The sequence below is a fragment of the Homo sapiens genome, chromosome 1 (assembly GCF_000001405.40).
Source record: "Homo sapiens chromosome 1, GRCh38.p14 Primary Assembly".
NCBI classification, from domain to species: Eukaryota; Metazoa; Chordata; class Mammalia; order Primates; family Hominidae; genus Homo; species Homo sapiens.
This window is the reverse complement of record NC_000001.11, coordinates 228923646-228988791: the sequence shown is the minus strand read 5'-3', so window position 1 is coordinate 228988791 and position 65146 is coordinate 228923646. Positions and strand designations below refer to the sequence as shown.

Here is a 65146-nt window from a genome sequence, read left to right as displayed (position 1 = left end):
CCCTCCTCTCCTGCCAGCTGAGCCTCCCTGCATGTGGGTGGGACCATGAGGGATGTTTGCGAGTAGAGAAAAGGAAGAGGCAAGATGAAGACTAGCTCAGAAATGTGACTGTTTTCTTTTTGTTTACCTCTATTTTCTGATAATTATATAGTGATCATGTATGTCTTTCATAATTAAAAAATCATTGTAAAAAATTATTCTAGTAGATTAATAGTATCAGAAGAGACAGAGAGCTAGAAATAACAATTTACCTTTAAAATATCTTGAAAATGGACTGCAACCATGTGCAATGATCCAACCCTCTAGCTCAGGAGTCGGCCGCCCACAGCCCACCACCTGTTTTGTAAATAAAATTGTATTGGAACACAGCCATGCTCATCCTATAGATGCCTTCTAACTCTATCACGTTAGAGTTGACTTGTTGCGACAAAGACCCCGAGGCCTGCAACAGCCTGAAATGTAGACCACCTGGCTCTTTGCAGGAAAAGCTTGCTGGCTCCTGCCCTAGAGAGTACCCTGCTCTCCGCGTTTACCGGGGTGCGGGGGAGGTCCCTCCACAATGCCAGCACAGGCAGCCTGCAGCTCCTGCTGTGTCCTCTGCCCGTTTGGTGTATCTGTGTGTCTCTCTGCTGAAGGTCAGAAACTAGATTCATCTTTATATTTTTATAAGGCCTGGCACATTTTTTACCTTAAATGAGTCCATATTATGAAAATATTTCTGTTCTGCTTGAGTAAGGAAGTCTCAGCTGATGTCCCACCCTCCAACAGTCATGCGTGGCCACAGAGTTGGGGATCCTCCCGCTGAGTGCTGCACAGAGACCCCCATAGCTGCCTCTTTTGCAACTCCTCACTGTCTGGTGGCAGGGGCACCCTGTCTCTGAAAGCTCTTGGCCACACGGGACGGCTGGAGGTTGCCCCTCCACAGCACCCCTCCCTGACCCTGCTCAAGACTGCCCTGGAAAGGCCTCTTCAGAGCCAGGTAGCACCCCCCAGGAACAGGAGACAGTAAATACCCACCAGTCAGGATAAGCCAGGGTAGGGGTGGGCAGTCTGGATTAGGATTTGCATTTTTAAAGAAATTTCATTTTGTTCCTTTCACACAAAAGCACCTGGCCTTATGCTTATGAAACATTGCTGAGAAAGCACCATGCTGAGCATGAAATGAAAAGCATAAATTCATTTGTAATTTGCAGCCAGCATCAATGGCACAAAACAGGCAGCCTGGTCCAGTGTGTTTAATTGGCCCCCTGTCAGATGTGTATATCATGAAGTAGCTTTTAACACTCTCTTTGTATGTAACATAAGGGCAAATAACAGCAGAGCGTAGCTTCCTGATAAACCAAAGGATCACAATTCCAGGCTAGCAGAATTTAATTAGGGAGGATATGAATGCAGCAATAGACCCAATAATTCATCTACTATGAGAAGGTGATGTGTGTCAAAGCTGGCCTCCGGAAGATACGAGTGTGTGTGTGCGCACGCACACGAATGATATGTCTGTGTTCGTGTGTGTGTGTGTGTGCACATGTGCCTGCGCCTGTGTGTGTGTATGCGTGTGGGGGGGGGTGGGGGGGGAGTGAGAGAGTCCAGCATTTTTCGACAAGGGAAGGAACTAACTGAGGTTGCCTGTGAACATCTGTCATCTTTACTCTTCACACTAGAGAAATGGGCATTTGACTTAAGACTGGCTGTTCCTCTTGAGCTGGGTGTGAAAGGGACAGAGCCTTCCTTTTCTTAGCAAAAGGTAGTAGGTTCACATTAAAATCATTTCCCAGAGAGCTAATGGTCCTCTCAGGTTAACGACTCAAGGCAAATTAACTCGTCTGGTCACTACTCCGTAGGGGACACAGGGTAGGGGATGTCTCATCTCTAGAGCTTAATTAAAGAACTGCAGGTGTCCTGGTCAGCTGGTGGTCACGTAGGCTTGACTAATGGTAATATTTTGTTCATTAAACTTCTGGAAGGAGACATAAGCACGATCCCTCACAATCCCTCAATCCCAAAATAAGCAGACCAGCGTTTACCATGTTCTCCACAAGTCTGATTCTTGGGGAGCTGCCAACTCTGGGCAAAAGCTCAACTTTGCTGGCTGGAGGTGCACAGCATGGCTTAGTAACAGAGCAGACGTCTGCCTGTCTGCCCTGCAGGACTCTTGGGGGTCTCTGCCCACTGCGCTCTCAGTGTCACAGGAGCGGGCAGTGCAGTGAGATGGGCCTCCCCATTCCACTCTTTTGGGAAAAGGCTTACCCCAGGCCTTGGGTAAGAAGCACGAACAATAAGATCTGCATTCGCTCTGTTTCTGTTCCTCTTCCTCTTTCCACCCCTCAGATTTGCAGGTCTCCAGGATGATTCTCAGACTGAGCTCCTAGGAAGCAGTTTAGACACAGGTTCCATCCGGACTCAGGATGGCTGAGCTGGGCCTGCGATCTGCGCTTTCATAGGGCGATGCTCAAGCGGGTGATCCACAGATCACACTGTGATGGCACTGCCTGATGCACAGACAGTCCTAAGAGCCCTCTGGGGTCTCCCCACGCGCCCATGTGCCGCCTGTCCTAGGGCACAACGGCCACCTGGCTGCCGGGCCTGGTAAAGCCTCCTCCGAGCTCCCGCACCATGTTCATGCTTCTCCTCATCACATTTCCCATCCGATATGCCTACTGCCTGACAGATCCCGTGACATTGCTTTAGAAACATTTTCTTTTAATTTTCACAACATATCCCACAAGATAGTTTTATCCTGATTTTCCCAAAGGGGGAACTATGACTCCAAGGTAAAGCAGCATGCCCAAGTTCAAACAGCTGCCAAGTGCAAGAGCTGAGTCTCAAGCTGTGACCCCCAAGATCCCTGCCCTCCACAGGGCAAAGTGGGAGCCTTCTGCATGTCTCTCCAGGCTCTGGGTCTGGCGGGACTTGTGCCTCCAGACTCAGCTCCCGCTGGGTGCACCAGCCTCCTGCACTTCCCCACTCTTATGAGCCATATTATGTCCCCCAGTAATTTATAGGCTGGAGTCCTAACCCCACATACCTCATAATTGGACTGTACTTGGAGACAGAGTCTTTAAGGAAATTCAGTTAAAATGAGGTAATGAGGGTGGGCCCTAGACTAATATGACCAGTGTCCTTATAAGAAGAGGAGATGAGGACACGGACATGCACAGAGGGAAGACCATGTGAGGACTCAGCAAGATGGCAGAGTGCTGTCTCCCTACAAGCCAAGGAGAGAGGCCTCAGGAGGAACCAAGCCTGCCAACACCTTGATTTTGGACTTCCAACCTCTAGAACTGTAAGATGGTACATCTCTATGGTTTACCACCCCCCAGTCTGCAGTGCTTTGTTACACAGCCAGAGCAGACTGAGACACTCCTCCTCACATGTGCTGCACCTTTGCCCACACCTGCCATCCCCATGCCTCAGTGCTCTTTCCACTCTCTTTGCTTGGTTAGCCTCTGCCAGTCTTTTGAGATTCATGAGGCATCTATTCTCCTCCAATCCTCTGGTTTGGGATTCCTTCTCTGAACACCTGTATGTAGCCCCCTGTGCATGGCGGTATCTTAGCAGACAGCAAATCATGATTGGTTGTGTGTCTGTCTCCCCAACTGGACCCCATGCTCTAGGAGAGCAGGGACTCTGTCATATACCACTGTGTGCCCAGCAGCTGGTGCAGGCCCTGGCGCATGATGCCAGACTGACATCAGTGGCACTATATGCTGAGTGCTGGGTCCTCACCGGAGCATATGCTGGAACCCAAGTTTCTCTGGGCTCATGAAGAGAAGTCCATCACATCTCTTGGCAGGATCCATAGGTGGCCACATTTCCTCCTTTCTTCCTCTTCATTTGGCCTGAGTCAGCTTGTCCTCCTGCCCCTCCGTGGAGCATGAGGAGCCTGTAGCCACCAGGGGAGCCTGCCCCACCCTGACCCGTCACAATTGCCAAGCCTCTCTTTGCCTTGAGTCCCTTGATGCCTTTTTGCCCCCTGGCACCTCCTCAGTGCTCCTGGATCTTGGAGGCCGGTGGGACCTTACAGAGGCTGGGCTTACTTGTCCTAAGGAATCTGGAGTGGCAGGTGTACTAACGCAAGGAACCAGGCCTCCACCCCACCACTGCCTCCCACCAGTTCAACCCTGCTTCCCTGCTTCTGCAGCAGCCCAATTCTCTGCTTTATGAATGGAGCAGATCCCTCCAAGGTGAAACCATGGCTAAAACAGATCATTAAAACAGAAGATGTTTGGATTGAAAGTATATTACATTATATGCATTTTTTTTTGCAGCAGCAGCAGCAGCATTTTGCTGCTAATTTTTTGCATATGCTAATTTTACAATGAATTTCATTCATTCCCAGAGTCCACATCAGCTTGTGTGTGCTTGTGGGCATATGGGGGTCTGGTTCACCCTTGATTCAAGTGTGGACATCTACCAGCCTGTGAGGGTAGCTTCCCTGAGCTGGCACTCCCTCGCCTCTAAAATGGGGATAATGTCTACACTGCAGGGCTGTTTTGAGGAGTGGAGATTTTGTGATAGTTGTTCAAGTGATAGCTCTCACTGACAGCTGCTGATTATTAACAGCAGTACTCTTTCTTTTCAACTTAATTTTCAAAGCTTGTGTCAAATATCTACTTCTTTAGTATTCTCTTTACTGTCTATCACATAATTAAGTTATTGTTTCTGTTTTCATTAACTAAATAAGAAAGGGAGAAAAGTGTCATGTTTGGGAATAAAACAAAAATAGCTTTGGGAAATCAGAAAGGAGGTAAATAAGTGGGAGAGAAAGCATACCACTGATGGCTATGTCTCTCTGTGCATCTGACAATGCAGGAGCACCTTTGTTATCCCATTATCCCTACTGGGTCCCAGCACTAGCTGCCTCCCCGCAGCACTGTACCTGTTAAAGGCAAGCTGGCACCATGCTCGGCCTTGTGCTTCCCTCTTGCCTGGAATACACGTGCCATTATTGTTTGTTGTTCTGCCTTGAACTCACTGCTGCAATCCACCCTGTGCACAGTTATGAATTTAACAATCAAAAGGAGAGCATGTGAGGAGCTGTCTTCTGCTGGGGGGACACATCTGAATAAAGAGACATATAAAAGTCATTGCCTTGCCCTAAAGGAGCTGACGGTCAGGTTGATAATTCAGGTCTTAGACTTTTTTTTTATTTTTTACTTTTGTAATTTAAGAATATTCAGTATGAGCAGTGCCAGCGGAATGGTTTGGAGACTTTCAGTGCTTCCTGAGTTCAGAGGAAGGAAACACAGCCTGGGGTTGGAGGTGGGCCCCAGAAGGCAGGAAATCCATCAGGAGACAGGCAGGATGATGTACACTCCAGGGGCAGATGGGTCATCCTGGGGGGTGTCACCTGGCTGCCTTCTCCAGGTGCTCGCCTGTTCCTCCCTGCCTAGCCCCCCCAGAGAAGAGCTGGTTTGCCCCCATCCAGGAGTGAGGACCTGGCCCCTACCATGGAGGCTGCTCTGTCTGTGCTCCCTCCCCCGGCAGAGCAAGCAAAGCCCCTTTCCCAGGGACGGAGCAGCTTCGGGGTGCACTCAGATCCCACCCGATCCTGACCCCATGGCAGATGGGACTTCACCATCCCAGGGCAGAGAGGGCCTCATCACTCACAGGACCTCACCCCAAAGCCCCGTCCACCAAGACGCAGATTTATTCAGATGGTTTAGGCAGGCAAGGTGGCTTGTGCGGGAGTTCTTCCTCAGGCCCTCTTTAATAACAACAGCAATAATAAAGTCAATCCTGCATGATTATTATGGAATGCTGGTGCAATTGAGCAGATAAAGTACTTCCAAATTAATGTGCTCCTCATATAACACACAGTATACAGTATGATGTACAATGCAATGTACAACATGTAATATGAACCACACCATACAATATAGCTCAGTACAGTCAGGCATGGCTTAACAATGAGGACATGCTCTGAGAAATGTGTCATTAGGCAATTTTGTGGTGGTGCAAACATCGCAGAGTATACTTACGCAAACCCAGATGGTGTAGCCTTCTGCACACCTAGGCTGCGTGGTATAGCCGATTGCTCCAAGGCCCCAAACCTGTGCAGCATGTTACTGACCTGAATACTGCAGGCGGTTGTAACACAAGGGTAAGTATTTGTGTTTCTAAACATATCTCAACACAGAAAAGGGACAGTAAAAATACAATACAAAAGATAAAAAATGGTCACCTGTAGAGAGCACTTACTGTGAATGGAGCTTGCAGGACTGGAAGTTGCTCTGGGTGAGTCAGTGAGTGAGCGGTGAGTGCATGTGAGGGCCTAGGACACTACTATACCCTACGGCAGACTTTAAAAACTCTAGACACTAGGGCTACTATAAATGTACTTTAAAATGTTTTTCTTTCTTGAATAATAAATTAATCTTAGCTTACTATAACTTACACACTTTATAAACTTTTTCTTTTTTAAGACAGAATCTCACTCTGTTGCCCAGGCTGGAGTGCAGTGGCCTGATCTCAGCTCACTACAACCTCCACCTCCCAGGTTCAAGCGATTCTCGTGCCTCAGCTTCCTGAGCAGCTGGGATTACAGGCGCCTGCCACCACGCCCGGCTAATTTTTGTATTTTTAGTAGAGACGGGGTTTCAGCATGTTGGTCAGGCTGGTCGGGAACTCCCAACCTCAGGTAATCTGCCCACCTCGGCCTTCCAAAGTGCTGGGATTACAGGCATGAGCCACCATGCTGAGCCTTTATAAAATTTTTAATTAAAATTTGTTTTTCTCTTTTTTAATAGCACTTAGCTTAAAACACTAACACATTGTACAGTGGTACAAAAATATCTTCTTTCTTTATATTCCTATTTGATAAACTTTTTTATTTACATTTTTTTAAAGAGATGGGGTCTGGTTCTGTCGCCCAGGCTGGAGTGCAGGGGCACGATGACAGCTCATTGCAGCCTCGAACTCCTGCGCTCAAGTGATCCTCCCACGTCAACCTCCCGAGTAGCTGGGACTACAGTTGCATGCCACCACACCTAGCTGTTTTTTTTTTTTGTAGAGATGAGGTCTTCCTATATTGCCCAGGCTAGTCTCAAACTCCTGGCCTCAAGCTATCCTCCTGCCTTGGCCTCCCAAAGTGCTGGGATTATGGGTGTGAGAACTGTGCCCAGTCAAAAATTTTAATTTTTTATTTTTCTTTCTTTTTAAACTTTTTTGTTAAAAACTAAAACATAAACACACACATTAGCCTAGGCCTACACAGGGTCAGAATCATCAATATCACTGTCTTTCATCACCACATCTCATGCCACTGGGAAGTCTTCAGGGTAATAACACGCATGGAACTGTCATATCACATGATGAAGATGCCTTCTTCTGGATGTCTCCTGAAGCACCTGCCAGAAGCTGTTTTATGCTTAATATTTTTTTGTAAGAAAAAGGAGTACACTTTAAAATAATCATAAAAAAATGAGATAGTGTCTTCATTAATTTGTGTTGCTATAAGGTAATACCTGAGGCTGGGTAATTTGCTTTTTTAAAGAGGTTTATTTGGCTGTCTGTTCTGCAGGCTGCATAAGAAGTGCAGTGCTGGCATCGGCTGAGCTTCTGGCTGTTTCCAATCATGGTGGAAGGTGAAGGGGCACCAGCACGGGCAGACTACCTGGTGAGAGAGGAAGCAAGAGAGAGACGGGGAAGGTACCAGACTCTTTCTAACAACCAGCCCTCAACAGAAGGAATAGAATGAGAAACACTCATTACTGCAAGGAGGGCACCAAGCCATTCGTGAGGGATCCTCCCCCATGACCCAGACACCTCCTATTGGGCCTCAACATTGGGGATCAAATTTCAACATGAGGTTTGGGGAGACAAACATCCAAATTATAGCATATAGTAAATACACAAGGGAGGAATGTCGCCATTTATTATCATTATCAAGTATTATGTACTGTACACACTTGCATGTGCTGTGCTTTTATGTAACTGGCAGCACAGTAGGTTTGTTTACACCAACATCGCCCAAACATGGGAGTCATGCATTGAACTACAATGTTATGACCACTGTGACGTCACTAGGCAAGAGGAATCTTTCAGCTTCATTATAATCTTATGAGACCACTGTCATACATGTGGCCTGTCATTGACAAAACATCTTTATGCAGTGCATGACTGTATAGCTCAATATCAGCTAGAGGGCTGATATGTGATGTCTATTATGCATAATTTAATGATACTTATGTGAACAGTTCATTCTATCTAAACACAGCCAAAATAACACACATTCCACAGGAGACTGGAATCCCGTGCTGAGGCCTTGGGGACCCGAGAAGCACTGGGCTTTCTAAGAATTAAGTAGTAAAGATCCGAAGGAACCTCTGGGCCAAGTCTTCCCTCCACGCATAACTGGGTGCCTTTCCCCAGACCTCCAGCTGGCTTGCGGCACCCAGCTCTACCTCCTCTGTCAGATGGCCTGGGTCGCCCTTCATCACTTGCTCCAGCTGAGCCAGGTGGCCCCTCCCAGCCTCCCTGCTCCAGTTCCCAGCTCAGGAGAAACCTCTACTGCAGAACCTAGAGCTGTAAATATCTGTGCACATGGTTCTCATCCTGATGAAACTGTTGGCTTGAGCAGCATTCTTCAGAATGCTGAAGGGCCCATAGTGTGTGGTGATCAGCATGAAAGAAGAGAACATATCAAGATGCGTCACGCATGGTATGGACCAGCTTGTTTTGTAGAACTTTTGTTTCTTCTGTCTGTGCAAATGTGTGTTTCTGTGTGTCTGTATATGTCTCTGTGTGAATGGGTGTGTGCAAATGTGTGTTTGTGTGTGGGTCTGTGTGAGTGTGTGTGTGAATGTGTGTGTCTGTGTATTATGTGTCTCTGTGAATGCGTGTGTGTCTGTGTGGATGTGTGTGTGTCTGCATGTGTCTCTGTGTGTGAATAGTTGTATGTGCGCTGGATCACCACGTAAAAGCTATGTCTTACGGTATATTGTGGATTATGATTTTAAAAGTTGAAAGCCCTGATCTAGAGGGCTGGCATTTTCCCTCAGTGCCTACAATGTGTCTGGCTTCAGCAGATGCTTGTTGGATAAGTATGTGAGTTAACGTATCAATGAAAGAGTTAAATTGATAGCTAGGGAGAGTAGTGCTGATTCCTCTCAACTTCTTCTGCTCCAACAACTTCCAGTCCCTTCCCCCACTGGGCTGCAACCCATCTTCCCATACACTAACTGTCCCTTCCTCCACTTCCCCTGCAGGAGGGGGCCCCAGCCCCGACTGGCCTCATCAGCGCACTGACCTGGTGCTGCACGAGGGAGGATGCAAAAGCAGAACCCTCCCATTTGGGTATCTACAAAGCTGAAGACCCAAACTCCACTGCGTGCTGCGGTGGGTGGTGTGGCACAGAGTGGTGCCTGGCACCTGGTCCCTCCACTAAGCATCGGCACCCCTCACTTCTGCCCCAGCCCTCTACCTACCCATCCCCGACTCAACTCCTGCACAAGGAGCAGAACAGCATCCTGGAATCCACGCTGTGCAGCCCCCTGGCAGACACACACCTGCGCCCTTTTTTCCTTCCTTTGCCAGGTGTCTGACCCCACTGGGCTCAGGAAAGGCGGAAGCTCTGCTAGGGGTGAGTCCAGAGGCTGACAAGCTGGTGCTTCATAGCAGTGAGTTTGGAAGGTGGCCACTACAGTCACCATCTGGAAATGCAAAGTGTCCCCGAGATGGTCACTTCTCAGCTAGCTCTGGGTGGAACCCAGAGGCTGTGTGGTGTTGTACCGCACCTGAAGGTCGCCACAAGCTTCCCTCCAGAGAAAATGCCTTGATGGGTCTCACTTGTTACTCTGCTTTCCCTCCAGGGAACCTTTGGGAACTGAGCCGGAGTCAAACATTTGGCTGAGATTAGGCATTGGGCCAGACTCACTCCTGACACGCTGCGTCAGCAAATCAGGGCAGAGCAAAAGCGGCCGAGGCACAAGTGAGGCCAAACAACCTGGAAGACACTGAGCAGAGAGAAGGCGGGCTGCTGGCTGGGACATGCTTTTCCAGGGTCCCTGGAAGAGCTTTCCTTACTCGGGGAAAGAGTGGAGGACATGGAGATTTGACAGCTAGCTGCTTAGCAAGGGATGGAAGCAAGCTTTGGGAACACAGATTGTCTGGGGACAGGAAGCAGAGAGCAGGGCTGGCCAGTGAGCTTCCCTGGGGCCATCCACATTCCTGTTAGTTCTGAGGGTAGCACAGCTACCTCCCATTTGTCTTGTTGCCTGCTGCACGTAGCATATAGGCTATGTGCAGACTAGGGCACACTTGGGCATTCAGTGGCTTGTAGTGCATGATTGTTGATTGAATGAAGGACCTTGTAAGTGTCTTTAGGAAGAACTTCTAAGCGCTCTCTTGATGCCAGAAAGCAGAATTCCAGAATTGTTTCCAAGTAAAGCAATTAACATGTAAATTTAAAACAAACAAACAAAAAACCTAAATGTCACAAGAGGCTCTAATGGTCTTACTAATTGGGCACAAAATGAGGGTAGGATTTCATTCCTAAATCGCCAGTGTTTATACTTCACTCCTGGCACATAAGTGCACAATGAATGTTTAATGAACGAAGATGCTTTGATTTCCAGGGCTAAAGAAAACCTTCTTCCTACTACCTTCATCTCCCACCCTGACCCACCCCACCAACACACACGCACCCTACACCATACCCATACACCACACTGCACACCATAACACACACACTCCCCACGGCATAACACACATCCCACACCCCACCCCAAAAAACACACACCATCACACACACAAACAAAATACACACCCCACACCACAGTACATATCCCACACCATAACACGCACATTATAAGACACACACTCCACATTCTAATACACACTTCACATCTTAACACACACCTCATGCCCAACACATTACATACACCCCCCCCATACCACAACACATACACACACGCATACCCCCACCACAGCACACACACACCTTCCCATAACACATAGGCACATACCTCTCACCATAACACACACATTCCACATAATACACATATACATCCATACCCTAACATACACACACACACACAACACACCATAGCACACACACACAAACATACCTTCCCCACATACAAAGCTTTCAAGGCCTGAAAATCTCTAGAGATATTTTCTTTTAAATTGAGGCCTTGACCCTTATATAAAACCTCTGTACGTTTGCAGATAAAGTCTCCTTATCCGTTACAGTCAAGAATGAATGTTCGCCACACTCTTCCTTGCGGGCTCCTTTAGATGAAGGCCAGGAAGAGAGCAGATGTGGGTGTGGAGTGGGTGAAGAACCAGGCAGGAGCAGGTGGGGCCAGCACTCCCTCCCCGTTTCCTCTCCCTTCTCCTCTCCTCCCCCAGCCCTGCGGACCAGAAATCCAGGGGACAGTGGAATGATCTTAAGGAGTAAGGAGGCGATCCTGTCATCACAGCCCTAAAAGGAATCAGCTTAAAAAGAAAAAGGTGTAATTTACACGGAAAATCCACAGCCTTTCAGAAAAGGACAGAAACGAAGAAAACAAAACAGATTTAGATCACAAGCTTGGGCGTGGGTTTTCCAGTGGCAATTCAATTAGAAACAAAAAGCACCTAAGCCAGTAGGTAGGTGTTAGAGCTGCCTGTCGGAAACAGGGAACACCATTTCTTGGTGCCAGGTATCACAGAGGAATAAGCAGCGGGGCTCAGAAGTGGGATTCAGATTCTTCTGTGTGAAATGTGACCTATGCTTCTGATTAGCATTTAAATATAAAAATAAAAATACCTGGGTTTGAAGAATCACAGACATGGATGGCGACCCTGAGACCAAGGGGTGAGATGACTCTTCTGAGACTATACATATACTGCACGCCGTCACACACACACACTACATCATAATACACACACATGGGCTTCCACCCTAGCCTCAATTTGCAGGCCACATGCATGTCTGTCTTCTTCATCCTAACCATCTCAGGATGTCAGGGGCAGTCACAGGACTGGTCTGTGTTTGGGAAGATGGTGCCAGTAACTGTGTGGCAGGTTTAGAGAAATCACTTATTGATGGTCTTCAATGACAGTACGTCTGAGCAGTGTTTTATTAATAGAGCTTGGACTGTGGTATGAACAACTCTCCATCGGGGCCATGTCTTCAGGACCACACCACAAGACACCACAGGGACAACCAGATGCTGCCCAGCTGGGAGAGGAGAGTCTGTGGGAATAGACAGGAGTCCCCCAGGAGCTTCAGAGAAACTCTCCACAAGCCCAGCACTGCATGCCACCTGCAGAGAACCAAACTGCTACCGGAAAGCCAGGTCTCGAGCTCTGAATAAATTCCATGAGGGCATCTTTCAGAGTGTCACTTCAACCTGGGCAGGTTACTCATCTCTGAACTCCACGTTTTGGGTGCTGTCTATGTCTTTAACACGGGAGCAACTTAGGGCTCTCAGCCCTAAAGAATCCTGGACAAGTCTCTGTCATGGCACCCAGAACCAGGCAAAGCAACGAAAAGGCATTTGGAACGAATGAGTGAATGAGTGAATGAATGAATGAATGAGATAATAATGTATTTATTGGGAGGCCGAGGCGGGCAGATCACGAGGTAAAGAGATCGGACCATCCTGCCCAACATGGTGAAAACCCGTCTCTACTAAAAATACAAAAATTAGCTGGGCATGGTGCGGGCGCCTGTAGTTCCAGCTACTTGGGAGGCTGAGGCAGGAGAATCACTTGAACCTGGGAGGCAGAGGTTACAGTGAGCCGAGATCACGCCACTGCACTCTAGCCTGGCGACAGAGTGAGACTCTGTCTCACAAAAATATATATATATATATTTAATCTCATCAGATGAACATATATTCATCTCTCAAAGCATCTCCTGCCTGCCCAGTAAATGACCGGCATGATGGTCTGCAGCTCTCCTTTCCCCACATGGGTGACAGGGAACTAATGAAACCCAGAAATGGAACTAGGCCATGAGCAGTACAGGAGGCTTTTGGACATGAAAATCAGGTTTGGTGTGTGCTGTGTGCAGTGGGCCAAAGAGAGGGAAGGGGAGGCGGCAGGGACAAGGAGGTGGGGAGGGGCAGGTGGGAGGCAGGGCCCTCAGTGCTCCCTGTGCAGATGAATGCAGGCCTCCAAGAGCACAGCGGGGCACACTGTCTCCATCCCTGGCCCTCCGCTGTCTCCAGCATTTGGTTCCCCCTGGCTGGAATGGGGCATAAGGAAGGGAGCATAGGCAGGAAGCCCAGAGCTCTGAAAAAGGACAGAGGCTTCCGAGCCTAGGCAGGGCTTGGAGCCATGTACATGTCGGACTACTATAGAACTAGCGCCCTGGGGCCTCAGGAACATGGGGGCTCAGATGACAGTGGTTCAGCCCCTTCCAGTCCTGTGCTCTTGGACTGGGCTGGAAGCTGAGGCCAGGGAAGGCAGGGAGCAGAGCCCAGGCCCAAGGGAGGGCAGGAAGTCAGGAGAGCTAACTCCCTGGCCAAGGTATGGTGTGCCATAGCTTTTGTTAGGCAGAAGAGGCCTGGGCTTGCCTTTCTGTGTCTTCTAAAGCATCTCGTCATGGACGCCTTTCATTCCCCACTGGGCTCTTTCCCTGGTGTCTCTTTCCTTCTTGTCGATTCTCTCTGCTCAGTGACGGCCATGTGTCAGCTGGCCAAGACCACTGGGGTTTATGGGGCAGCCTCTCTTCTTTTCTTTTTTTTTTCTTCCTTTCTTTTCTTTTCTTTTCATTCTTCAGGAGGGTCTGCACTATCTCATTCTTTTCATTCTTCAGGAGGGTCTGCACTATCTCATTTAACTCTAACAGCACAACATGAGTTGCCCCATCGTACAGATGGGAACACTAACATTCTAAGAAGTGACAGCCCAAAGTCACGCAGGAGCAGAGAGAGCAAACTGAACCCCAAAGTCAATGCCTTCCAGAGTGGGCTGCTTCCCCTCTTGGGCCACACCTTTTCCCACGCTCCTGCTCCCTGAAGAGCCTTTCCCTCCTCTCATCTCTGGCTGTCGTGGGTGTGAGGCTCCCTGGGCTTGTCTTCAGCACCGAGAGTGAAACCAGGTGTTTTCAATAAGAGATTATTAGGTGAGACTCAGTTGAGGTGCAGCCAGAGAGCCCCTCGGGAGAAAGCTGGAAGAGTGGTTTCCACGGTGACTTCAGAGCCAGCAAGCCTCTGGCGGACATGCTGAGCTTCTGTGATGCCGAGCCTGGGGTGGCAGGTGTTCCCATGTCCACCCCAACCCTGTCTCTCCTGCCATCCTGTCAGGTGAGCAAGAGGGGCTGTAGGGGGAACCCCCCAGGCATCTCTCTTATCACTCAGGCTTCTTCGGGCTGAGCCGATACCAGGGGCTGCTCAAGCATCCACACCTGCCCTGCGCCTCACCAGCACTCACCCCACCCTGAGGCTCCTCATAGGAAACAGAAGGGGGAGATCAACATCAGACACAAATGCTGCATCAGCCCAGAGAATGATGAGCTTAGTGTCAAGCTGAGCTCGACTTCTGGGGAGAAAGGGAAAAAGAAAACCCAAAAAACCTCTGACAAAACTGAGGCACAGAGGTCACTTGGAGACCTAATGTTACTTCATTAATATTTCCCTAATGGAAATATTAGTACTGATGAAAATCCCCCAGGGAGAGGGGTGGGGAAATGGGTGCTTTAGTTGGATTCTCCTGGTGTCCACACCCAGGTGGGTGTGAGAGAGCTGCACTGGGAGTTGCTCAGAGGGAGGACAGGATGAAGGCTGATAGGCAGTGGGGTGGGGAGCTGGGAACACAGGTCCCAGGAATAATGTTGAGAATCAGGGCTCATGATCAGCTCCACTAGTTTCTTCCATTGGTCTCATAACAATTTCTCCTGAGCAAATAAATTCAGTTCAATACAGAGCAGACTGAGACAGAGTAAACGCCCCAGAAGCTTCATTTATAGGAACAGGGAGACAGAGATTCAAGGTCATACCCTTGGACCTTAGACAAAAGCCAGAACTGCAATGAGACCTCTAGGCAGGAAGAAATGAAGGGAAACCAGAGTGAAGTCTCTAGAGCAGGTGGGGAATAGTCCCTGAGAGGCCGTTCCATCGTGCACACATGCCACAGGAATGGGACTTACGTCACATGTCATCAAGCACACATGTCATGGGTTTCGGGTCTTAAAGACCCTCACCTTGGATCTAATTCTGTCAAATTCCACAGGTGGAATTTGGTGAAAACTTGCCATTGTTGCCCATGACTTGATAACCAGTAACTTTAGGGCCTGAACCAATATGGCCCGGAGGTGTGCACCTCACCCCTATGTTGGATGCACACAGAAGGAGCGCATGAAACTATGAGCCCTCGATGTGCGGATGCAGGCGTGTGGGCTGCACAGTGCCTGGCTGTGTGCTCACCAGGCATTTGTTGAATGAATGGATGAATAAGTTTTTAAATCAAGCCTGTTACATAATAAGCAGAAAGCAAGAATTTTAAACTGGTCACTGGATACTTTCTGAGAGTTTAACAATATTAAAATTATAGTTAACATTCATTGAGTATTCAATATTACAAAGGTATTATTTAGTTGAATATTCAAAATATTCCAAATAATCGTATCCCTCATTTTAACTAAAAGATTACTGAGGCTTAAATAGGCCCCATAACTTGTCCAAGGGCACACAGGTAGATAAGAGGCAGGGTAAGTACGTGAATGCCTGTTCGCCTGACTGCAGAGTCAGACACCATATTGATGACCTCTCTATAGAACCTGGTATGAAAACTGCCACAAGCGTGTGGCATAATGGCTAGGTGCATAAAATAAGATTCTCAGAGAGCGAAAAGCAAGACAGGAAGGAGGCCAGGCCATCAGTTCTGCTCTTGGGTCAGGAGTTTAGAAATTCTCTGACCCTTACGGTACTTGTGAAATGAGCTAATGGCCCAGTTAGAGGATCCCCAGGGTTTAACATCACAAAAAAGTCTCAGTTCAAGCTGCCCATTCCCTGTGGACCTTCTCCAAGAAGCTAAGGGCTGACTTTCACCAAATGGCCCAATTGCCTTCCACTGGAGCTTGAGAGGAAGTGCTCTGAAGAAGTGAGGTCAGAGTTGGGGTGGAGGGGGTGATGGAGGTGCCTTACTAGTGGTTCTTTTGTTTTGTTTTGTTTTGGTTTGGTTTATTATTATACTTTAAGTACTAGTGGTTCTTAAGTGGTGCTCCCATAGTCCCCGGGCCTCACCCAAGGAGGTCCCTGGGCTAGAATGGAATAATAGAGGGATTTTACTCGAAATCAAGCTAAAATTGAATTAACACATAAAACAGGGGCCAGGCGCGGTGGCTCACGCCTGTAATCCCAGCACTTTGGGAAGCTGAGGCAGGTGGATCACCTGAGGTCAGGAGTTCGAGACCAGCCTCAACATGGGGAAACCCCGTCTCTACTAAAAATACAAAATTAGCCGGGCGTAGTGGTGCATGCCGGTAATCTCAGCTACTCGGGAGGCTGAGGCAGGAGAATTGCTTGAACCTGGGAGGTGGGGGTTGCGGTGAGCCGAGATCAAGCCATTGCACTCCAGCCTGGGCAACAAGAGTGAAACTCCGTCTCAAAACACACACACACACACACACACACACACACACACACACAAAACATTCTCTATGTTTAAATTCCTCCTATAAAACGCTTTTGAAACTTTTTTTTCTTTTTTGAGACAGAGTTTCGCTCTTGTTGCCCAGGCTGGAATGCAGTGGCATAATCTCAGCTCACCACAACCTCTGCCTCCCTGGTTCAAGCGATTCTCCTACCTCAGCCTCCTGAGTAACTAGGATTACAGGCATGGGCCACCACACCTGGCTAATTTTGTATTTTTAGTAGAAATGGGGTTTCTCTATGTTGGTCAGGCTGGTGTCGAACTCCCGAGCTCAGGTGATCCACCCGCCTCAGTCTCCCAAAGTGCTGGGATTACAGGTGTGAACCACGGTGCCTGGCTGTTTTTGAAACTTTTGTGCTTCTACTAATTGTTTGCTAAGAAGAGGTAGCAGAAAACAAAATAAATGAAATAGGAGTAAATTAATATAAAATTATATGCAGCTAATTATGTTGAGTTCAATAGTTTATTTTTAATGGGCTCATCTACTCTCAATTTGATAGAGATACTTAGAATACAGAAATGGTCCCTGCTGGCTGTTTCATTCCTAGTTCATATACTAAAATTGGGACTCAGAATGACGGAACTGCTGCTGGGCTTTGGAGCCAACAGTTCCCCATCAGAGACCAGCATCCCCACGGACCACCAACTCCCTGGCTCCACGCAGGCCACCTGTCCTCTGGAAACTTTTTGCTCCTTCCTGGAAAATGGGAACTTATGGCATCCACCTTGCCAAGTTGCTGTAAAGGTTCCAGATAATGAAGAAGGCACCTGGGGTGTAAGCAAGTGTCCCGAGGTAGCTTTCATTACTGCTGTCTTCGGGAATCATCCAAAGAGAAAATGGTTCTGCAATTTTAAGTTGTTTCCTGTGTGAACAAGTTTGGGAACTACTGCCTCAAATTTTGTTCCCTCTTTATTTAGGCAGACTTTTATGACAATTTAGAGGCAAGATCTTTTCTTCTGGCTATGGGCAAAGGGGGACCAAGTGACATGATGGGAAGTGAGAGCCACGCCTCTACTGACTTCTGTTCATCATCTCCTCCACCAGCAGCAGCAGCAGCAGCCCCCTCCTCACCATCTCTGGCAGCATCACATGAGGTGCGGGAGGTGAGGTAGGCTGCGGTCACAGACACAATCAAACCCTCTCTCTGTGGCTTATCGGATTAAAAGTCGATTTTTCACTCATGCCATGTGACCAATGTGGTTGGTGTGCTTTCTGTTTTGTGTCGATATTCATGGAGCCAGGGTGAAGAAGGCTCCATCTTGACCTGTATTTCCAAGATTCCCAACAGGAAATAAAGAGAGAACCCGGGCTGGGGGTTGGGGGCAGCAAACCGTGCACAGGCTTATAAACCCTCTGCCTTGAAGGAATACGCATTCCTGCTACCCCTATTCCATTGGCCGAAGTTGGTACCACAGCCCTGCTTCACTTCAGAAAGGAAGGGGAGTGTAGCCGCCCTGAGCTTCGACAGCAGAGAGCGAGACACGCTTGACAGACAACTCTAACCACCACCAGAGTCGCCACCATCCAGAGTACTTACTTCACCAGCTGAGCATCTGTCATTGCTAGTGATAAGCCTGCAAACGGGGTTCAGGGATGACTTCTGTGAGGAGCAGCCAGCTGGTTGGTGGGGCATGAAAAGGCAACTCACAGATGAATCAGTGAAGAGCTCAAGGTTGATGTTTTACCATTCAAAGGCAACAGGAAGGCACTCCAGGGACCCTAGGAGTGTCACAGGGTATGGAAGTCACAACTTCACGGACAAAGGGACCTGAATCGGTTGTAAGAGAAAGGCAGGGCTAAAGCAACTAAGAGATGGGGAGGGGTATTAGAGGCAGAAGAGCAGAGGGGAAAAGGCTCAGAGACAGAAGAGCCTTCAGTGCATTCTGAGAACTGCACGTAAACCCATGGAGCTAGAAGGAGGGCTGCTTTAGGGAGGAGGTAGAAAGTGAGGGCAGTGGCATGGCAGCATTGGGGTAGAGGGGAAGCATCTTTTTTTTTTTGAGACAGAGTCTCTCTCTGTCACCCAGGCTGGAATGCAGTGGCGCAATCTCGGCTCATTGCAACCTCCACCCACAGGTTCAAGCAATTCTCCTGCCTTGGCCTCCTGAGTAGCTGAGACTACAGGCACACACACCATGATGCCTGGCTAAATTTTTTTCTTTTTTCTTTTTTTTTTTTTTTTTGTATTTTTAGTAGAGATGGGGGTTTCACCATATTGGTAAGGCTGGTCTTGAACTCCTGACCTTGTGATCCGCCCACCTTGGCCTCCCAAAGTGCCGGGATTACAGGCATGAGCCGCCGTGCCCAGCCAGGAAGCATCTTTTTGAAGTGCTCGAGTTCAAGGCTTGGAAAAGAAGGCTTTACCCTGTAGGCTGCTCAAAATTATTGTAGGCTTTTTTTCTTTTTTATAATTTAGACAGGGTCTTGCTCTGTCACCCAGGCTTGAGTAAAGTGATGCAATCATAGCTCACTACAGCCTCAAACTTCAGGGCTCCAGTGATCCTCCCTCCTCAGCCACTCTCATAGTCAGACCTACAGGCACATGCCACTTTGCCTGGCTAGTTGTTTTATTTTGTATAGAGACGGGGTCTGTCTTGCCATGTTGCCCAGGCTGGTCTCAAACTCCTGGCCTCAAGCAATCCTCCTGCATCGGCCTCCCAAAGCACTGAGATTACAGGGGTGAGCCGCCATGTCCAGCCTCCATGGCAGGCTTTTAAGTAGGAGGGTGACATGTGCAAGGCAGTGCTACTTGGTGGTGTATGGTTGGGGAGGATGGGCACAGGCTGGCAGCAAGGAGGTCGGCGATATCACGCATCCACAGTGTTTGGACTATGTAGGTGTGAAGGGAAGAGGCCTGGAAGGAGGGAGTCTGGGGATGGAAAGCAAAGTGGGGAGGGGCTGACCATTGCTTGGACCAAAGTTTTCAGTGAAAATAATGAGAAGAGCCGGACAAAACAGAAAAAGACAAGAACAAAAACACGTCTGAAGGCAGAGAATAATGGCCAAGGCAGTGAGAATGTGAAAGGCCACAAAGAGAAAGTCCGAGAGAGGCGGACCCAGCACTTAGACCAACACTTCCCTGCAGGGCAGCAGCCAGTTCCGGAACAAAAGAGAGGCTATTGAGCTGAGAAACTCAGCAGAGCTTTTGGCACTCTCCTGGGACAGAGGCACAAAAACCTATGCTCGGAACATGTCAAGGAGGAAGGTGCCTGCTGAACGCTCCCAGCTTTCAGCTGGGGCCCGAGATCACAGCGTGGGAATAAGACAGAACTGGACACTGACCCTCACAGGCACGGGCAGCCAGCTTTGAATTAGTGCCGTCCCCAGGAGACGGAAGTGATCTTCTTGGTCTAACTGCAAAAAAGAAAAATTACGGTAACTCTCATTTAAAGATAGAAAAACTCTACACAAATGTTTAGCAAATGCGACCCGGCACTAGATAGAAAAGGCAATGTATCAAGATCAAGTTGCAAGGTTAGTTTCACATCTGAAAATCAATAAAAGTAATTTGATGTGGGGCCGGGCGCGGTGGCTCACGTCTGTAATCCCAGCGCTTTGGGAGGCCGAGGCGGGCGGATCACGAGGTCAGGAGATCGAGACCATCCTGGCTAACACGGTGAAGCCCTGTCTCTACTAAAAATACAAAAAATTAGCCGGGCGTGGTGGCGGGCGCCTGTAGTCCCAGCTACTAAGGAGGCTGAGGCAGGAGAATGGCGTGAACCAGGGAGGCGGAGCTTGTAGTGAGCCGAGATTGCGCCGCTGCACTCCAGCCTGGGCGACAGAGCAAGACTCCGTCTCAAAAAAAAAAAAAAAAAAGTAATTTGATGTGGGAAAAAAATCATACAATCATCTCAATAGAAGCAGAAAAAAGCATTTTATACAATTCAATGTTTGTTCTTAATTTTTAAAAAGGAACTCTTAAGCCTGTAATATAATAGAACTTTATCTAATTAAAAATATAGTTAACATAATATTAAATAGTAAAATTAAGTTTTCTCCTCTGAGGTTGAGAATGAGACAAGTCTGTTTACTATGTGTATTTTATTAAACATGGTACTAAAGGTCTCAGACAGTAAAATAAAGCATATAAAGAAATGCAGAAACAAAATGTATAAGAGTTAGCATGGAAATAATAAAACTGTCATTATTCCCAAATGACATATTATATGTAGAAATCCAAATGAATCTACACATAAACTATTAAAATTAATTAATTGATGTACCAAGTTCTCTGGATGCAAAGTTAATATGCAAAAGTCAATTATATTTCTACATAGTATCAGTAGACAATTGTTAAAGTTTAAAAAAATTCATTTAGATCAAATAGCTAGGAATAAATTCAACACAAGATTTGCAAACCTACACAGAAAACTATAAAACATTCCTAAAAGAAATTTAAAAATTAAATAAATAATATACCATATTCATGGATTCAAAAAAACTAAATATTTGGAGGTATTGATTGTTTCCTAAAGGGTCTATATTGATTTAATGAAATTCTGATCAATATCCCAGCAGAATTTGTGGTGGAAACCGACAAGCTGATGCTATAATTTATATATAGCCACATGTAAAAGGCTAAAAATCGCTAAGACAAACTTAAAGAAGAAGAAAATAGTTGTGGGACATGCACTACTAGACATAAAGACTCATAAATCGATAGTAGTTAAGACAGTGCAGGACTGCAGCAAGAATATATGGGTAGACCCATGGTACAGAATAGAGTCCAGCAATAGGCCCACATTATATGGATATGTGATTTATGACAAAGGTAGCACATAAAATAATGGAGAAAGGATTTTTTTAAAAAACAAATGATGCTGGGTTGATTAGATATCCAAAAAACGAATAATCTTGACGTTTATCATATACCAAAAGCAATTTCAGGTGGACCACAGATCAAAATGTGAAAGATAAAATAATAAGGCTCATAGAGCATAACATTGGAGACTGTCTTTGTGACTTTGAGGTAGAGAACACAAAAAGCAGTAGCCATAAAGGGAAAGATTGATAAACTGGACTATATTAAAATTTATAACTTCTGTTCATCAAAGTATACCATTAAAAGAATGAAAAGAAGATATCTGCAACATGTAACAAAAAGGTTCATAAGAAGAATAAATAAAAGACTCCTACTGATCAATATGAAAAGGACAGACAACCCAGTAGAAAAATTGGCCAAAGACCTGAATAGGCACTTAACACATGAGAACCTCTAAATAGCTAATAAACATATGAAAAGGTGCTAAACCTTATCAAACATCCCGGAGATTTAAATTAAAACCATAATGAGATACCCCCTCACAACCACCAGAAGAGTGAAAATGAAAAGGACTGACAATACCCAGAGTCCATAAGATGTGGAGCAACAGAAACTCTTGGCTCTGCTGGTGGGAGTATCAGCTGACTCAGCCACCCTGGATAACCATTGGAAACTGAATACGCAGACCCCGTGGGCCAGCAGTTTCATTCTTAGGTGTATCCTCCCCCTCCCCAAATGCATAAACAAAAAAGCTTTCTATTGGCAGTATTTATAACAGCCAAAATCCAGAGACAACCCAAATGTCCCTTGATAGTAGAACAGAGAAATAAATGGTAGTCTATTTATGCAATGGAATCCTATACAATAATGAAAATGGTGCTTCATGGAAGATCAGAAACGAATCACACAGACATCAGGTTGGGCAAGATAGGCCAGAAACTAAAGAGCATGCACATACTGTGTGATTTCATTTACATAAAGGTTAAAAACAGGCACAAGCAATCCAAGGTCTTAGAAGTGAAGCTGGGGGTGCTTTGGGAGGGAGGCACACTCACCTGGTAGGGTGTGAGGAGGGCTCTGGCATGCTGGTAACGCTCTTTGTACTCATCTGGGTGGAATGGCACGGGAGCGTTCACTCTGTAAAATGCTCTGAGTTGTACCCTTACAGATAGTGCATTTTGTGATGTGTTTGTTATATGTCAACAAAAGTTTTTTTGTTTGCTTGTTTGTTTTTTAAATAGAAATAAAGAAGAGGTGAACGTTGGGCTTGGTAGATGGCTCCAGCTCCTGGGCGTGCTTGTGACTGTATTTATGTGGATGGCAGTTCATTTAGCTCAGAAACATCTTCAGCTCTCAATGGAGCCAGGTTTGGCATGGGCAGCAATTTAATAGCTCAATCACAATTGCAATTTCATAGCACCTATGAAGCAGATTCTCTTGCAGAGAAAATAGGGGCCAGCACAGATGGGTGGTTCTCTTTACCAAATTCTTCCAAAATGCACACACTTCGCCCTGGGGCTCCTGTCTCCATGGGTCTTGAAACATCTCTGAAAACCAGCCTGCCCTTCTCTAATGCTTTTTCCCTTGTCCTGCAGACTTGAGAAGGGCTCTGTCTGCTAGATCTTTTGCAAGCCTCTCAGAAGTCAAGACACTCCTGAGCAGTTGCCATTTTTTAAGGCTCCTGGAAATACATACACTCAAGCCTGGAGTATTTCCAGGAATGGAGATATATGTGTGAGTGTGGGTGTGTGTGTATAAAATATATATACACGTGTATATATATATATATGAATATATATATATACACGTGTATATATATAGGTATATATATACACATACACACACATACTTATACAATACAGTGGATTCCTGAACAATGCAGGGATTGGGGCACTGACCCTCCATCCAGTCACAAATCTGCTTATAACTTTTGACTCTTTAAAACTTTAATTACTAATAACCTCTTGTTGACTGGAAGCCTTACTGATAACATAAACAGTTGGTTAACACATATTTTGTACATTATATGTAATAAAACTGTATTCTTATAACAAAGTAAGCTAAAGAAAAGAAAATGTTATTAAGAAAATCATAAGGAAAAGAAAATGTATTTCCTATTCATGAAGTGGAAGTGGATCATCATCAAGGTCTGCATCCTCATTTTCTTCACATTGAGCAGGCTGAGGAGGAGGAGGATGGGTTGGTCTTGCTGTCTCAGGGGTGGCAGAGGCAGAAGAAAATCTGTATATAAGACACACACACAGTCCTCCAAGACAAGGTAATAACAATTATGGTATATTTTAATTTTTCACATTTAACAAATTCATAGTTTTAGCATCGCTGTCTCCCTGTTCACCACGCACACATAAAACACAATGACCGTGTGGATGATCTTATTTAAAGATACAACTAAATCCCTAAATTTGATGCCTTTCTGAAGGTGGGGCAAAGACCAATAACGCATCTTTCCACCACTCACTACTACCCCGTTGCCAATGACAGCCATACGGAAAATGTTTTAATGTACTGCTCACAGCAACCACCTGAGCCCAGCATTCGGGTTCCCATTTCCATGGTGAATAACCAGGACTGTTAAGTGACTTCCTGGGGGTTCGCAGTGGCCTGCCGCAGACCCAGGCCTGGCCGTCTGTCCTCTCCCCTGTGCCTTGTCTTGGAGGCTCACTGTCTCTGGTATGGATCAAGCTGCTCACTCCAGCCCAAGACCCTTCCAGGAATGAGATTTATTTACACACAGCAGCAGTGTTTACAGACAGCAGGATGTGGCCTCTCTGAGTTGTCCTGTGGAAGCAGAATGCTGTCCTGCAGTGTGTAACAAGGGGAGGGGACATTTGGTCACTCCTCACTAAGGGACACCTCTTTTCCTTTCTCTCTAGCCCCTCCAGGATCCAAACACACTGAGCAAGCAAGGGCAGCTGCTTTGGGTTTTGTTCATCTGTTTTTCTTGTATTTTAATCAGTACACTGTAGGGTCGGAAGGGTCCCACCCACGACTGGGAGCTTGAAGATCTTTCCAGGGGCCGCTGGGTGGTTTGCTTCAGCTCATGTGACTCCTCCTATCACATCTGAAAAACTCTGAACTGAGTAAACTCACATTCCATTTAGGTGAGATAGCAAGTTCCAAATGATGAAAACAGTTTGCAAAGAAATGTGCTAGAATATTTTGAAAACAGCTTGTACTTGAAGGAATGCAGGGAGAGTGAGATTAGAGAGAGGGATTGCTTCAATCACTATCAGAAATTCCTGAGCACAATCTTTGGTATATGGGCACTTTTTTTCCTTATAAAAAGAAATGTGACTAAAGAGTGGAGAAAATGCCCCCTCCATTTGTCTTCTTGTGATCCTGCCCACCTCCAAGGTCCAGCTCAGCTATGACCTCCACTTTGGCCTGGATCCCACTCCAGCCTCAAACCTCACTCCTTCCTCTGAACCACTGACTGGCTGTGATATTTCCTTTGATACTTAATCTCATAAGGTTTTATATTGCATCGCTTATCTTCCAATAAGCAGATTGTGAGCTATTACAGTGCTGACAAAGATCAAATTAAGGCTGAGTCCAGTGGCCTACGCCTGTAATCCCAATGCTTTGGGAGGCCAAGGTAGGAGGATCACCTGAGCCTAGCAGTTCAAGACAAGCCTGGTAACAGAGTGAGACCTCATCTCTACTAAAAATAAAGAAAATTAGCTGGGCATGATGGTGTGTGCCTGTAGTTTCAGAGACGCCAGAAGCTGAGACAGGAGGATTGCTTGGGCCCAGGAGTTCGAGATTGCAGTGAACTATGTTTGCTACCACACTCCAGCCTGGGCAACAGAGCGAGATCTTGTCTCTTAAAAAAAATCACGAATACTATGTAGCCATAAAAAAGGATGAGTTCATGTCCTTTGCAGGGACATGGATGAAGCTGGAAACCATCATTCTCAGCAAACTAACACAGGAACAGAAAACCAAACACCGCATGTTCTCACTCATAAGTAGGAGTTGAACAATGAGAACACATGGACACAGGGAAGGGAATATCACACATCGGGGCCTGTCAGGGGGTGAGGGGCTAGGGGAGGGATAGCATTAGGAGAAATACCTAATGTAGATGGCGGGTTGATGGGTGCAGCAAACCACCATGGCACGTGTATACCTATGTAACAAACCTGCACGTTCTGCACATGTATCCCAGAACTTGAAGTATAATTTAAAAAAAAAAAAAGAAAAAAAATCAAACTGATGTTTGATGCCATAAATATTTGGTCAATATATATTAATTTTATATGTATAATTGTGTGCATTTCAAAGAAGAAATTTTAAAAATCCTAATTAAAATGGCTTTGGCTTCGAGGAACAGAAATCCCTGACTCCAACGTCCTTGTCAGTTAGAGATGTATAATCACATATGACAAGATGTTCCAAGGTGGTGCAGCTCCAAGTTTGGCTCACCTGATAACTCAACAACGTCTTTGGGGACCAGAGATCTACTCTTTCTGCTCTGCTGACTTCCACAGGTTGGATTGGTCTTCAGGACAGTTGCCCTCACGGTGGTAAGTTGGCTGTGCAATTCCAGATATCTCATCTAAAACAAAAAAATCCAGAAGAAAAAGGACTGCCTCTTTCTTGTGTATTTTTTAATTGTGCAAAACTCTTTCTCAGAAGCCCTCCAGTAAACTGAGAGGGGAGGAGATGGGAGGCAGGAGGATCACTTGAGGCCAGGAGTTCAAGACCAGCTTAGTCAACATAGCAAGACCCTATCTCTTAGAAAATAAAGGTAGGGGGTGGTAGGGGGAAATGACAAATATTGGCAAAGATGTAGAGAAATTAGAATCTTTTTTTATTGCTGGTGGGTATGTAAAATGGTCCAACCACTGTGGAAAACAATTTATCAATTTCTTAAAAGATTAAACAGAATTACCATATGACCCCAAAATTCCACTCCTAGGAATATGTGCAAATAAATTAAAATTAGAGACTGGGACAGATACTTGTACACCAGCAACAGTATTCACAAAAGCCGTAAAGCCACTGATGGATGAATGGATAAATAAAATGTGGTATGTCTGTCCAATGGAATACTATTCAGTCACAAAGAGGAATTAAACTTTGATATATGCTAAAACATTGATTAACATTAAGGAATAATGCTAAGTGAAATATGCCAGTCACAGAAAGACAAATACTGTATGATTCCACTTACATGAGGTACCTAGAGTAGGTAATTTCATAGAGACAGGAAGAAGAGGGGTTATCACAAGCTAGGAGGAAAGAGTTGGGAGCTATTATTTAATGGGTACAACATTTTTGTTGGGTAGAATGAAAAGGTTTTGGAATATAGATGGTGCTGATGGCTGCACAACAATATGAATGTGTGTAATGCCACTGAAGTGCACACTCACGAATGGTTAAAATGATAAACATTATGTTAGGAATATATTACCACAGTAAAAAATATAATGTCTGCCACATGAGTCTGCTTCTTTTCTTAGCTTCAAAGGTTATGGTGTTCTGAGTTTATTCTCTACTTAACCCGTTTTGCTTTGTTTTGTTTTGTCCTGTTGATTTGATTTTGTTGCAGCCATCACGATTTACACGTGACATTACAGGACAGACTTGTGGATGTGTCTGTTACACCTTCAGTAAGGGTCCTTCCATTTGGCAGAGGATTGCACAGATCCCAGAGGGGAACCATACTGACATAAAGGAGGAGCTTTCATCAGCTTAGCGTCAAAATGAGGAACATGCTGATTTTTTGTTACGCTTAAGGAAAACAAAAACAAAAAAATCCCCAAAAACCCGACAGTTGTCTGGTGTCGACTTCTTTTGCCTTTACTTTTGTATGTGTGTGCTTCATAAAAAAAAGCATAATTCTAGGTTTCTATTCTGTATAGAGATCTATACAACTATAAAACCCAGAAAATACATATATATATATAACTACCAAAAAAACTATAAAAACGGAAACTGACAACACTAATGTGGTAGATGTTTTGCAGACACTAAATAGATATTTTCAGTGTGCCTATAGCCTTGAATTTGCAGTTCTTTTCAGTTTGTAACTCCCATCCCACCATACACTCTGGGATGATGTCCTGCTCCCACCACTTTTTCTATATGCAGGGCTGCCAGCTTCCCATTTGCTGAGCATGTGGGGTGTCACCTGGCTATCAGCTGGCCTTCCTATGCCTCTGTCTGTTGACTTGTTATGAGCTGTGATCAGTAACTCTCGCCACATGAGGCCAGGCCTAGAAACACAAAACTCCAATGGAGAACCTGAAAATGCTGCTAAGAATGTCACCAGGATAATCCAGAATGGCTTACAGATAGAGTTTTAAAATTAAAACACAAACTTAAACATTCTCGTTGAGAACAGTCAGGCTCCCTAAGAATATCTCTGTGAACCTCCAGTGGGTCCCAAATCCCTGGTGTCCCAGAAAGCACACAGGCCTCACATTCAGAACAGGTTGACTTCACTCCCCTCCACCCTCATCTGCACCCTAAGAGGGAACTAAAAGAGAATTTTTTGCTGGGCCTGCTTCCTTCCTCCTGCACGCATGGCCCGTTGGGCTCTGCTTTAGGGCTGCCTTCTGGGAGGGGCCCTCTCCCCTCTGGTCAGAGGCCGAGGGGCAGCTCTGGGCTGGTCCTGCCATCCTCAGTTTCCCATCTCCATCCCTAAACTTCAACGTTGGACTCATTTCCTTACCCTGCCTTCTTCTTAGTCTCTTTCCTATCTCTAAGTCCCCAGCACTTTTAATAATCCCCAAAAGGAAGGACTTGTGGATTTAAAGGAATGACTTATGGATTTAGTGGAAAGCTAAAATTCTCAGAAGAAAAATAGAAGCAAGTTTGCATACACTAAAATATCAACATTTGGGGATTAGGATGTTGGGGCAAGAGAATAACCCCAATATATGGCACTGTGGCATACTGGCCACTTCAGATTAAATATATAAACCAAAACTAAAATTCTAAGCCCCCACAACCAATTGTACAGACCCCCTCTGGGCCATGAGAAACCTGAAAAACTGAATTCCTGGCCATGATGGGAAGGAAGTTTGAACAGGCCTCCTGTTACTCCCTGCCTTTTTGAATTTAGGTACAAGTGACCAGCACTAACATTAAAATAGAGATCCTAAGACTAGCAGAACGGACTCTTCAGCAATAAGATACCAAATTCCAACCTGACTCTGGTATAGCATCACATGACAGATAGCAGATCCTGAAAGAAATAAAAATATTTTACCCTAAAGTAGATTTCTTTGACATATTTTGAAATGGTTCTGCAAAGTTTTCTTTTTTTTTTAATTTTATTATTATTATACTTTAAGTTTTAGGGTACATGTGCATAATGTGCAGGTTAGTTACATATGTATACATGTGCCATGATGGTATGCTGCACCCATTAACTCATCATTTAGCATTAGGTATATCTCCTAAAGCTATCCCTCCCCCCTCCCCCCACCCCACAACAGTCCCCAGAGTGTGATGTTCCCCTTCCTGTGTCCATGTGTTCTCATTGTTCAATTCCCACCTATGAGTGAGAATATGCGGTGTTTGGTTTTTTGTTCTTGCGATAGTTTACTGAGAATGATGATTTCCAATTTCATCCATGTCCCTACAAAGGACATGAACTCATCATTTTTTATGGCTGAAAAGTTTTCTTTTGTGGGGAAAATTTTGTGCTTGTAGAGAATCACATTTAGTGCAGCCAGAACTTTCCCGGATGTAGGAGAATTTAACTAAGAGTCTGACACCTTTTAAGGTCTCAAAAAAGGTATTTACTATCTATTCTCTCTGAAGCCTGCTACGTGGAGGCTTTCTCTATATAACAAGAACCTTGGCTTCCACAAACCCCTTTATCCTAACTTAAGTATTTCTTTCTACTGACTTGAAGTCTTTAGCTGAACTCTTTCAATGACTTGCCAATCAGAAAATCTTTGAATCCACCTGTGAGTGGATTCCACTCACAGGAACATCTTTCCACTCATAGTATTCCCTTATGAATGCACCTATAATCTGCCACTTTGAGACGTCCTGCTTTTCCAGGCCAAACAAATATATACCTTACATGTATCGATTTATGTCTGTCTGTAACTTCTGTCTCCCTAAAATGCATAAAACCAAACTGTAACCTGCCCACCTTGGGGACACTTTCTCAGGACTTTGTGAGACTGTTCTCTGGGCCGTGGTCACTCATATTGTCTCAGAATAAGCCTCTTTAAATATTTTACAGGGTTTGCTTTTTGTTCTTGTTGTTGCTGACAAAAGAAATTGGAAGGCCTTAGAAGCTGCCTCAGAACCAAAACCTTTCTAATCTTTTGTTCCTCTCTCACCCCACACCCTCTTCCCCCAAGTGCAAGAAGGGACTCTGGAATTTTCTTATCTGAGAAGAAGATAAGTGATTAAAAGCCACAAATGCACCCAGATAGATTTTATTTGTTCTTCTGAGGACAGCTCCGATAGATTGCCTGGGAGGCTTTCTACATAATAAGACCACCTCTGTTCACAGTGCAGTTCTGCCCCTCACTTTCCTGTAACTTGCAGGTCCCATTCAGTTTCCTAAGAATATTTACAAGATAATATCTGCCTCCCAAGTCCTCTCAATTCCCCTAAAAATTATTTGCAATCCCGTAAATTGCTTTCATTTTCCCCATCTCCCTCTCTTCTATGAAGAGAGTATATAAGCCTCAACCATCTGGCCCTTCTTTGAGTCTTGTACTTGTGTGACTCTCGTGTCCATGTGCACATTAATACATTTGTGCATCTTATTTTCTGTTAATATATTTCTTATAAATTCATTTCAACAGATTTAGACTTGAACTTTCAGAGGGAAAGTCTCGACTTCCCTGTAGGAGGGTTTCTGTCCACGTGTGTCTTCTGAGCTTAAGCAGCACATGAATTCAGTAACTAGCATCTACCAAAGACTTTATTCTCCAAACAAAATGAAATAGATTTCTAGTTCGAAAGAAAGCAGCAGGTATACATGGAAGGAGAGAGGAACAGGAAAAGGGAGACTCATTATACTCAAAGAAGTTTACTCCTGTCTTTTATGGGAGGCCGTGAGGCAGCAGGAACCTGACCTCCCTTGCTGACTGTCAGTGATATCACTAGACAAGTTCCAGTAAACACAACTGACCATGCGGCATTCTTCATTACTGACAATTTGCAATTATACTTTGTACATCCCAGCAAGGGGTTTGGCCTTGTCCTTTTCCTAGTCTTGGTTAGGCATTCCTCCTTGTGGGATAATATGACATTCTGGGCAGTACATTTCTCGGGGATTATTGTATTTTTCAGGTCTTTGGCCTAATGCTTGAGAACATCAACTTAAGTCATGAATAATGGACCTGAAATGTATTCTCCGTGGGCACCCACTGCTTAGGAGCTTCAGAACTTGCCCCGGTCCTCGAATGCAGTATTTCTCAGTTCCCACCATCCAGTTGGACCTAAATAAAACCATCCCTTAACCTAGGAAGCACATGTACATTTTGTTTTGTAGGTGGGAGAAGAGCACACTACTGGAAAAATCTGAAATCATTTAGGCTGTCAGGACAAGGAACTAAGGAAACAGAACTCCAAACTTAATGAGCATTTTCTTGGCCACCACAGCAAAGAGCTAGCCGAGGATCGGGTAACTGTCACCTGTGCAGCGCTTAAGCAGATCTTCAGTTTCCAGAATGGGAAAGTCCCCAGAGAGTCCTGAGGCTGCCAACACCACTGCGAAGATTGGTTCCAACTGGGGCTTAGAGGATCAAACAAAAGCTTCTTTCCTCCCAGTGGCACTGATGCGTCGTGCCTTCTCTGAAATTCTCCTGTCAGCTTCCAGAGAGACTCCAAGTCATGGTGCAAGGGTGAGGATAGAAAACTAGTACAGGCCCCAGCTGGTAGCACCAAGGGAAGAGGTTGAACACTACTGTCTAGAGCATGGACTCAGCCCTGGCCATCGCATTCAAATTCTGTGATCTTTGAAAGTTACTTACACTTTTTGCACTTTAGTTGTCTCATTTGTAAAGTGGGGAAGACAATGCCTTTTTAAAAATTATGTTATCATGAAGAATAAATAACCTTATACATACGAAGTAGTCAGCAAACCCTGGCCCATAGCGTAACCGCCCAGTGGGTTCACTTTGCCCACTGCTTAGATAGAGCCGATTTATCAAGACAGGGGAAATGCAATAGAGAAAGAGTAATTCATGCAGAACTGGCTGTGTGGAAGACCAGAGTTTTATTATTACTCAAATCAGTCTTCCCGAGCATTCCGGAATCAGAATTTTTAAGGACATCTTGGTGGATGTGGGGAGGCCAGTGAGCCAGGAGTGCTGATTGGTCAGGTCAGAGATGAAATCATCGGGAGTCAAAGCTGTCTTCTTGCCCTGAGTCAGTTCCTGGGTTGGAGCCACAAGATCAGATGAGCCAGTTTATCGATCTGGGTGGTGCCAGCTAATCCATCAAGTGAAGCATCTGCAAAATATCTCTGCAAAACAGCTCAAGCACTGATTTTAGGAATAGTTTAAGGAGGGTCAGAATCTTCCGGTGGCATGACTCCTAAACCATAATTTCTAATCTTGTGGCTAATTTGTTAGTCCTACAAAGGGAATCTAGTCCCCAGGCAAGAGGAAGGTTGATTTTTGTGAAAGAGCTATTATCGTCTTTGTTTTAAACACTAAACTATAAACTAAGTTTCTCCCAAAGTTAGTTCAGCCTGCATCCAGGAACGAGCAAGGATAGCTTGGAGGTTAGAAGCAAGACGGAGTTGGTTAGGTCAGATCTCTTTCATTGCCTCAGTTACAATTTTGCAATGGCAGTTTCAATAGTAAGTGTCAGGCCTCTGAGCCCAAGCTAAGCCATCATATCCCCTGTGACCTGCCACGCGTACATCCAGATGGCCTGAAGCAACTGAAGATCCACAAAATAAGTGAAAATAGCCTTAACTGATGACATTCCACCATTGTGATTTGTTTCTGCCCCACTCTAACTGATCAATGTACTTTGTGATTTTCTCCACCCTTAAAAAGATTGTTTGTAATCTCCCCCACCCTTAAGAAGATTCTTTGTAATGCTCCCCACCCTTGAGAATGTACTTTGTGAGATCCACCCCCTGCCCACAAAACATTGCTCCTAACTCCACCGCCTATCCCCAAACCTACAAGAACTAATGATAATCCCACCATGCTTGCTGAGTCTCTTTTTGGACTCAGCCCGCCTGCACACAGGTGAAATAAACAGCCTTGTGTCTCACACAAAGCCTATTTGGTGGTCTCTTCATATGGACACATGAGACAGTAAGTGGCTTAGTAAATAATAGCTATTAGTAATACTGCAGCATCAAAACAAGAAACTGTAAAACATGTTAGAGTCACAGAAGCATTGGATCTTAGACTGGAATAAATCTTAATGGTCATCTAGTTCATCTCAGTCCAAAACTCCCTGGCCCTTTAGAAGAGTGTTGCTGCCCTTGCCCACTCAGCACTGCTCAGGCCTTTTTCTTTCTAATCTGCCAACTCCTCCACATGCCTGGGATAAAACCACAGGCTTGGACCATCCTACTCAAGCTTGAGGAGATAACCCTTTTGCAAGCAGAGAGTGTGACTCACATGGCTTTATGTACCCTGGCTTCTCCAGAATTATTACATGTGCAGTCTTTATCACATTGCAGGAGTTCAGACTATGACTCCCCTAAAATGTGCTTCTTTCGCATAAGGATTATTTGAGCTGATTATTTTCAGAAACTTTAGACACAGGAGAAACTGTAAAAATAGTGCAGCAGTTACCCTTTGGTAGAGACCTTACATGTATAAAGAAGATCTCCATTTGTAAGGGTGTCTCCCTGTCTGTACAAGGAAGAAAAGAATGACTCTAAGTTACTGAGTCTTACCAATGGAGAAGGCACTGACTTAAATTTACATAACAAACCTTACCCTTGTTTACTGAGTTTTTCCTTGTAACTTCCCCATTATTGGCCCCCCAATGCCTTTCTGTCTTAGTCCATTTTCTATTGCTTATAACATAATGCCTGAAACTAGGTACTTTAAAGAGTTAATATTACTAAAATTTCAATACTACTCAATGTGATCAGACTCAATGCAATTCTGATCAAGATGTCAATGACCTTCTTCACAGAAATAGAAAAAATAATCCTGAAACTTGCATGGAACCACAAAAGACCCTGAATAGCAAAAAAATAAATAAAAAGTTCTAAGCAAAAAAAAAAAGCTGGAGGCATCACATTATCTAACTTCAAAATATACTATAAAGTTGTAGTAATCAAAACAGCATGGTATTGACATTAAAACAGACACATAGACCAATGGAATAGCATAAAGAACCCGAAAATAAATCTATGCATTTACAGCCAACATTTTTGACAAGGGTGCCAAGAGCATACATTGGGGAATGTATGCTATCTCTCACCATACACAGAAATAAAAACAAAATGGATTACAGACTTAAATCTAAGACCTGGAACTAAAAAACTGCTAGAAGAAAACATTGGAGAAACACTCCAGGACACTGGTATGGGCAAATAATTTTTGAGTAAGACCTCAAAAGCACAGGCAATGAAAACAAAAACAGACAGATGGATTTCATCAAGCTAAGAAGCTTCTGCACAGCAAAGAAAACAATCAAAAAAGTGAAGATGTTACCAACAGCAAATCCATACAGGTCTCCAGCAACCTCAGTTCTTACCTCCTCAGAAGAAAGAATTCAGTGGAGGGGTATAGGCAGAAGGAGAGACTAAAGCATGTTTTAGAGCAGGAGTGAAAGTTTATTGAGAAGTTTTAGGGCAGGAATGAAAAGAAGTACAGTATACTTGGAAGAGGGCCAAGCAGGTGACTTGAGAGATCAAGTGCACCGTTTGACTTTTTCACTTGGGGTTTTATACGTTGGCATGCTTCAGGGGTGTTGTGCTGCTTCTCCCCTGATTCTTCCCTTGGAGTGGGCTGTCTGTATGCACAGTGGCCTGCCAGCACCTGGGAGGGGCCACATACACAGTGTGTTTACTAGAGTTGTATACATGCTCACTTGAGGTGTTTTTCCCTTAACCAGTTGAATGTTCCTAGAGGAAGGTCATATACCCATTAAACTCTGCCATTTTGTCTCTTTGTGCACATGCTTGAGCCCACTCATCCAACTCCTGAGATCTTATTGTTACTGGGGGGTCCTTGCTCCCAGAGCTCCCAACATGGTGGCGGGCCACTTCCAAGATGGTGACAGGCCACTTCCAAGATGGTGGCAAGCCTCGTGTTCTCTGATCTGGGTTTCTTTGCCTCACGGATTCCAAGGAATGGAATATTGGGCCATGCAGTGAGTGTTATAGCTCTATTAGAAGCTGTGGGTCACAGAAGAGAACCGTGGAACCCAGTGACTAGTGTTCAGCTCGATTAGGATGAATCTGGGCACTTAGCCATGCAGGAACAATGGCAAGCCTTTAGCCCGATCGGGAGCAGCAATGGGCGCCTCACTGAATCAGGAGCACAGCAGACACCCTGCCAGATCCAGAGGGATGGAAGTTAGTGGCTGGTCTATGATGGCGGCAAACAGCAGTGGTGGATGGCGAGCAAAAGCTCAGCTCAAGCCGTAACAAACACGGACCAGAAGAGAGTGCAGTTGCAAGATTTAACAGAGTGAAAACAGAGCTCCCATACAAAGGGAGGGGACCCGAAGAGGTTAGCCATTGCTGGCTTGAATGCCTGGGTTTATATCCTGATCATTTATCTCCCTCTGTGCTCTCAGGCAATAGATGATTGGCTATTTCTTTATTTCCTGTTTTTGCCTAATTAGCATTTTAGTGAGCTCTTTTTACTATCTGACTGGTCAGGTGTGAGCTAAGTTGCAAGCCCGGTGTTTAAAGGTGGATGTGGTGACCTTCCCAGCTAGGCTTAGGAATTCTTAGTCGGCCTAGGAAATCCAGCTAGTCCTGTCTCTCATTATCAGGAAGCTGCTATCACTAATTTGAGGTTTTTTCTATCTATTGAGAGACTGCCTTTCCCTGGAGCTGGCTGTGACCAAGTATTTTAGACAGACAGTTAACAACCGCCTGACCATCACCTGTTGATCACCTGACATTCCTGGTTGCGGGGGGCCTTCTCCTGCCCTGCTCATGTATGACTAGCTACCTACTGTAACAAAGAGACAAACCACAGAATGGGAGAAAATATTTGCAAACTAGCCATGTGACCAGGGAGTAATAACAAGAATATATAAGGAACTCAAACAACTCAATAGCAAAATCAGTAAACAATCCAATTTCAAACCAGGTGAAAGATCTGAATAGACTTTTCTCAAAAGAGGCCATGCAAATGGCCAATAGGTATGTGTAAAATGCTCAACATCATTAATTTAACCACCAGAGAAATGAAAGCCAAAACCACAGTGAGATATCATCTCATCTCAGTTAAAATGGCTTTTATCAAAGATAGAAACAACAAATGCTGGTGATATTGTGGAGAAAGGGAACCCTTCGTACACTGGTGATAGGAATATAAATCAGCACAATCATTATGAAAAAGTATATGGAGGTGCCTCAAAAAACTAAAAATAGAACTACCATATGACCCAGCAATCCCACAGCTGGGTTATTTATCCAAATGAAAGGAAATCAATGTATCGAGGAGATATCTGCACCCTCATGTTTATTGCAGCACTATTCATGATAGCCAAAATATGGACTTAACCCAAGTGCGCATCAATGGATGAATGGTTAAAGAAAACTTGGTGTATATACACAATAGGATATTATTCAGTCCTAAAATAGAATAAAATCTCATCATTTACAGCGACAGAGACGAACTTATGTCAAGTAGAATAAGCCAAGCCCAGAAAGTCAAACACCACATGTTCTACTCATATGTGGGAGCTAACAAAGCGGATCTCATGAAGATAGAGAGTAGATTGGTGGATACCGGAGGCCAGAGTAGAGGGGAGAAGTGGATAGAGGATGATTGATAGAAAAAATACAGTTACAAGAAATAAGACCTAATGTTCAATAAATCAGTACAGTGACTATAGTAAACAACAATTCATTGTATATTTCAAAATAGCTAGTAGAGAATAATTCAAATGTTCCCAGAGTACAGAAAAGATAAATGTTTAAGGTAGTGGATGTTCCGATTACCCTAATCTGATTATTACACATTATACATATGTATCAAAAGATCACATGTAACCCCAAAATATATACATCTCTTATGTCTCAATTTTAAAAAAGAATGAAATTTATTTTTTACAGTCATGGAGACTGGAAAGCTCAAGGTCAGAGGGCTGCATCTGGTGAGGACCTTCTTTCTAGGAGAGGTCTCTGAGGCATCCCAAGGAGGCACAGAGCATCACATGGCAAGGGGGCTGAGCTTGCTCATGTGCTAGCTAGCCCAGGTCTCTCTTCCTCTTCTTGTAAAGCTACCAGTTCCCCTACCATAATAACCCATTAATCTATTAATACATGAATGGGCTAACCCATTCATTAGGGCGGAACTCTCATGATCCAATCACTTCTTAAAGGCCCCGCCTCTCATACTGCCACACTGAGGACAAAGGGTCAACATGAGTTTTGGAGTGTTTCATGCGTGTCCGTGTGAAGAGACCACCAAACAGGATTTGTGTGAGCAACATGGCTGTTTATTTCACCTGGGCGCAGGCGGGCTGAGTCCAAAAGGAGAGTCAGTGAAGGGAGATAGGAGTGGGGCCGTTTTATAGGATTTGGGAAGGTAATGGAAAATTACAGTCAAAGGGGGTTGTTCTCTGGTGGGCAGGGGTGGGGGTCACAATGTGCTCAGTGGGGGAGCTTCTGAGCCAGGAGAAGAAAATTCACAATGGTGGAATGTCATCAGTTAAGGTGGGGCAGGGCCTTTTCACTTCTTTTATGATTCTTCAGTTCAGGCCATCTGGGCATATACGTGCAAGTCACAGGGGATGCGATGGCTTGGCTTGGGCTCAGAGGCCTGACATTCCTGCCTTCTTATATTAATAAGAAAAATAAAACAAAATAGTGTTGAAGTGTTGGGGTGGCAAAAATTTTTGGGGGGTGGTATGGAGAGAGAATGGGCGATGTTTCTCAGGGCTGCTTCAAGTGGGATTAGGGGCGGCGTGGGAACTTAGAGTGGGAGAGATTAAGCTGAAGGGAGGTCTTGTGGTAAGGGGTGATATTGTGGGTTGTTAGAAGAAACATTTGTCGTATAGAATGATTGGTGATGGCCTGGATACGGTTTTGTATGAATTGAAAAACTAAATGGAATAAGAGAAGGAGAAAAGCAGGTATAAAAGGACTAAGAATTGGGAGGACCTAGGACATCTAATTAGAGAGTGCCTAAGGAGGTTCAGCATAGTCCTGCCAGCAAAGATTATTTATTTACTTCAAGAGTTAAGAGTGGCAGTTTGGGGATAGCACGGGGAGATATCATCTGTGATGGCTTGGAGAAACAGTGTAAACCGGCAGTGTAAACAAGAGCAGGGCATGTATGAGTAGTTGAGAATGGTGAATAGGAGTATGACTAGACAGAAGATAGTAGGGATGACAAGTTATTTGGGGGCACAGTCTAAGTTGGTCTGGTGTCTGGAATGAGATTGGGGCCTAATAAAAAGGAGCGTCTATACAGGAGTTTAAATGGGCTGTACCTTGTAGCATTTTGAGGACAGGTCTGACTTCTGAGAAGGGAAAGTGATAAAAGTATTGTCCAGTCCTTTTTAAGTTGGTGGCTGAGTTTGGTGAGGTGTGTTTTTAATAGACCATTAGTCTGTCACTGAATACTAAGAGCCTGAAAAAATGCTTGGCTGATTTGACTAATAAAGGCTGGTCTGTTATCAGACTACATAGAGGTGGGAAGGCTAAACTAAGGAATTGTGTCTGACAGAAGGGAAGAAATGACTGCGGTGGCCTTCTCAGACCCTGTAGGAAACGCCTCTACCTATCTAGTGAAGGTGTCTACTTAGACTAAGAGGTATTTTAGTTTTTGTGACTCAGGGCATGTTGAGTAAAGCTAATTTGCCAGTCCTGGGCGGGGGCAAATCCTTGAGCTTGATGTGTAGGGAAGGGAGGGGGCCTGAATAATCCTTGAGGAGTAGTAGAATAGCAGATAGAATAGCAGATGGAACACTGAGAAGTTATTTCCTTGAGGATAGATTTCTACGATGGAAAGGAAATGAAAGGTTCTAAGAGGCAGGCTAGTGGCTTGTACTATAGCATAGCCTGCCTTTGCTGGTGTGTGGTGATCAGGCCTGGTGGAACTGGCATCAATAAATCAAGCGTGATCAGGGTGAGAAACAGGGAAGAAGGAAATGTAGGGAAATAGGATGAACATCAGGTGGATCAGAGAGATGCAGTCATGAGGGTCAGGTGTGGTATCTGGAATAATGTGGGAGGCCGGATTGAAGTCTGGGGCAGGAACAGTGGTAACTGTGGGACTTAACAAAGAGTGAGTACAGCTGAAGGAGCTGGGGAGCAGAAATTATATGCGTCAGGTATGAGGAAGAAAATAGACTTTGGAAGTTATGAGAACTGTAGAGAGTGAGTTGAGCATAGTTTGTGATTTTGAGGGCCTCTAAAAGTATTAAAGCAGCGGCAGCCACTGCACGCAGACATGAGGGCGAGGCTAAAACAGTAAGGTCAAGTTGTTTCGACAGAAAGCCTACAGGGTGCGGTCCTGGCTCTTGTGTAAGAATTCTGACTGCACTAACCATGCCTAGGAAGGAAAGGAGTTGTTGTTTTGTAAAGGATTGAGGTTTGGAAGATTAATCGGACACGGTCAGCAGGGAGAGCACTTGTGTTTTTATGAGAATTATGCCGAGATAGGTAACAGATGAGGATGAAATTTGGGCTTGACTGAAGTAATGGGGGCTGTCTGTGAAGCCCTGTGGCAGTACAGCCCAGGTAATTTGCTGAGCCTAATGGGTGTCAGGGTCAGTCTAAGTGAAAGCAAAGAGAGGCTTGGATGAAGGGTGCAAAGGAATAGTAAAGAAAGCATGTGTGAGACCCAGAACAAAATAATGGGTAGTAGAGTGAGGTATTGAGGATAGGAGAGTATATGGGTTTGGCACCACGGGGTGGATAGGCAAAACAATTTGGTTGATAAGGCTAAGATTCTGAACTAACTCGTAAGCCTTGTCCAGTTTTAGGACAGGTAAAATAGGGGAATGGTAAGGAGAGTTCATAGGCTTTAAAAGGCCATGCTGTAGCAGGCGAGTGATAACAGGCTTTAATCATTTTAAAGAGTGCTGTGGGATGGGATCTTGGCATTGAGCGGGGTAAGGGGGATTAGGTTTTAATGAGATAGTAAGGGGTGCATGATCGGTCGCCAAGGAGGGAGGAGAGGTATCTTATACTTGTGGGTTAAGGTGGGGGGATTCAAGAGGAGAATACAAAGGAGGCTTTGGATTGGGAAAAAGGGTGGCAATGAGATGCAGCTGTAGTCCAGGAATAGTCAGGGAAGCAGATACTTTAGTTAAAGTGTCTCATCCTAATAAGGGAACTGGGCAGGTGGGGATAACTAAAAAGGAGTGCTTAAAAGAGTATTGTCTAAGTTGGCACCAGAGTTGGGGAGTTTTAAGAGGTTTAGAAGCCTGGCCGTCAATACCCACAACAGTTATGGAGGCAAGGGAAACAGGCCCTTGAAAAGAAGGTAATGTGGAGTGGGTAGCCTCCGTATTGATTAAGAAGGGGACGGACTTACCCTCCACTCTGAGAGTTACCCGAAGCTCGGCATCTGTAATTGTCTACAGGGCTTCCAAGGCGATCGGGCAGCGTCAGTCTTCAGCCGCTAAGCTGAGAAGATCTGGGAAGGAGTCAGAGAGCCTTGGGCCAGAGTTCCAGGGGCTTTGGAAGTGGCTACCAGGTGAGTTGAACAGTCTGATTTTCAGTGGGGTCCCGCACAGATGGGACACGCCTTAGGAGGAATCCCAGGCTGCGGGCATTCCTTGGCCCGGTGGCCAGATTTTTGGCACTTGTAGCAAGCTCCTGGGGGAGGAGATTCTGGAGGAACGCCTGACCGCTGCGGTTCAGGTGTTTGGAAGTTCTTGTGTGCTGGAGATGTGGCTGGGGTTTGTCTCACAGTGGAGGCAAGGAATTGCAAATTTTTTCTATTATTGTACACCTTGAAGGTGAGGTTAATTAAGTCCTGTTGTGGGGTTTGAGGGCCAGATTGTAATTTTTGGAGTTTTATTTAATGTCGGGAGTAGATTGGGTAACAAAATGTATATTGAGAATAAGACGGCCTTTTGACGTTTTAGGGTCTAGGGCTGTAAAGCATCTCAGGGTTGCTGCCAAATGAGCCATGAACTGGGCTGGATTTTTATATTTGATGAAAAGGAGCCTAAACGCTATCTGATTTGGGATAAAGGAATTGAAATTAAGAGAAGGGAGAGATTGAAGTGTGGCGCCAAGATTGAAAGGAGAAAGAGGTTGAGGGATAGTGAGGGAAGTTGGAGAAGAGAATAAAAAGAGGCCGCTTACCGGATTTGAAATTGGTGAGATGTTTCTTGGGCTGGTCGGTCTGAGGACCTGAGGTCATAAGTGGATCTTTCTCATGGAGCAAAGAACAAGAGGACAGGGGATTGATCTCCCAAGGGAGGTCCCCTGATCCGAGTCATAGCACCAAATTTCATGCATGTCCGTGTGAAGAGACCACCAAACAGGCTTTGTGGGAGCAACATGGCTGTTTATTTCACCTGGGTGCAGGCGGGCTGAGTCCAAAAAGAGAGTCAGCGAAGGGAGATAGGGGTGGGGCCGTTTTATAGGATTTGGGAAGGTAATGGAAAATTACAGTCAAAGGGGGTTGTTCTCTGGTGGGCAGGGGCGAGGGTCACAAGGTGCTCAGTGGGGGAGCTTCTGAGCCAGGAGAAGGAAATTCACAGGGTTAATCACTCAGTTAAGGTGGGGCAGGAACAAATCACAATGGTGGAATGTCATCAGTTAAGGAGGGGCAGGGCCTTTTCACTTCTTTTGGGATTCTTCAGTTACTTCAGGCCATCTTTGCGTATATGGGCAAGTCACAGGGGATGCGATGGCTTGGCTTGGGCTCAGAAGCCTGACAGAGTGGCCATTCAAACCATGGCACCTTCTTTCTTTGTTTCAGTTGAAAATCATATTTAAACCTGAACTCACAGCCACCTCTTTGTGATTTACTCTTTTTCTCTGGGTAGCTCCCATGCATACATGAGCTATATGTGTTAATAAAGTTGTATTTGTTTTTCCCTCGTTAGGCTATCTGTTGTTACAGGGGTCCATCCTAACTAAGAACTATAAAGAGTAGAGAGGAAATTATTTTTTCTTCCCTACATTCCATTACCACTTAAATTTCATTTTGTATTTTTCCAATTTGTTTCATGCATGTCTGATCTCGCCAGCTAAATGTTAAGCTCCTAGAAGGTGAGAACTGAGCTTATATCACATTTGGGTTTCCTCCGCTCTGATCTTGAGCTTATAGCAGGTATTTACTGAGACTTGCTATTTGCTTGAAAAAGTATTTTGCATTTCACTGGAGCTTAACAAATGATGAATAGAAATTATACATACATATATTTTTGTTATAGAAGATAATCTTCTCATGGTCCACAACATCCACTGCATTTAAAAATCTTTCTCCTATTGAGATAAAGACAAAGGGCTAGCAACAGTCTCCTCACTATTTGGGAACTGTAATTTTTGAAGTTATTGGTAATAATTTTGGAATTTCTGTCAAGGAGAGATTTAGGGTAATAACTTTGGTTGGGAAAGCGTATTCAGGAATTTATCTTGAATTTATTGTTTCATAGTGAGTCCACTGATTTTTTAAAACTGATATCTCATGTTTATTTGGGTTAGCTTTGGGAAGTATTGGAGATTATAGGGAAAGAGGTCTAAAGACTTCCACTAGCAAGGTAAAATGCAATGGCAGCACCACTAGAAGTAACCTTTTTAATTTCGAAACTTCTGGATCTAATTCCTTTTCCATTGTGTTAGTTATATATTGCTATAAGACAAATTATCCCAATACTTGGTGATATACACAACGACAGTTTATTATCTCACAATGTCTTTCGGTCAGGAGTTCAAAAATGACTTAGCTCAGGGTCTCTCATGAGGTTGTAGACAAGATGTAGGCCAGAGTTGGAGGATCCATTTCCAAGATGATGTGTCGCCACGAAGTTCCCTGGAGGCCTCGCTTCCTCACCTCTTGAGCTCTCCAGTTTGTTTGAGTGTCACCATGATATGTCAGAGGCTTTCTCCAGAGAGAGGGTGAGGAGGAATCCCAAAGCGTGTTTATCGGGTAGCCTCAGCCATCTAATGCCATGCTGCTATAGTTTGGATATTTGTTCCCCAAACCTCATGTTGAAATTTAATTCCCAATGTTGGAGGCGGGGCCTAATGGGAGGTGTTTGAGTCACAGGGGTGGATCTCCCATGAATAGATTAATGTCCTCCCTGGCTGGAGGGGAGGGAGAGGTGAATGAATTCTGGCTTTTGTTAGTCTCCCCTCTCCCCCAGAGCTGGTTGTTAAGAAGAGCCTGTCATCTCCCACCTTGCTCTCTTGCTTCTTGTCTTACCATATGATATTTGCATACAACAGCTCCCCTTTGCTTTCCACCATGAGTGGCAGCAGCCTGAGGCCTTCACCAGAAGCAGATGCTGGTGCCATGCTTCTTGTACAATCTGCAGAACTGTGAGCCAAATAAATCTCTTTGTTTATAAATTACCCAGTGTCAGGTATTCCTTTATAGCAACACAAAATGGACTAAGACACATAGCATTAGCCTTGTTCTATTCATTAGAAGCAAGTCACCAAGTTCAGCTTGTACTCAAGAGGAGAAAAATTAAGCTCTCCCTTGAAAGAAGGCATGCTGTCAAAGAATTTGGGACATATATTAAAACCACCAACCCACTGTTAGCAAAATCACCAAGCATTGGGGAGGGTTCCATGCCTCTGACTTACCCAGGGCCATTGTTTCTGAAGTTGTATTGGTCAAAATGGGCTGTTGGAACAAAAATGCCCCCAAAATCTCAGTGGCTTAACACTATAAAATGTTATATCTCATTCTTGCTCCAATATGGGTTGGGAGAAGGTCTCTGTTCATTATCACAACTCAGGGACTGAAGATGATGAAGGCTCCATCTCAACACACACATCCATGATTGCCAAGGCAGAAAAGGGATGCCGCGAATCTCATGCTGTTCATAAAGCTTCAGCCTAGAAGTGACACACATCACACAATGTATTGGCCAAAGCAAGTCGCACGGTCTGGCTTCAAAGGGGTGACTAGGGAGTGCAGTGGTAAGTGTCTGAAGTGAGGGGAACCAGAGTGCTTGCTAACATACAGTAACGTCTATTGTCACCTCTATTTGACCCTGCTTAGTCATATTGCACTTAGGGGAAAAAAGAATCAAAATGCAAGAGCAAAGTCAAAACATCCTTTGTGTGCTTTCACTGGGTTCCCTAAGGGAATGCTGCTTTGTAGAAATATACTTTAATCTCTTGTACATTCACATTGGCCTATTTGCAGGGTCTAGAGCAGATAATACAGGAGAATGAGGTTTTTCTCCCAGTTGCATAGCTACATTGTCCCTGTTTAGCCCTCAAGTCTCCTCTCAGAGAATGGTAGGAAAAGCAGGACATAAGTCTCACAAATGCAGTTGGTGATATATAATTTTAAGTATCCTATCATTTTCTACTTATGTCATATTCACTATGATCTTGGTAATTGGGAGGGTATTCACTCCAAATCTGTGTGCTTTGCTATTTGTCCCCCACCTCTAGAATTCATTAGAGTTTCAGCAATAATTAATGACCCATTAACATGTTAAGTACCACTCATCATTATGTATTAATCCAGCATTAAAAATAATGGGCTTGTCCTGGGAGAAGTGGCAGCACTGTTCCTGCTGGAAAGCAGTCAGTCACTTGGCTCTAGGGAGCAGAGGCTGAGAGTGCTCTTCCTCCCCAGTCATATTGTTGTCATTCTTGCAAAGCAGCCACAGTCTAGTTTTGGGAACTGCAGCTGGGAAATTACGGCAGCCCTGTTTGCATTCAACTTGGCCTACACTCCAGAAAGACACAGTGAATTTAGGGAAGAGTCTAAATTTTTTTTCAAATTATGAATTTTCACTATATTCTAAAATATGAGTTGCTCAAGTAGGAGAAGCGGGCCATCCTTCAAAACCAAGCTCCTACTCTAAATTCCCTATGAGGGCAGCCATGTAGGTATGCCTTGGCATCAACCTTGCAGGAAAAGAACTACTAACATGGTGAATTCCACTTCCTGGACAAGTATCATGAGCCCAGGTTCTCACATCAATCTACATAAGCAATTGCTTTCTAAGAAAATCACTCCAGACTGGGGACACTCTAATTCTGCTTCCCAAACCTTGTCTGTGTGTTTTGAACACAGTTTCAACCACTGATGTTGGGGTTTCTTTCCTAGTGGTCCAGTTAAGATGTCACAGGATCTCATCCATTACCTAAACCCCTGACTTCCCTTCTGCCACGCAGACAAAGCATCAGGGGACCCCTCCCTGCAATAGGACTTTATTTTTCTAGCCTGATTGGTATTTAGCAAATCCTTACTTAGTCACTTAACTGCTTACATCACATCTGCCTTGACGGTGAGGCAGGATATTTTCCTGACCCTTTCACAGGCAGGAACTAGAGTGCATGGGCACTAGAACTAGCCAGCCACTTTGGTGCCAGCAGGGGCAGACTGTATTGGCTTGGTCCTGCTGCCTTCCACCCCTTGTGGGAGGGGGAGTACAGGTGAGCAGGTGCAGGAGCCAGGGTGAGCGCTTTTGGGCACCGGCAGGAGCAAAACTTTGTGCAACCCCACGGCAACATCTAAGGGGTGACTGCAACCCTGAAGCCCCAGTAGGGGGGTTACAGTGCCCTTTTAGCTTTGCCATCCATGGACAGCATAAGTGTTAACAGCTCAATGGAAGGTCAGTGTGACAGCCTTTTGCACCCCAACTCATGGCACCCGAGTTCTTGTCTGGCATTCAGGAAGAATGAGGTCACATGAACAACTTGAAGATGGTAAATGCAGGGGATTTTATTGCCAATGAAAGTGGCTCTCGGTGGGAAGGGGAGCTAGAAAGCAGATGGGGCAGGAAGGTGATCTTCCTCTGGAGTCCAGCCATGCCTGGCCAGACTCCACTCCGAAGATAAGCTGTCAAGCTGTCCTTCTGAAGCCAAGCCACTTCTCTCCCACGTTTGACCGTAGTCTCTGATATCCAGCTGCTTCTCCTCTCTGCCAGCTGAGTTCTGGGGTTTTTATAGGCACAGGATAGGGGGTGAGGTGGGCCATGGGTGGTTTTGGAAAAGGCAACATTGGAACGGGAAATCAGGGATGTATGTTCTCACTTTGGGCTGCAGTATTAGGCTTTTTGGCTTCAGGGTGGAGCCCTCGCTGGGGACCCACCCTTTTCTGCCCAGAATTTCACTGCCTCCTGTCCCTATCAATGGGACCGTCCCCAGTGACCACAAAGGCTCTTGCAGTTCTATTTTGCATCCTTAATTCCTTAAGGTCTCATTGACCATGTTTTGGCATTTCCCCAGCACCCACAGGTACAGAGAGAAAAGAGATGAGGGATAGAATTGTTACTGGGGGGTCCTTGCTACCAGAGCTCCCAACATGGTGGCAGGCCACTTCCAAGATGGTGGCAAGCCTCGCGTTCTCTGACCTGGGGTTCTTGGCCTCTCGGATTCCAAGGAATGGAACCTTGGGCCATGCAGTGAGTGTTATAGCTCTATTAGAAGCCATGGGTCATGGAAGAGAATTGTGGAACCCAGTGACTAGTGTTCAGCTCGATTAGGATGAACCCAGGCACTTAGCCATGCAGGAACAATGCAAGCCTCTTGCCTGATCGGGAGCAGCAATGGGTGCCTCACTGGATCAGGAGCACAGCAGACACCCTGCCTGATCTGGAGGCATGGAAGTCAGCGGCAGGTCTGCCACTGCGGCAAACAGCAGTGGTGGACGGTGAGCGAAAGCTCAGCTCGAGCCATAGCAAACACGGACCAGAAGAGTGCAGTTGCAAGATTTAATATAGTGAAATAGAGTGAAAACAGAGCTTCCATACAAAGGGAGGGGACTCAAAGAGGGTAGCCATTGCTGGCTCGAATGCATGGGTTTATATCCCGATCCTTGTTCTCCCTGCTGTGCTCTCAGGCAATGGATGATTGTCTATTTCTTTACCTTCTGTTTTTGCCTAATTAGCATTTTAGTGAGCTCTCCTTACCATCTGATTGGTTGGATGTGAGCTAAGTTGCAAGCCCCGTGTTTAAAGGTGGAAGTGGTCACCTTCCCAGCTAGGCTTAGGGATTCTTAGTTGGCCTAGGAAATCCAGCTAGTCCTGTCTCTCAGAATTGCCCTTCTCAACTACAGCCACAGGGCTCAACACCTCCTCTCCCTTGGATCAGGAGCATGTATAAAGACATCCACACATAAGAACAAATCTCTGATTCTCTGACCCAAAATAAGGAAATAAGATTACCTAGAAAGAAACTTGACCTGCAGTTAAAAAAAAAACAAAAACAAAAACAACAGGTACTCGAGGCTCTGAAGTCTGCCCTGGCATTTGGCTCTGCCACTGGCAGGCAAAGTATTTACACCACTAAGCCCCAGCTTCCTCTTTTGGAAGAATGAGGATGGTGATAGTTCTTATCTCATAAGGGGTACTGGGAGAAGTACAAGAAATAATGCATGTAAAACAGCACCAAACCTAATGAACACAATTGTTATTACCCAAGAATGTTGTCATTAATTCTAATTAGGTTTTCCCATATTGGTTGCCATTTTTCTGCACAATTTATTGTCTCATCCATACTGGTGGGCAAGGGTTCAAGTGCACCCCAAACAAGTGTGAATATTTCCCAAGCAAGATGGGGAAGGAATTCATTGTCATCATCCTAACAAATAGGTTCATTGCCCAATGCACACAGCCAGTCAATATGCCCAGACACTGGGTTGCAGCAGAGAAAGAGGTAGGGTCACCAAATGAGATGGGAAGGAACCCCAAATCCATTTTCCTGAGGAGTTTAGGGTAAGAGTTTTTAAAGGTTTTGAAGTGGGCCAAGGTGTGGAGATCCTTGATTGGTTGATGAGTGCAGGGTGAAGTCCTGGGGCAGGGCGAGATGAAGAAGCTGTATTCTCACTCTGATCCACTGTTCTGAAAAGCATATTAAGTGATCTTTATGTCAGAGATCCTGTCTATGGGAACAATGCAGATGCAAATTAATTCTTAAGCAGCCTTAGGACCCTAATGCCAGAAATCCTGTCTATAGGAACAACGGGGATGTAAGTGGTCAGAATCCAGTGCTGCACGGCTTTCAGCAACAAGGAAGTGGGCAGAAGTGCACGCTGAGTAATGCTTCATTACAATGATATTTCTGTCCAGAACCCGGCATACAATTTGTCAACACTATGGGGACAGTTGCAGTAACGGAGTTGAGATTACGCCCTCCAACCCTGTAGCTCATACTTCACATTGGAATTCTCCTCAAAGTGCAGAGGTGTGCATTTTGTGGGGATATGAGGGAAAAGCTATCTCTTGGGTAAAGAGGGGAGGCCCGCTGGGGGTCGGCAATAGGATGAGGTAGCACAGCAGCCTTGCTCCCCACCACCCCAGTAGTCAGAAAAAGCCCAGCCTGAAGAAAAGTCTCAGAGTCCGCTGAGACAATGGAGGGGACTCAGCAGGTGACAAAGCCCCACCCTGCCCAGCAGCAGCCACAGAGTGCTGTCCCCAGCAAGGGAGGGAGGGCGCTGAGGCTCAGGGGACCCAGTGGGACGAGGGATGCAGCCTTCCCATCTCCACCATGCCCCCCATTTCATGGACTTTGGGACCCTCTCAAGGTCCATATGGCCCAGTGGCCAGCAAGGCTGTTTTCAGAATGCAGACCCAGTACAGATGCGTCACCAGGAGCCTGTGCCCTGGCCTGTCTTGACTAGCGACCCCCTTAGTCCTGTCAGCCCTGAGAGACTCCAAGGCAAGCCTCTGGGGGCTGAATCTAACAAATCAACCATCTCCCCAGGACTCTATCATGAGGCTGCACATTGGGTTCCCCTCCAACAGAACATTTTTCCCCAGAAATCACAGGATTAGGCCTCCTAACCTTCTCTCCCTAAACTGCCATGTCCAGGTGTTACTTGTAAGCTGACCATCAACTGAACCATAGTCATGAGAAAATGTGGATTTATATGTAGATTTGCTTGCAAGAGAAGTTGGGGGACCCCGACCAGGGACCAACAGTTTTGTTCCTGTGCTTCTGCCTGACCTGTGTCCTTGTCCAGTGCCTTGGCTCTCCTTCGTGTCTGCTGCAATCTCACTTAGGCAAAACTGTGGCTCTTTTACGCGGCCCCATTTGGTCTCTGGATGAACTGGGATACGATACTTTCATAGTCACATCCATTAGCAGGGACGGCTGCCTCAGTGACAGGTGTGGGTTGGGGGAAAAGCACACACTTGAGTGGCAGAGCCGGCTACTGCTCCTCCCAGGCACTTGCTCCCTCTTTCCTTCCCTGTCCTCTGCTCTGGAACTTCATAATCCTGAGCCACAATTGTGCACATCAGAGGAGAGATACAGGAACTAACAAAAAAGTGGCCCAGCAGTTTTGTTCCAGAGAATTGAGTTTAGAGCACAACGCCTCACCTGGGCTACCACAGTGCCCTAGAAAGCTGTAGATGGATACAGGATGTGATGGTGAGTTTCATGCATCAGCTTGGCTAGGCTATAGGACCCGGTTATTTAATAAACACTAATGTGGACGTTGCTGTGGAGGTATTTGTGGTGTGGGTCACATGTACAATAAGCTGATTTTCAAGAGATTGCCCCTGATCATGTGGATGGGCCTCATTCCGTTGATCCCCCTAAGAGCAAAAACTGAGGTGTCCCACAGAAGAAATTCTGCCTCAAGACTGCAGCCTCAACTTCTGACTTCAGAGCTGCTACCCCGCTGCTTTGAGGCCGGAGGCCCTGCTGGGCCCAGCCTCCTGTGGCTGAGTGTCATCTATTGTCTCACGCTCAGAAGGACCCCAGCCCCATCCAGAAACCAAACACACCCTGTGGTCAGTCTCAACTCAACCTGCCAACCACCTAGCTGTGATTCTGTCCTTCTCACTATGCTTATTACAAACAGGTGGACCAGGCTATAACTGGGCAAGATCTGCTGATGGCTTACTGCTGACTGAATCAGGCAGGGGTGCCTGCTCTTAAAGGTGTTTCTTTTTAGTGAGATCATGGCCTTGGGTGTGAGGCGAAGGAATAACTAGGGGCTAGGGAGCAGCAGATCCAGGTGTGAGGCCCAGCCCTTATGTTTATTGCCTCTGTCTTCTCACCTGTAAAATGGGTTCACAACAATAAGATTACTCACAGTGTTGCTTTGAGGCTCAAAGAAGGAAAGGTGTGTGAAGCATGTTGAGAACTATGAAGAAAAATACCAAGGTTAATAATTAATTAAAGCATTTTTACCACTTTCCATCGAACTATTGAGAACAACAAAAAACTTTTCCAAACTGTGGCTAAAAGCAAGAGGTCGGTCTCTCCTCTAACGTTTCTTCTTTGATTCCCAGGCTTTTGCATTTAGCCCAAAATAGGCTCCTTGGTGCCCTGCGTTTTAAGTAGGAAGTGACCAAGTCACTGACTTCCCGGAATCTGTCTCTGCCAACACAGGCCATAGAGTCCTTAACAACCCGCCTGTGAACAGTTATTTATAGTGTTCACCTCAGGCGGACACCACTTTTAGGGCAGCAGGGAAATGAGAACATCCGCTAAGGGCGGTTTAGATCGATCTGTTTTGCCCAGCTCTGCTCAGCTGGGAGAAGTCTGCTGTCTGCTCCACAGCCCCTCCACTTCAGAGCAGGTAGTCGTGGCTTGCACTGTGGGCTGTTCCCCCAGCCTCTACACAGCTAGAAGACAACCTCTTCCTGTTCACAGAGCTCTAGAGGGGGACAAGGGAGTGTCAGCCTAGCATCTGTGGAAAAAGAGTTCAGGGAGGCTGCAGTGAGCCATGGGAAAACCTAGGTCTCTTCCCTGCTAGTGTGTGACTTCCAAGACCTCTGGCTTCCCCTCCTAAGTGACGGTGGCATGCTCTGCCTGCGTGTGTCATAGAGATCCTAAAACCTCCCGTGAACAAAGACTGGTACACAGGCGGGTAACAGTGTTGCTATTATTCTTTCTTCAGTAATATGACCCAACACAAGCAAAGAAAGAGACAGGCAGGCTGGCTTCACGGCTAGAGTTGCTGAAGATGACCACCGCAGGAGGGAAAGGAATCACGTTCATGGTTACTTGTCATCAGTGCAGAGTTCCCTCCCAGTGTGTTAGGACAAAAGGGAAGAACCTCTGCAGTTGAGAAGCAAGGCACAGATAAGAATCTTTGGATTTCTTCGGTTAGGTACTAAATGCCTGGAGTGCGGCTTTTTCTGCCAGCAGCTGCGTCCAGTCATTTGTGGTGTTGAGGCCAGGGTAGCGGCCCTGTCCTGGGAGTCGGCCTCAGTCTTTGGCTTTGGCTGTAAGGCACACTGAGAGAAACTAGGCTGCAGGCCGCTCTTCTCTGCCTTAAACCCCTCTGGGTGGGGCAGCTCTCTCGAGAGCAGTCATTACTGCAGCTGTGTGAGCTGCAGGGTGGCTGAGCAGAGGAAAGGGAGGCACGATTGCTCACCCCTTGGGAGGCGGCACAGGTCACAAGAGAGCTTTGGAGTTGTACAAATCTGGGTTCCAATCCTGGATCTCCCTTCTTAGACATTCAGACCACCTCTCTAACCCTCGGTTTCCTCTTCTGTGTAGTGGTGATAATCCTACAGGCCTCAAGATTTTGGGGACACCAAACGAGAGCACAGAAAACCAGTGCAGGGGGGAGGGTGCTGGTGCAGGGTAGTTGGTGAGTGAGCATGACCCTCAGCACCCCTGACTCCACCGTTCACACCTGAGAACGTAGGGCCGGAGATGACTTTGCCAAGACTGAGCACCAAGCAAGAAGCACGGCTGCGGGAAACGCGGCATGCTCAGGCATCCACAGTCTTTAAGCTAAATGACATCTTACTGAGCGCTCCCTTCCACAAGACTCCGTGTTGGGAACTGTGCATGCGAGGGATCTAGGTTGCCTGGGGGAGGTGCTCTCCCCTCACCTTCTTCAGAAAACAACTTCCAGGTTTAGTGTTTAGAGTAATTTTTTTTAAATGTACAAAAAGTGCTTTGGTGTCCAAAAAAATGTGTTGAATTTGAAAAGATTCAGATGGCATCCATAATCTTCATCCCCGCCCTTCCAGCCCCGGGCTTGGTACCTCTGCAGGGCATGCCCAGGGTGGTTGGGGACTGGCACAGGTCTGTGGCCCTGGGGGTTGGGGACCCCTGCAGTAGGGTCCTGAGACTTTGTGAGTCGCTGGGCTGCCTGCAGGGCCAAGGGGCATAAGCAAATCTCCATCCTGGCATTGGTGCAGGTGAAAAGGAGGTGTAAGTCCCTGCTGCAAATGGAGAGGACACAGATATGACACAAATGGAGAGAGACAGTGAAAATCACCGAGAGACCAGGCTCTGCCCGGGCTGGCCATCTACCAGCCACCCAGCCATGGGATGCTGGACAGTCCTCAGGCTTCTCGGGGCCTCTGTTTCCTCACCCAGGAAATGAGCTCAGGCCAGAGGGACAGTTTTCAGGGTTTTCAATTTTTTTTTTTAAAGCAGCAGAAACTTTTCTTTAAAATAAACCATGAGCAGAGCCCCAGTACATTAAAAAAAAAAAAAAAGTAGAATCTGCCTGGTGGAGTGGAAGTGGGGACCCAGAGGCCTTGTGTGCCTTGACCCGAGGATGTGTTGTTGGGGCCGCACTTTCAGAGGGGCACCCAGCACCCTATATTGGGCCCACAGGTCTACATCTGTTCCCATGTCCCAATTTAGCTGTAAGTCCTTGCAGGCAGGGGCTGTCCTAGAGCACTTGGGGTGGCCAGAGCCCAGCCCAGCACCCTGCTCACACGCTCTGGTGACATGTCATTAGTAGAGGCAACTTGCGCAGGTCTGCAGCAACCTCCATTCTTGCCTCCTCAGAAGAAAAAATTCGACTGAGGGGCATAAGGCAGAAGAAAAGACCAAGGCAAGTTTTAGAACAGAAGTGAAAGGAAGTAAAGTACACTTGGAAGACAGCCAAGCAGGCAACTTGTGAGGTCGAGTGCAGGGTTTGACCTTTGATTTGGGGTTTATATGTTGGCACGCTTCCAGGGTCTTGCATTACTTCTCCTCTGATTCTTCCCTTGGGGTGGGCTGTTCGGGTGGGCTGTTCCCATGCGCAGTAACGGTGCTTGAGAGCGGGGCATGCACAGTGTGTTTACTGGAGTTGTACACATGCTCACTTGAGGCGTTCTTCCCTTACCAATCTGGCATTCCTAGAGGAAGGTCATATGCCAGCTAAACGCCTCCATTTTGCCTCTTAGTGCGCATGCTTGAGCCCACTCACCCAATCCCCTGCAACCTTATCGGGAAGCAGCTGATCACCAGCTTCAGGTGTTTTCTGTTTATTGGGAGACTGCCTTTCCCTGGTGCTGGCTGTGCCCAATTATTATTTTAGAGAGACAGTTAACAACAACCTGATCATCACCTGATGGTTGTCTGACATTCCTGGTGTGTGTGTTGGGAGAGCCCCTCCTGCCCTGCTCATGCCTGGCTAGCTACCTCCCTCATCAGTACTGCAGTGGGAAGAGGCAGCCGGTAAGTCGATGAGAAGTGCCTCCTCTGCAGCAGGGCTTTCAGTCTTGTACACTTCACGGGGTGGCCGGTTTTCTATTTTTCCAAAGACTGGTATTAAAATAGACAATTGTCCCTACTGCAGTCACCTGCAGTTATTCAAATAAAGGGCATTTTGGCAATAGTAAAATGGCTTGGCCCTTGGGGACCACTACTCTAGAGCCACTTCCGGTCATTTGCTTGACCTTGTCATCTGCCTGTCTTTGCAAGTGAGTTCGCTTTAGGCTGACCTTTGGTCCATGGTGGTCCAGGTCTGCCTCCTCACAGCCCTCAGGCGTGGCTGGCTGTGACTCATCTGAGCCTGGAGTGTTGTCCTCTTGGTGGGCACTGATCACTGTGACATCTCTGCCTTTGGTCCAAAGTCCTGTCTGTACTTTAATAGAATATGACTACTGAATCTTGACCTTTGGCAAGAGAGGCCTGGGGTGATTTAAAGTAAACAAAACAGCCCTTACCACCAGAACCTGCCCAGGGAGGCAGGGACAGAAGTAAAGCAGTGTTCTGTCCTCAAGCTGGTGGCGACACAGAAAGAAAGCCAGAAAAAGCAGCCCCACAGTGTGTTAACTGAGTCCTCACAAAGTGCTGCAGGAACCCATTGGTGGAAAGAGTTCCTTGACTAGCGTTGAGGGAGAGGATGTGCTTGTGAGGGGACCAGGGAAGGCTGCTTGTAGGAAAAACAATGTGATGGTCCTTTCATTTATTAACTTATTTATTGATTTATTTTGTAATTACAACTTTACTTTAGATTCGGGGGGGGGGTGGTGCATGTGTAGGCTTGTTTACATGGTGGGCATATTGCATGATGCTGAGGTTTGGGATACGAATGATCCTGTCAGCCAGGTAGTGAAAACAGTACCCAGTAGTTTGTTCAACCCTTCTCTCCTCCCTCCCTTTCTGCCCCCTCTAGTAGTCCCTAGTGTCTATTCCCATCTTTATATCCATGAGTACGCAATGTTTAGTTCCCACTTGTGAGAATGGCGGTATTTGATTTTCTGTTCCTACGTTAATTCGCGTAGGATAATGGCCTGCAGCTGCATCCATGTTGCTGCAAAGGACATGATTTCATTATTTTTATGGTTGCAATGGTTCTTAAAGGCTGAGGAGTCTGCCAGGCTAAGTGGAGGGGACACCCAGCAGAGGAGGAAGAGCAAGTAGTGGCATGAAAGACTGTCAATGTCAGTAACTTTGGGAGAATGTGTCTATATCATTTTTTCAACTAGACCATTTTCTTTAAAGTGTGGTGAAGGCGCCACTCATAAATATCCTGTCTGCAGAGCCCTTAGACCTAACTGTTATATGTACATGCCAATTTGCTGCCAGAAACTAGTTTTGGTGGCCTGCACTTTGCAAATGACAGGCCCGTCACTGCAATGTGGCAATGGAGGTTTCAGGTGGAACCAGGACACTTGGAGCTATTTTGACAGAAGCCTTTTCTCCCACAGGAGGCCCACCTTGGCAGTAGTCCTGAAGGTAAAAAGAACTCTGGATTAAGGTGTCTGTATGATTTTCTGTAGACAATCAGGGTCTTGGGCTGCTTGTGGGAAGTTTCCTGGAATGGCACAATCAATTCCAGGGCTCCACCTGAAGCTTCAAGCCCACTTTCCAGGATATGTAGCCCTTCTGCACATAAAGCACCCTGCCAGGCATTGCAGGGCGTCTGGGGAGAAAAGGTCCTTGAAGAAGACTCCAACCCCATTCTCCAGTAGGCTGGGATTCAGGAAGGGCTGGAAGACAGGAGTGAAAGTAAGCATTCCATGCAAGAGGTCCAGAGTCCAGTGAAGACTCAACGGCACTTCCAGTTTGTAAACGTGGAAAGAAAAGGGAAGGCAGGGTGAGCTCTGGGTGTTGAAAGAGATTGGAGTGGGCCACAGGGAGAAAGGGGGTGGAGAGGAGTGCTCCAGGTGGAGTGAGGGAATGGTGGGAGTGAAAGTTCATAAACAAGGATAGAGGGAGAGCTTTTCAACCTCCTGGAATTGCCAAGTATCTTTCTCCTAAGGGCTAGGAACTCCCTGGCAGCCTGACTTCTTTAGGAGATCCCTCCACTGAATTCTCCACGCACCTTCAAAATCAGTCCAGTCTGAGGTTTAAATGGTAAATCATGTGATTGAATCAGCAGCAACAGACTGGCCAGGAACACCTTTGGAATATGCAGTAGAGACTGCCCTGCATGACCTGGGGTCTCTGGGGCAGATGGTTCAGCCCAACAGCATTCAATGTTGCACCCTGGCTCTTGAATAAGCACTGAGTTGATGGTGGTGATTCTGAAGGGCTGTTATGGATTGAACTGTGTCTGCCCAAAAGCTGTTCTAACCCCAAGCACCTGTAGATATGACCTTCTTTAGGAATAGGGTCTTTGCAGATGATCAAGTTAAGATTAGGTCATTAGGGTAGACCCTAATCCAGTATGACTGGTGTTCTTATGTAACAGGGAAATTTGGAAGCCAACCTGTACAGAGGGAAGGCTTGTGAAGACATGGGGCAAATGCCATCTATAAGCCAAGGAGTGAATGCCTGAGGCTACTAGAAGCCAGGAGAATGGCCTAGAACAGATTCTCATTCACGGTCCTCAGAAGACACCAACCCTGCCAAGACTTTGACCTTGAACTTCCAGCCTCCAGAGCTCTGAGACCATACATTTCTGTTTAAGCCACTCTGTTTGGGGTACATTGTTAGTAGCAGCCTTGGGAAACAAATACAGGGGTGTATTAGTTTATTATAAAAAAATCTTCAGGTTGATGATAAGTATAATTATGAAGGCTCAGCACTAGATGCTGTGGTTGATTCTTGAGATAACCACCAAGATCCCCCACATCTCCCACTATCAATTTGTGTTAGTTCTGTTCTATATGGGACAGTGGAATGAGTAATTGGCATCTCATACTTGGCACTTTTGGCCAAGCATAATCTGATAAATCCCTCCCCAGAAAAATGCCCACACATACACTCGAAAAAGGCACAGACTTCTGCACTAAATTTCTAGTGTCTCATGTGCTGGCACACTAGTGTAATAAGTTGAGAAAACAAATAGTAGTGATGGCTCACTGTGATGTACCAGCAAAATCTCAGAAGGGAAAGCCAACAGCAGTTCACTGGGGTCTCGAAGGGCTTTGGCAGCAGGCCTTTGTGATAAATGATTCAGGGTTATTGCTGGTGATTAGGGATGTACCCAGAGGAAGTTGGTGTCCATTCCGACATACGCAATACAGGTATCTGATGTGCACCTGGCCCCTGCCAGGAAAGCAGGGGGCTGTGTCTGAACTGATCCACAGATGCCCGCTGACTTTGTTGTCACCCTTCCCATCAGAAGGGGTGAGCACCAGCACGGTATGAGCAGAGCAGAGGTGAAGCTGCCTCGTTTGCTCTGTGGCATGTGGAGCTGCCCTCCCATGGCTCAGGATCTTCCTCCAGGACTTCAATTTAGTTTGCTACAAGAGAAAATGAAAAGCTCTTAGTAGACAAGTCCAGGAAAGAGCTCACTGGTTTTCAACTCTCCAATACACCCCAAACATTATTTTGCACATGTGATCAGGAGCACTTACCCAAGAGGGTCACTAGGCTGGCCCTTGTCCGGCTTTTCTCTGCCTATCTCATCTGGAGATGCCATGCTAAGTTGTAGCAAATGCCAGTGGACAAACAGATATTCCACAGCATTCTTTCCATGGGCAACGACCACATGGGAATAGCCCCATTCTAAATCACTCATTGTCCCTTGAAGCTAAAAACAGTCCAACAAATAAAGTCACTTTTTGGTTTGCATAACACTAATTTTCTCCAAGATAATGTTAACAGCTCTGCACCTGCATCTCACCCCAACTTTTGCCCACAGCAGCCCCTGGATCTCACCTCAACTTCTGCCCACAGCAGCCACAGCATCACTACCTGATCCTCTTCAGGAGGAGTGGTCTGTGTGAAGAGGAGAGTGACAGGAAAGGGGGACAAGTCTCCAGGGACTCAGGGACTACTTAGTAGAAAGTGTCCTTATAGGTGGTTTCCTAGACTTACATCTGACCTCCACCATTGATTTGGTCGCCATCCACAGAAAAGGGCAAAGGGACAAAATAGAAATCGAAATCCAGCGAGCGAAATGTGATGATGAGGGCCTCATCACCTTTGGCACACCGTACTGGCTCTGCTATACTTGATACTGTCCATTTTCCAATATAATTGGGGAAAAAATATGGTGATCAGATGCCCGTCACCCACACCAATCTCCCTGCTGTGGGCTGAGTTGTGTCTCCCCAACATTCACACATTGATCTAACCCCTGGGACCTCAGAATGTGAATGTATTTGGAGATAGAGTTCAGTCACCTTTATAGAGGTGATTGAGCTAAAATGAAGTCATTTGGGTGACCCCTAATCCCATATGACTGGTTCCCTTAAAAGAAAAGGAGATGAGGACACAGACACACACAGAGGGAAGACCACGTGAGGACACAGGGAGATGACGGCTGTCTGCAAGACATCGATTTCCAGCCTCCAGCACTGTGAGAAAATAGATTTCTGTTGTTCACACCACTCAGTCTGTGGCACTTTGTTAGGGCAGTCCTGGCAAACTAATACACTCCCCTTAAGTCAAACTTGGATATACCTAACATTTGTAAAGAACGGTTACTTCAAAAAAAAAAAAAGCTTTTGTAACCATTTTCTTTTGGATCCTTCCAACAACTCTGCAAGATATCACAATGGTTATTTTGCAAATGGAGGAACTGAGGCTTAAGAAAGTAAAGGAATTTACTTCTTGTGCAGCAATAATGGGCAGAGCTGCGGGACTGGAGCTGCCCTTGCCCTCTGCTCTCCTAGCAATTTTCTTTTATGAGCAAACCTACACGGTGTAAACCTCCTGGGCAACTGTTCTTTTCTGCACACTTCACTATATGAACGTGGAACATTTATAGAGATAGCCTGTAAGAGCTGAATTCCTGCTGCCTCTAACTCCAGACACTTTCGCCTGAATGTGTACTTCTCACTACTGATAAACCCGTGACTCAGCTGGAAATCCTCGTGGTGAAGGAACTGAACACAGAAAACACACATTCGTAAAGACCAGGTGTGGAAGTCTCCAGCCCTGTTTGCACCGCAGCAGACAGGGACACCACAGCCACACGGTACTTGGAAACCCGAGCTTGAGATGATTGATGGAAGTGTTAAAATGCCAGAGCATTTGGGGAATGTGGTATGGGCAGTCCCAGAAGAAATGGCCCTGCTCAGATGCCATCCTGTGGGGTGCGGCTTAATGGGGCCACTCACTCATCTGGGATGTGAAACTTTGAAGACAAATACCTGTTTACTTCATTCGCCCCAGATTTTATACATGCTTTTTAAAAAACAACTTTATTCATGTATAGCTAGGATAAAATGAACAGCACATATTTAAAGTGCCCAATTTGATGAATTTTGATATTGGTGTACATGTGTGAAACTGTCATCACAATCAAAATAACAAACGCCTCCATCATTTCCAAGTTTCCCCATGTCCTTTGTAAGCCCACCTTGCTCCCCCTTCCCCCACACAAGCCCAACCTCCCATCCCTTCCCAGCAATCATTGATACGTTTTCTGTCTCTATGGCTTAGTTTGCATTTTCTAGAATTTTATATAAATGAAATCATACAGTATGTGTTATTTTTGTCTGGCTTTTTTTTCCATTTAGCATAATTACTTTGAAATCTGCCCATACTGTTGTCTGTATCAATAGTGTATTCCTTTCATCTCTGAGTGTCATTCCATTTTGTGGAAATGCCATAATTTGCTTATTCATTTGCCTGTTGAGGGACATTTGGATTGTTTTCCATTTTGGGCCATTACCATAAAGCTGCTATGAACATTTGTATACGTGTGGACAGATGCTTTTATTTCTCTTGAGTAAATACCTAGAAGTGGAATGGCTGTATATTTAGCTTTGCAGAAACTGTCAGACTATTTTCCAAAGTAGTTGTACTATTTTACATTGTTAGCAGCAGCGTAGAAGAGTTCCAGTTCCTCCACCCACTTGTCAACACATGGTATCGTCCATTTCTAAAGTGTTACCACTACTAGGTGTGTGGTGGTATCTCAATGTGATTTTCGTTTGCATTTCTCTAATGACTAATGATGTTGAGCATCTTTTAATGTGTTTATTTTGCCTTTCATTTATCTTCTTTGGTGAGGAGAGTGTGTTCAAACCTTTGGCCCATTTTTTTAAAGTTGGTTTATTTGTCTTCTTGTAATTGAGTCTTAAGAATTCTTCACATATCCTAGATCCAAGTTCTTTGTGAGATAGATGTTTTGCATTTAATTCAGTAAGATATATAAACAAGAAAGGCTTATTGTGAGTCCCTGAACCATGCTAAGAGATGAAATAGGTACCATTTGTTCAACATTAAGTATAAATTATACATACAAAAGCTACATATATCCCACAGATGAATTACTTTTCATCTCTCCTTAATGGCACTAGTGGCTCTTAGCCAGATGGGCTGAAAGAAAGCTCCCTGTCCCTACCTTTCCAAGTATTCTTTATTTCTGGCCTCTTGTCCCTGGGGTCCTTTCCTAATTCCACACCCCACTCTGATCCACACCGGCAGATGGACAACTTTGGAGGCAGTAATTACCAACGTCTTTCAGGTGGAGTCTTCATCAGCCACCCATCCTGCACTGACTCATGTCAAGGAGGGGCAGCTGCCTGGAACCCTGTTTTCTCCCCACTGCTAGAGGCTGGGGCTCTTTCTAGATTCTCCTGACTTCATGCAGAAAATTACCAATGTTTTGGTTGTGTTACCTCAGTGATTTTTTTCCGCTGATTAAAAATTAACTCCCTCATTGCTACCAAACCTCCCTTCCTCAGGGCACCAGCTGGGTGGTTGCTGCTTAAGGATGAGCAGCGACTTCTGAGCAGCGCAGAATCACCCCCTAGCTTACTTCTGTCCTGGAGACCCTCAGCTGGGAGCCCACAACGCTAGTCTGTGCTCAGGCTCCAGAGCTTTCCTCAGAATTGATTCTAGAACCCCAGAGGCAGGCCTGAGGGAGACGAGGAGGGAGAGTCCCTGGGCAACGTGCTTCCTGAAAGCACATGTCAGAGTGAAAGCGTGTCCTTATAAGTGGGATTCTCACAGCAGTGGAGTGACTTTGCACAAGACACTTTACCTCTCTCAGCCTCCCTTTCTTCATGATAATGATAATAATCCTCACTACAAATCTGTATTTCATCACAGGACAATAGGAGAAATCTGGCCATCTCATACACTAGGCCTCCCCAAGTCGCTGTCATCTCTTTGCTGGGTTGTTGCAATCACCTCCTCAAAGGCCCCACTCCCACATCTGCAGTCTCTCTTCATACTACAGCCAGGAGGCTCTTTAAAACCAGGATTTTGTCACCAACTTGTCAAAAACCCTCAAATGGTTTTCAGTCTGACTCAGAGTAAAAGCTAAGGTCGACACCATGAACTGCAAAGCCCCGCAGGATTAGATGCTTGCAGCCTCTTACCTCTTAAGCTTTCCACCTCTCTCCTTCCCTTGGCCATGGCCTCCCTCTGTGTGGTCTGGCCATTCTGCTTCATGAGGGCCCTTAGCACAGACTGCTCTCTCCACAGCGTCTCCCCTCACGTGTCCACCGGGCTCCCTCTCTTCCCCCAGCTTTCTGCTCAAGTGTGGCCTTCATAGGGCTGCCTTCTTATCCTCCCTTTCCCTACCTCTTTGCTTTATATTACTCATGGCACTTGCCACTGCATGATGTATTATATGTTTATAAATGTCCCTGGTGTCTGCCTCTCCCCAATAAAGCACAAACACTGTAGCAGCAGGCACATTGCCTATCTTGTGTACAGTTATGTTTTCGGCCTTTAGAATAGAGCCTGGCACACACTAGGAGCTCAATACATATTTGTTGAATGAATAAATAAATGTATCTAGTAGAGTGACCATATAAAATGTTTGCTTTCTTTCCATTTCTTCCTTCTCTTTGAAAGTGATTTCTGTAGAATGGAAGATAAAACAATGTGGGAAATTTCCGGGATAAAATGCAAAGAGTGTTCACAAGTGTTTTAAAATATCATTGGAAATTCACATGAATGTCTCTGGAAAACATAAGGGCTCTTTACATGTGCAAATGCACTCCACCAAACATGACAGAAGTTGGGAAGTACATTGTGAACAGCGTCTGGGAAGGAAGGGACAATAAGCGTGAGCAACTGGGCAGCCAGGAAAAGGAGTGGCTGAGAAAATGAGGGCTCCTAACCAAGACAAGGGCAAGGGGAAAAGATGGGAAAGAGGCAGGGGAGGGAGACACTGATCATCCCGGATGCTGAGAACATAAATTCCCAGCAGACCAGGAGGTGGGGTGGGGGTGGGGTGGGGAGTTTGTGGAGAGTCTTTTTGACTGTAAGCCAAATAGTCAGTGCTGGGGCCCAAACGGAAAGGATTTTACTTCTCTAGGACCACAGGAAAGGAGTCACTTAGCCTGAGTAGGTGGACACGGGACTGAGAACCAGAGGGTTATCACTAAGGCCATAATCAATATGGGCGAGAACCCAGGTATAGCTGCCAGAAGAGGGGATGGTACAATGGAGTGAGGCGGCTGCTCCCCTGGGGACACTGCCTCCATGCCTGGGCACCGAGGAAGGGACATCCACCATGTGCACAGGAGCCAGGGAGACGTCACCACTGGGGACACTGCCTCCATGCCTGGGCACCGATGAAGGGACATCTACCATGTCCACAGGGGTCAGGGAGATGTCACCGCTGGGGACACTGCCTCCATGCCTGGGCACCAAGGAAGGGATATCCACCATGTCCACAGGGGTCAGGGAGACGTCACAGAAAAGGGGATGCTTAGAGAAGGAGGAATTCACAGAGCACACCAAATGAGATGTAAGAAATGTCTACCCATTGGAAGAGCGCTGCTACTTCCTAGATCCAACTGATATCTTGCTGCACTGCCAGACAGCTTACCAAGTGGAATCACCATGGTTCTTTCTCTTGGCCATGTGTTTTCACTGGTGTCATGCAGAGGCTACCACCATTTGAGGAATATGAAGTGAAATTTTAAAGGAAAACCAAAGTAACAGGAAGGTTACCTTTAATGGTATTAGGAAAGATTCTACTCGTGAGAACATTGAACCTTAGAGTGACTTTTTAAATCCTGTATCTTCCATTTTGTTTTCTTTTGCATGCTTAAATTCCCATTTGTCTTGTGTCTGGGACATCTACCCTTGAATAACTCACTGTTGTCTTCAGTCAACACACATGAAACATGCCCCGTCTTCCTTCCCACTTGTCAAAACTACAACAGCTTCCCAACTGGCCTAAATCTCTATCATGTCAACACAGCTCACCTAAATAGTCTATTTTGTTCTTGGGTTTGTTTCTTTGTTTTTGAGATGGAGTCTCACTATGTTGCCCAGGCTAATCTTGAACACCTGAGTCCAAGCAATCCTCCTGCCTCAGCCTCTCAAATAGCTGGAACTACAAGTGCAGACGACTTCCCCGGCTCTAAATAGTGTTTTTATGGTGTCCTTTCACCATGCCTTTTCCCTCCTCACAAGCCTCAGGACTGCTCCCTTACCTACAGGGTAGGAAAACACCTACCTTCTCACTCACACACAGCTCCTTCTTAAAAACTATGCTTTCACTGTGAATATAGTGATGAACAATGAGCTATGGCTTTGGTCCTGTGACATAAAGTCTAGGGTGGTAGGGTGATATTGAGCAAATACTAAGTATTCCATAAAGAAATAATCACAAATTATGAAAACAAAATATTATGTTAGGAGAATCAGATTTTGATGGGGGGTTATGATTAGGGAAAACTTTTTTGAGGAAGTGACTTTTGGGCTGACACATGGAGGATGAGCAGAAGTTGGCCAGGGAAGGACTAACAGAAGGGATGTGCAGGGCACCACGGTGGGGAAGCCCTTGGCCTATGGGAGGAACTGATACAAACCCGAGGGGCTGGAGTGTCATCTATTAAGGAAAGAAGGACAAAAGGTGACACTGGAGAAAGAAGCAGGGTTGTGTTAGCAGCAGCGAATCCATACAAGCCTTCAGCAACTTAAATTCTTGCCTCCTCAGAAGAAAGAATTCAACTGAGGGACCTAAGGCAGAGGGAGCGTCTGAGGCAAGTTTTAGAGCAGGAGTGAAAGTTTATCAAAAAGTTTCAGAGCAGGAATGAAAGGAAGTAAAATACACTTGGAAGAGGGCTAAGTGGGTGACTTGAGAGATTCAAGTGCGCTGTTTGACCTTTGACTTGGAGTTTTATACATTGGCCTGCTTCTGGGGGATTGCTCCCTTCTCCTTGGATTCTTCCCTTGGGGTGGGCTATCCACAGGAGTGTGGCCTGCCAGCACTTGGGAGGGGCCCCGTGCACAGAGTGTTCACTGAAGCTGTGCACATGCTCCCTTGAGGCATTTTCCCCTTAGTAGTTGAGTGTTCCTAGAGGAAGGTCATAGACTAGTTAAACTCCACCATTTTGCCTCTTAGTGCATGTGCTTGAGTCTACTTGCCCAACTCCTGCAATCTTATCAGGAAGCTGCCAATCACCAGCTTCAGGTGTGTCTATTTTAGAGAGACAGCTTAACAACCGCCTGACCATCACCTGATGGCTGCCTGACATTCCTGTGGGGGGTCCTCTCCTGCTCTGCTCATATCTGACTAACCATCTGCTGTAACCACACAGGGCCTTCCAGACTGGATAGGGGTTATAGATCTGCTTGCTGCTGAAGAGAGGATGACTTGGAAGCCAGGAGATTTTAGGAGGCTATTTCATAAGTGAAAGGAGAGCAGGTGGTGGGTCGGACCCAATGGAGAGCAGGAGATGGATGAAATGTCTTAAAGGTGGAATGAATGGGATAAATAGGACATGGTGGTGGATTGGATGTAGAGGGGATGGAAAACAATGTCAAGAAGGGCTCCCAAATTTCAGACTGCTGAATAGAGGTGTCATTTTCCAAGACACGGAAGACAAAAGAGGAGTATGTTTGTGGAGAACGACCCAGCTTAGTCTCACGCAGGTAAACCTTAGGGTACTGGGGGTTCCATCTTTCCTCCTGAGATTATTATACCCATGTTTACAGTTTCTGTCACTCAGATGGCAGTGAAATTGCTTCACTTTCCAGAATGTACATGTGTTTTCTTCCAAACAAGATAAAATGATTAAAGGAGCAGGGGCTTCATCTGCCAGCACACACACGTGAGTGTGCCTCACACTGTCCAGCAGCACCATGTAGCGTGCACCATTAAAGGACCTTGTAAGAATGGGTGAGTCATATTGGACTATAAATGTTTAGCCTTCAAAGCACTGTGAAGTGAGAGGTGATTATCATTATTTTTCAGGAGGAGAAATCTAACCTCGAAATCACTGCATTTTAAATTATGACTTTCTAACTCACCCCAGGCTTCGGTGATGTTTACATGAAGCAGCTGTTCTATGTAAAGATCCTTGTACTAACTACTGCCCTAGGCTGTGACAAAGGAAAAGTCACAGGCAATCTCTTTCTAACCCAGGTCTCACTCAAAATTCCCAAGTTATGTTTTTTGCAAATGGTTTGAGTTTGCCTCTATGATAAGAAAATTTCATTTGATTAAAATGAACCACAGGAAACAATAGGGCCTCTATGAAGTTAGGGAGGCTGGGTGTGATGACTCATGCCTGTAATCTCAACACTTTGGGAGGCCAAGGTGGGAGGATTGCTGGAGGCCAGGAGTTTGAGACAAGGCCTGGGCAATATAGCAAGACCCCATCTCACAGAACTAAATATATATATATATATATATTTAGCCAGTTGTGATGGTGTGAGCCTGTAGTCCCAGCCACTCAGGAAGCTAAACTGAGGGGATCACTTGACCCCAGGAGTTTGAGGAGCTATATTAGCACCACTGCACTCTAGTCTGGGTGACAGAGTAAGACTGTCTCAAAAAAAAAAAAAATAGAGAAATTATAGGACTATGGGACAGTGCTAAGCATAAGTTCATAGATTTTAACTCCTCACTCTAAAGAAGTTAGTCCCAGGGTGGAAGACATCATGCCTGGCCTCAGCCCAGCAGCCCCAGGCAAGGTCCAGTGCGGCCTGGGGTACTGTGGGGGCAGACCCACAAAAGGTGACATCTCCCCATGGCCCACAGCCGATGGACTTCCAGAAGGAG

General features: G+C 45.8%; 2 long non-coding RNA genes across 2 annotated transcripts, besides 2 other annotated features; one reads left to right on the top strand and one right to left on the bottom strand.

Moving 5' to 3' along the window:
• Window positions 8897–9503: an enhancer, noted in NCBI's record as "H3K4me1 hESC enhancer chr1:229115036-229115642 (GRCh37/hg19 assembly coordinates)". NCBI's record gives its function as "activates a minimal SCP1, AML or CMV promoter by ChIP-STARR-seq in naive H9 embryonic stem cells {active_cell/tissue: H9 hESC(naive)}" and the evidence as "EXISTENCE:reporter gene assay evidence [ECO:0000049][PMID:30033119]".
• Window positions 23495–40150, bottom strand: LOC105373143 (uncharacterized). Its single transcript, XR_949234.2, has 3 exons — window positions 40010–40150; window positions 25797–25929; window positions 23495–23591 (listed from the first exon to the last, which is right to left on the bottom strand). It is a non-coding gene; the product is annotated as an uncharacterized LOC105373143 (long non-coding RNA).
• Window positions 30703–31563: an enhancer, noted in NCBI's record as "H3K27ac-H3K4me1 hESC enhancer chr1:229092976-229093836 (GRCh37/hg19 assembly coordinates)". NCBI's record gives its function as "activates a minimal SCP1, AML or CMV promoter by ChIP-STARR-seq in primed H9 embryonic stem cells {active_cell/tissue: H9 hESC(primed)}" and the evidence as "EXISTENCE:reporter gene assay evidence [ECO:0000049][PMID:30033119]".
• Window positions 38977–58799, top strand: LOC124904539 (uncharacterized). The gene is made up of 3 exons (XR_007066920.1): window positions 38977–39210; window positions 40059–40171; window positions 56858–58799. It is a non-coding gene; the product is annotated as an uncharacterized LOC124904539 (long non-coding RNA).
• Window positions 58800–65146: the final 6347 nt, after the last annotated feature.